Source organism: Arachis hypogaea, chromosome 12, assembly GCF_003086295.3.
Source record: "Arachis hypogaea cultivar Tifrunner chromosome 12, arahy.Tifrunner.gnm2.J5K5, whole genome shotgun sequence".
NCBI lineage: Eukaryota > Viridiplantae > Streptophyta > Magnoliopsida > Fabales > Fabaceae > Arachis > Arachis hypogaea.
Genome location: NC_092047.1, coordinates 101,752,936 through 101,825,024, shown reverse-complemented (window position 1 = coordinate 101,825,024; position 72,089 = coordinate 101,752,936). Strand labels below are relative to the sequence as shown.

The window sequence follows — 72,089 nt, the reverse complement described above, 5'->3', positions numbered from 1 at the left end:
TATAGCTCTTCTGGAGCCTTCTATCACATTGCCTGAGCCAATAATAGTATTAACGTTTTCTTCTTTTGGCACAAGATGGGTAAAATATATATTACTTTTAAGAATAGTGTGCAAACTTGCACTATCCGCAAGGCAAATATCTTTAGAATATGTCCTTGCCATTTTTCTTCAAAATAATAATAATAATAATAATAATAATAATAATAATAATAATAATAATAATAATAATAATAATAATAATAATAATAATAATAATAATAATAAAATGAGTAAAAGTACATGCACAATAAAATTATTCACATGAATACTTAACAAACACATACACATATCAAACTATTCCATCATTGATCAAATAGCCAATATTTCCTTTAGAATCCTTAAAGAAATTAGATACATCATAATGAGTGGTGGAATTTTCATTATTTGAAACAAAAATTGTTTCCTTTCCTTTGTCATCCTTTTTCAAGGATGCTTGATAAAGATCAACTAGGTGCCTTGGGGTATGACAAGTACGTGACCAATGGCCCTTTCCACCACAACGGAAGCATTTATCCTCAATTGATTTACTTTGCCCATTATTTCTTTCTTTATTCCACTTCTGGTGAGATCCTTTGTGAACATAATTCCTTTTCCTTCCATAACTTTTCTCGCTACTAAAACCTTGTCATTTACCTCTTTTGGGGTAATAATTTGCCACATTTACTTCAGAAAATGGGACGGCACTAACTTGGCACGCTTCATGATTCTTTAAGAGTAACTCATTGTTGCGTTCAGCAACAAGAAAGTAAGAAATTAACTCAGAATATTTTTAAATTCTGTTTCTCGATACTGCTGCTGCAGGAGCACATTCAAGACATGGAAGGTCGAAAAAATTTTCTCTAACATATCGGGCTTGAGGAAGTATCACCGTCTTTTGATAATTGTACCTTTCTTCAAGGTCTTTTCACAGATATGCATGATCTTTTAATGTGGGATATTTATTTTTCAATCCTACGTCAAGATGACGACGAAGAAAAATCATGGCTTTGGCTTTTATCCTTCTGGGATATATTATTTTCATCCTCAATGGTATCTCCAAGATCCATTGAATCAAGATGGATTTTAGCATATAATATCCATGGTAAATAATTATTTTCAGATATATCAAAAGTATTATATTCAAGATGAAAGAGATTTGACATAATAAAAATTTGTTACCTGAAGTCTTCCTAATAATTTCGTTAGAGTTTCGTGCTGATAGCGTGTTATAAAATAACTAAATAGATAAATAAAGAAGAGGTAACAAATATAAAATAAAGAAATATAAAGAGAGAGAAAGAAGTATTACAACGTAAAGAGAGAGAGAGAATTATTTATTGCTTTTGTGTGTGTATCCCCTCTTTGCCTCAGTACATGTATTTATAGGCACGCAAAATTTACATTTCAAACTTCATTTATTTCTTTCAACATAGAAAAAATGTGCCCTCATAAATGGACATCCATCATCTTTATCCATCCTCGTCATAATAAAATTTAGTATTTGTCAAATGAATACGTTCCTTAAAAAGACCATTCTAAGGTACGGGGGCTGATTTGTTGGTCCCAACCATCTTTAGGACTAACGTTAGTCCTTTAGTCTAATTTTTAATTTAAACTGTTAGATCATTTTAATATTATATCTAATGGTGTAGATTAAATATAAATTTATATATTTAATTTTATTAAATACTCCCTAATATTTAATGTTTTTACAAATAAACCTTTTCATCTTTCCCTTATTATTTTTTTTGCAGATGGGTCTCTTCTTCTTCTGATTTTCTTCTTCTTCTTCTTCTTTACCATTGCAATGAACCCTTCTTCACCACTGCAATGAACCCCGGCACTAACAGCAACTACCAGGGTCTGAATTTGTCTTCCTCTTATTATTTGTTTTGCAGATGGGGTCTCTTCCGCTTCTGATTTTCTTCTTCTTCTTATTCACCATTGTAATGAACCCTTCTTTACCACTGTAATGAACCCCGGCACTAACAGCAACTACCAGGGTCTGGATTTGTCTTCCTCTTATTATTTGTTTTGCAAATGGGGTCTCTTCCTCTTCTGATTTTCTTCTTCTTCTACTTATTCACCATTGTAATGAACCCTTCTTCACCACTGCAATGAACCCCGGCACTAACAGCAACTACCAGGGTCTGGATCGAGACTACCCATGAACACATGCAAGTGTCAGATCCTGGATCGACATTATTCCGCACCCCTGCTCACCTGATGAATGAGATTTTTGACGGTTTAGAATTCACAAATAAATTCCCGTTGCAAGTATAGTTTCTAAACCAATCACTAATCCTTTCATACAAAAAGTTGTTTGTCACTAAAACAAACCCCTAAATTTATAAACCGAAGTATTGGACCTCGGGTCGTTCTCCCTAGGAATTGTAATGAAGTGTCTTGTTATTGGTTGTGAATTATATTTGGGGTTTTTAAGCTTTTGGACAAGAAATATAAATGGCAAAGAAAATAAACTAACAACTAACAAAGCTCTTGGCAAGATATGAGAACTAGAAGTCCTATCCTAGTTATCCTTCTCAATTGTGATGAGAATTTGTTCATTGCTACCACTTAGTTAACCCTTACTAAAGAAAGGAAAGTCAAGTGGATGAATTGGCTTGAGCCACAAGTCCTAGCCAACTCCCAAGGAAAGACTAGCTTTAGTGCACTCCAAACCAATTAGCAATCTCTCCAATTATCAATCAACAAAGGAATTAGATAACTCAAGTGTCACTAATTACTCTACCTAGGCCAAGAGGAACAAAATCTAACTAATAGCTATAAGAGACATTTCATCAAAAACATAGAGTGCAATACAAGTGAACACATAAATTTGCAAGAATTAAAGAGAGATCTAACTACAAAGGCAAGAGGTCCACAATAGAAAACTAAATCAATCATGAAACAACAAAGAACTTACCAATTGCATTGAAGGAGAAATGTAGATCTACAAAAGAGAATTCACAAACTACAAACAAAGGAATTACATTAGAAGAAGAATCCTACAAGTGCAATAGAGGAGAAGAACGAAAATTAGAAGAGAGAAGAAGAAGAAATAGATCTAGATCTATGAACTAATCTAATCCTAATCCTAGAGAGAAGAGAGAGCTTCTCTCTCTAGAAACTAACTACAAAGCTAAACTAAACTAATTGGTAACTAACACATGTTTTCCTCTTCACTCCTTGGGTTAAATAGCATCAGAAATGAGTTGGATTGGGCCCACAAGGCTTTAGAATTCGTTGGCCACGTTTTGCTTTAAGTGAACTAGGTGGCAGCAACGGCGCGTGCGCGTACTTTGCGCGTGCGCGCCACCATACGTGTAGCAACTATGGAAAATCTTATATCGTTTCGAAGCCCCGGATGTTAGCTTTCCAACCCAACTGGAACCGCATCATTTGGACCTTTGTAGCTCAAGTTATGGTCGATTAAGTGCGAAGAGGTCGGCTTGACAGCTTTCCGGTTCTTCCATTTCTTCATGAGTTCTCCAACTTTTCATGCTTTCTTTCTTCATTCCCTTGATCCAATCTTTGCCTCCTAAACCTTAAATCACTTAACAAACATATCAAGGCATCTAATAGAATCAAGGTGAATTAAATTTAGCTATTTTGAGTCCTAAAAAGCATGTTTTCACATTCAAGCACAATTAAAGGAGAATATACAAAACCATGCTATTTCTTGAATAAATATGGGTAAAAGGTGATAAAATCCCCAAAAATCAATACAAGATAAACCCTACAAATGGGGTTTGTCATCACCCCGCCACTAAAATTTGTGTTGTTCTTCTCGTCTGTATGGTCATCGACGTCGTGTGGTGTTTTTCGAGGAGGAGGTATTTTTCATCGAAGGTGCCTCACATACATATACAGAGACCCAAAAAAAGAAGAAACATGGAAAAAAAAGGGAAAAAAGTGTTTGCTGAAGAGAATAGCCTCAAAGGAGACCCACGACTTCCAACCATTTGTCAAGCATCAGAGTCGTTCCTTACTTCCCCAAATAAGGTTTTAATTTTTTTTTCTTTTTTTCTTACAACGTTTTTATTTTTATATTTTTTAGAATAACATAAAAAAATATTTTATTGTAATTTCTTTAATTTTTTAACCTTCTTCATCAACAGATCTATAGCTGTGGCTGTTTGGGTTCATAAGATGCTTAGAAATCTGAAATTGATGGTGTGCCGCACAAAAGATCAATGAAAAGACATGCATGAGACCAACTATAAGCTAATAGAATAAATCTAGCCATAGAACAAAAAAGGTCAGTAAATAATCTTGCATTTTTCTTAATGTTGTTGAAACTTATGGTTGAGCAGGACATAATTGAACTTTGTTAATTGGAGGGAGTGGATGAAGGATTGTTGATGAATTTTTCTTAATAACTAATTGGTGTTAAAAATACATTCATGAAAAATACTCATATCTCTTTAAAAAGAGTTACTTAATGATAATAATTGAACTTATTTAACAGGGTAAATATGTATGATGTCAATTTTTACTCAATTTAATGTCAAGTATGGCATATATTGTCCTATTTTATGCATCGAATAGCTTGTATTCACTCATAGATATTGTTTGTATGCTTACGGAGAAAATGATTGTGAAACTAATGGAAAAAATCAAGCAAATAGAATCCTAGGAAGACTATTTATAGCTCAAAATATGTTCATACCACAGAAAATAATGTTAGCACTATGGTTAGGACAACAATAAAGAAAAAGTGATTTTACTAAAATTGGTTTTACTAGAATTGAGTGAGAAAATTTGTATTAAAAATTTGAATGCCTCTGGAGATAGTTGTGATAAATATAACATGTGCTTGTATAATAAGAAAACTGTCAGAGTTCTTTCTAAAGAGTTCATTAATGAGAAGAATCAAATCTCCTTATTTATGAGTGAAGGGTGTTTTCTTATATGGTAACTGGGTTGATTTTAATAGTTAATTTATGTCTTCATGAAAAGTCCTAGAAATATCCCTTATTGTTTTAAAATTTAGCTTATAAAAAATATAGAGTTGGTTTAAACATAAGAAATGGCTCAAATATAATGAAGATAACATATATTAGCTCAAATAAGTAATACACATGCATATATACATTAAGTCAAGTTATGAGCCAACCGGTTAAATCAGTATTTATTCAAATTTCACTTACTAATATATGGATCCAATTTCTTAAACTATTAATGAGTTTAGCTCAAAGGAGCTCACGGAGGTAGTTCCATTAAATTAAACTTATGAGTTAGCCAAACTTATTAGAATAAATGTGTTAAAGTAGTTTTATATTTTATAGTAGAGTAAAATATTTTTTACATATGTGAGTTGAATTTATACTTGAGATTAAAGTAGAAAAAAGAAGTTACAATATTCATAAATTTAGTGTGTTGTGTTGAATTTATACTTGAGATTAAAGTAAAAAAATTTTTATATATGTGATGCCTTGGTGTGAAATGGAGCAATTTATGCCGAGGAGGCATGAGTTCTTTGATAATTGGAATGTCAATAAAAGCATGGAACCATGAGTTAAGCTTAGGCATTGACTTTGCATCAATAAGGTTGATGGCCACAACTTCCCCAGCTATTCCAATCCAGTATGGAAGTCAGCCATAGCAATGTCCGCAAAGCCAATGTTATCACCTCCAAAGAAGCATTTTTCCTCAAGTCCAACTTCAAGCCTCTTCAGATTCTCTCGAGCTTCTTCGCTGCCTTCTGTTGCTCTTCTCCTACCTTGGAAAACGCTGCCACAACCGTTGAATTTATACTTGAGATTAAAGTAAATTTTTTTTTATATATGTGAGTTGAATTTATACTGTAACTTCCGTGACCACCCTTTTTTCTTTTCAGTTTTCTAAATTTGAATTTTGAAATTGGACATATTAAAATTTGAAAACTAAAGTATAAAATTTAACAATTAGAGTAACGTCCAGGTATTTTAAAAAATTGAATGCTCATTAATGTGATAGCAAGTTTCTGTATTTGATATTGAATTAAATGTTTTCTGAATTAAATGTAATAAAATCTCGGGATATCTCAATTAATTTCACTCGATTTGTTTCCTGTAATTGTTCCTTTATAAAATCCATACGGCTAGCCAGTTGTAAACCCTATTTGTTGTCAACCAACCTAACCTTGTCGGCAGTACGTTTTATAATTTCAATGGCCACTGCAGAGAATGTCACTGCAGTTGCACCTGATTCGGTCTCAAATTCCAAGTAAATAAATTTACTTTTCATCAATTTCAATATTTACGTGATAGTAAATGTTTCTAATATTTGGTTGCAGGTTTGAAGCTGACCCTTTTATGCGTATAAATGGTGTGGAATTTGTTGCAACAAGTGCAACCCCTACGCAAGACCCGACATCGCCGCAACTGCAGAATGTTTCTATAGATGAGTTATTTCGTGCAATTGAAGTATGTTAGCCATTAGATTATATTAATCCAATAATCCAAAGGAATAAAATCATTTAAATAAGTCTCTACTTCCGACTTGATTAGCCATTAACGTAGACCTTGGTGCTGTTTATTTACAGGACTTGAGGAGAGATATGAAGGAGCTAGGAGAGCTAAAGAAGTCTATGGAAGAACTAACCAAGGCTTCTGGAAACATAGAGAGATCACTCAAGGTGATGGAGTTTAAGCTGTACCATAATGAAGATAAGTGCAAATACCATGATGAGTACAACACAAACCTACCTCCCAAAGATTCAGTCAGCAACGTTGATTTTACTCAGCAAAGTGTAGACAGGAACCCAATGATGACACCAGTCGCTGATCCACCATTGAGAAAGAGGTTGAGATGCAGCCCCGCACAACTCGACAATGATGTCACCATTGATATCTCTGATGCCGAAGATGATGCCACTATATCAAATAAGCATGAATCGGGGTTGTCTCGGGCATCACAATCTTCACGACTTGACAGCATTAAAGGAAAGTGCATTGTCAACCCTCAACTTAGAACCAAGGCTAAGTCTACAGCTTTCCTTGCCAGCAATTACTGCAGGACATTGCCGACTAAGGTAATGGAACCTTGGTTATTGAAACTTTGTCTTCAACTATTTTTTACTTGCCAGCTTAACCTCAAACCTCATTGGATTATTTTTACCTAAAAATTGGATGGATTTCATATTCTAATGGTTATTTCACAGGTTGAATCCTCATTGACTCGAGGAAAATTGCTCACCTCCCCTTCTCCTAATATGCGAGTTGCTAAGATGACAAAGATAGGGGATGCCACATTATTTTCTGTTCCACGTCGACTTCCTGCTCAATCTGCTGGTGTGCCTTGCCTCCAAGGTGAGAGGTCATTGCCACAAGGCTCTAACTCTAACCAAATGGAGAAATAACGTTACTATAATGCAATGATTAAGGTGACAATCATTGATTACTGGTTTTGAATGGTCATAATATGCCACTTTGACTTAATAAACCCTAAAATGGAGAAGTCTCTTTTTTTTAGGCTTTTAGGTGCAAATTCAGACCATGTGCTAAAATGCAGCTAAAGTCTGTTCAACTTGAAGGATTAGCATATGCATTTTGTGCAAGCATTGAAGATCCAAGGTGAGTTCCCCTTTTTCAGCTCACACTTGTAGGATTAGTGTTGTTGAACTATCTTATATGAAACATCTGAATTTCAGTGAGACCATGATTAATGTGGATGACACGATAGTAACTAGGGAAGAACTTACTTGTCTAGCTCCCGGAAGACCAATCTCGGACAAGGTACCTACACGGCTACACAAGTTGTTTTTTGCATGTATTTTTTTTGTTTTTGGCTATGAATATTTGTCTTCAGCCATAAATTGCTTTACTCTCATTTGTAGATAATCAAGCTTGTGGTAATGAAGGCCACATGGGACCAAGCAAATAAGACTTTTTGGATGCTTCCGCCATCTTTTGCGGTAAATATCATGTTAACTTATATCACTTTTCTTTGAATTATGCGTAATTCATTAGAATGAGATCTCTTTAATCCTTTTAGGTGGAACATTTTATGGGACATTCACTGGATAAAATGATTGCTACCTATATATATCGCTTTATGCCTGTCGCACCGGATCTTAAATTTGTGAGTGCATGTGAATTCTTTAATGGATTAATTTATGCAAAACCTCATTAAATCTAAATTTACGAGTTTAATGTGAAATGACCCACACTTAACTATCCGCTGTAGATTTATGTGCCAATTAAGGAAGAAGGTGACCACTGGTATCTTATGGTCATTAGCTTATTGGATGGAAAATTATATCAGTTTGATTCTAATCTAAATGACGATCAAGTTGAGCCAAGACAAGAAATTATGAAATCCTTGGTGAGGTGTCATTAATCCATTTCTTTATACACATGTAAAATAATACATGAACCTTAACAGTCTTGTCATGAATATAATTTTCAGGCTTTAAAATTATCAGATATGGTAACTTCTGGTCATTACCTAAAAGGTGACATTCCTGAAAGAAAAGATTTCATGAACTTTGATGTGAAAGAGGCTAGGGGGGTGCCCAAATGTCCTCAAAGGTACACATAATTGCAATGAATCTTTTATATTCATCTTTAATTAAAGCGATCTTTTATTGACACTAACTATTTAATATTGCCACTGAACTTTTAGTCGCGACTCTGGTCTCTGGGTTCTTCAATGGTTGTCTATGAGAGGGAAGTTTAATCCCACAGTGTTGGGCATTGTAAGTTAGCCAAAGACATATTGATTAATTATATGCATGCTGAGCATATTATTTAACTAATTAATCCATATTTGCAGCTAAATGAGCAATATATCCGTACATCCATTGTGGTAGATCTTTTGTTGGGGGTGTTCAATGACCACAAATACGAGTTTCAGAAGAAGAGCAATGAGTTCAGGGCTACGCTTTAGCGTGAACAGCATGGAGAGCAACATTTTTTCATATTCAGTTATTATTTTCAAAATTTGCTTTAATCCTCAATTGTGAACGAGATTAGTGACATTTATAATTTATTTGTTGAATTATTATTTTAAAGGAGAAAGTTTGTCTGGTCTGAAAACTTTGTTACATTATTATATTCATAATAAATACAAAGATCAATAATATTTTGCTATTTTTATTTTAGGAGTTTGTTGGAACATGTGTGTGAGTTTACATGTGTGTGAGTTTGTTGTAACGTTATGCTCACCTATATTCATCATGTGTTCTTTGCCATTCCAAATTGAAAATGATTAGTTAAAGATTCACACATGATTTTTTTTTATTCCAGGTTCAAACACATGTCTCAGCAAATACATAACCACACTATCATGCCATAGAAAGGATGCCTTTCATGCATCAAGCTTATATTCCCCCGAAATCTTGGTCTAACTGTTACTGCAACCATACATTAAATATAAGCTATATGCTTTCATGCACATATTCCTCAATAAAATTCATACAAAAGCTAAGAAGAACAGAGAGTAATGTCAGTATACAAAAGCGCAACAACCTTTCTGAAGGGTCCTCAAACCGTATTGAACCTTCTTCACAATTAACCCAACTGCAATTCTTTTACAATCTTTCATGCTTTAACTAATCATAATAAGACTCTTCTTGCTGAGTTCTGCATCTTACAATTACAGGATCACAAAACCGTCTCTTGTAAGCCGTAACTCAAAATGTACTCATTATTGTAAATATACCAATCTTGTCTCAAATCTCACTTTTTTCATAGCAATTAAGCAAATAACACCAAGTTCATCATGAAAATTCATACACAAAGTTCAATTACTCAAGTTTTATTCAAATATCACATAATAATAATTTATATAATACTACATCGAGAACTCTTCACTAAGTTCCATGTCGGCACTTGCATCAGAATCTCCTGCCCAAAACTCTTGTTCTTCATAATCTTCTTCAAGATCAGATGCCCAAAATCCCTACAATATCAAATAAAATATTGATCAATTTCCACTCTTATTAATGAAAATTATATAATTAATATGTTGTGGTACGCAAATCATTAAAGCAAGTATTACCATTTCTGCATCTGCATCTAAACCTTCCTCAACATGGTTCCTATTTATACCACAAGAAGTTGCATTGGTCTGCTGCTGAATGTCCTTTGCCAATGGACAAGATTTTTTATTGTGCCCTTCCATGCGACAAATACTACATTGTTGTGGTTTTCGTTTTACCTTCTCACCAAGACGACACTTAGACCTACAATTTTGTGGATTCTTAGGAAAAATACCATCTGAATCATCAGCTTCAGCACCAACTTGCTTTTCTTGTTCATCTTCAATCTTGAAATCTTCGATTAGGCTCATAACAGTATCTCGAACAAGGTGGAATCTCTCCTGCCTTCGACTAGTGACATAGGACAACTGCCGACACCAATCCATCAAGCATCCATATTGACTCAATATTATAGACTCCCAAGTAACGCCACTTGAATCGAAAGTGCTTGTCTTGGCATTCTTCGACCATCTTGTCAACACAAGAGACTTTGGTAGCTCAAGGATGTTAAGAAACACCAGCACACAAACTATATGCTCACACGGAATTCCAAAAGAATCCATCCTTAAGCATGAACAATTAAATTTCGTCCTTTCATTATCTACAGACACCTCCCATGAACTATTTAGACTTCCATATTTAGATATTGTATAAAGTACAAATGAATCAAATGCCACATCTTGCACAACCTTCATTCTTGCAGCCCTAACAAGCATGCCTCGAAATATAAAAAATATCTCTCGTGTATAGAAATTTGATGCAGACCTTTCCAGATGTTCTAATGTTGTTTTAAGTACCGGAAGACCAGATATGGAAACATAGTCAGCTTCAACCTCCTTATATCTTAGGTAGGTAAGACACCGCTTAAAATGCTTTATGAAATCAACCAAATTGTATTGAGATTTAACATATTTTGCAATAATAGAGTGCAAACCTTCGCATCGAGAAGTTGTCCTAAATCCTACAAAAAACTTGCCTCGAATATGTGCAGTGGCCCACATATGCCTTTTCTCGTACATGTCAATAATCCAATTCTTTTCAGCTACACCAAACTCCTCAACCATTCCAAACCACTTCTGCTCAAACACACTAATTTCATAATCTCCTAGCATACCCTTCTTAAACATAGATGTAAATTTTGGGTTTCCAATATTACTTGTGGCATTCCGAATGAGGTGCCAAGCACATAATCTATGATGGGCATTTGGAAATACCATCTCAATTGCAAACCTCATTGATGGAGCACCATCTGTAATCACAGATACAGGTGCTTTTCCCCTCATAGCTGCCAATAATTGATGTAATAACCACACGTAGACCTCCTTACTCTCATCGGTAACTAGAGCACTTCCAAATACCACTGTTTGGTTGTGACGATTCACACCGGAAAACACTACTACCGGACACAAGTACTTGTTCTTCTTGTATGTCGCATCAAAGGCAAGCACATCTCCAAATACTTCATAATCTAATTGGCTTCTTCCATCACACCAAAATAAAGCTCGCAATACCCCTTTAGCATTAACTATGTGCTCATAATAGAGGTTTGTATCTTCAGCTTTCTGGTTTTTGAGGTATCGCAATGCCTCTCTAGCATCACCCAGGACATGACGCCTTCGCCTAGCAATCTCATTATACATATCCCTTAAGCTATAATTAACATTTTCATAACCACCTGCTTGATTAGCTAACATAGCATATATATGGGGTGTGCTAATGCCTGCATCCTTCATGTTGTTCATTTGACTAGCATCAGCTTCTGCCATTTTTCTATGTGTAGGAAGGAAACCAACTAACCTAGGATCAAGGCAATCATGATTGTGCGATTCAACAAAGTCACATGCCATCTTCCAGTGTAAGCCACAAAATGAACTACAAACCTAGCCAGGCAACCACAACGAGTCTCAGATTTTGGTTCCCTTTTTCTGTTTTCCATATTATAATATTTTTCTGGTCTAAATCCCTCACGAGAGCACACAAACAATTGCTTCACATATTCTCCTTTGCTATTTTTCCAAGTCTTACTTTTTCTAGCACCAAAACCAACAGATTTCGCATAATGGTTATAGAAATCAACTGCTATCTGAAGATTAGGAAAATGAAAACATTCCATCTCATGAGCACCTATGTTCAGAAAATCAACCATGGCAATATTTTTAATATCTTCTATTCGATATAATTCATCCACCTCATGTGAAAAATCGTTCCCATCAAACATTGCTTGAAATTCTTGCTCCCCTAAATCCTCAGAATTCACAGCTTCCTGCTCAATTTCATCTTGATACATTCCTTGAAATTCCTCTGTATCATATGACTCTTCTATCATCTCATCAAAAAATACTCTTTCTTCCATTTTATCATCCACTTCAAGATTCTACTTAGAAATTTTATTTGCAACCGGAAAAACATAAAACAAATAGTATTCTAATAAATCAAAGTGCAGAGACCACTAACATGAAAATAATAGCACTGTTCTGGTTCTATATTTTTTTTAACTTATTAAATTCTAAAATAAGTAAAATAGAAGAAAGCGTTGAAAATGTAGAAAACAATCTCCCTTATGCTATCAAATTCAATATTGATTAAACAAACAAAAGGAAGAAAAAACATCAATGGCCAAGCAGGAAATATCGTCAACTATGTACAAGAAACGGATTTAAATTTATGAAAAAATGAACAGGGAACCATTAATGTGGAAGGAAGAAGAAACTATGTGATAAAATACAATATTCATGCAATAGAGAGAATTTACCGGTGATCGCACTTCTCTTGTGCCATTGTCGAAACTACCTTTGCTGCCTCCATTATCAGATGCGTGCTCCATATGAACCCTAAGATGTTTCAGATTTTCTAGTGTTTTGTTAAATTAGTCATTAATATAATTTTAATTGGTCCAATAAAGAAATAAGGATATGATGGTAAATGATTAATATTGGGTTATTCTTGTAATAAATAAAAAATATAGTACTAATGTTATAATAATTGATTAAGGGTGTTTTTGCAAATATATATATATATATATATATAATTGTGTTAGACAAATATTAGGAGGGATTAGGAGGGATCAACGTAAATGCCACCCTAAGGTACAACACGATATTGTCATCTTGACTCTTAACTATGGATAAATTGATTCTTAATTATTCATAAAGTTAATTAAGTAATTAGAATATTAATTTTGAATTACTGCTAATAAACTTTTCGGCGTTTTCGGTAGGTTAGTATATATTAATTGTTCAAAGAAAAATGTTAAAGGACTAATATTTTTTATTAATATTAGTCTAGAAGTTTTTTATTAAGTCTATATAATATACAAATATTTTTCAACCAAGCCTTTTTAGATTAAAAATTTCGAAATCAAATTTGTAACTTATAAAGATATTGAATTTATATTCCTATATTTATTATATCTTACCGTTATAAACAATACAATAAATTTATAACACCAATAATTAATTTATTAATTTCTATAAATTAAATCATTAAAAATTTATATCATTATTATTGCATATTACTTCACTAACGGCTATAGAAATATATATATATTTAAATGTGACAATATCAATTATTAATGTGGTAAAATTGGAAAAGAAATATTAGTATAAATATGTGTATGTATAATTCTCTTATTTTGCTTACATTTTTTCTTTTTTCTTTTTTAAAAAATACATACCTAAATAAAAAATATACGTAATAATGACAATATATCAAATAGTATATACAAGTAATAAAAAAAGTATAAACTATAAGTAATAAATATATTCAGCGCTGTCATTATTTCAGCGAACGTAGGTCTCAACTTTGGATCTCTATAGTGCAAAAAGGTATCATATAATCACACCAAACATTAGGTGTATTTCATTCTTGTAGGTGAAGTATTCTAAAACTTCCTAAAGTTTAAACATTTGCAAATAGTCTAGAAGTTTTTGATTAAGTTCATATAATATACAAATATTTTTCAACCAAGCCTTTTTAGATTAAAAATTTCGAAATCAAATTTGTAAATTATAAAGATATTGAATCCATATCCTTATATTTATTACATTTTACCGTTATAAACAATACAATAAATTTATAACACTAATAATTAATTTATTAATTTCTATAAATTAAATCATTAAATGTAATAAATATTCATATAACAAATATCATAATAATATTATTAATCATAATAAATTTTACGTTATAAATATTCAAATTCTATAATATTTGAACTACTTATATAAGTCTCTAATTACTTTTGTTTCAGATAACATCAAATTTAGCATAAGAAATTTCTTTCCAAACTACACAACATCTCAAAGTTACTCAATGGAGCATCATTCATTGGACAATATCACCAAACAAACAGACAATTGGTTTATCAAAGTTCACGTGGTTCGTCTATGGGAAACATTAACACCCAAAAATGAAGAGGAGCCACTTTGCTTAGAAATGATTATATTAGATGAAAAAGTACAAAACAAACAGATTTATTGTATTTTTAAATTAAATTTACGAAAAAATACTTTAATTATTTTTGTTTTTTATACTTTTTATATTATTTTATAATACTTTATATATAATTGTATTTTAATATCGTTAAAGTTAAACTTCTTTCAATATGCTATTCATTATTCCTTTTCTAATATTTTCAAAAAAATGAACGCAATAATTTCTTTAACTACTTGTTAACAATGATTTACTAACACTACAGGAAACAGCTCTTCATGTAATTGTGAATAGGGGTGGCAACGGGGCGGGTAGGGGCGGGTTTTTGCTCTACCCGACCCCGCCCCGCCTGACATAAAACCCGCATGAAACCCGCCCCGCCCTACCCGCGGGTAGTAAAATGTTAAACCCTAACCCGCCCCTGCGGGTACCCGCCCCGCCCCTACCCGCCCCCTATAATTATTAAATCCAACAAATAAAATAAAATTTTAAAAATTATATAACCACCATTTACATACATAACATAAATTAAAGTAAAAATTTATATATGATATAATATTATTAATCATTTTACTAATTATTTTATATATGTTACATATATTATATATTAAAAATATATATATTTATATATATATATATTATATATACCGGGGCGGGTAGGGGCGGGTTTAACCTAAACCCGACCCCGCCCCGCCCCGCAGAAGAACCCGCCCCGTTAAAACCCGCCCCGGTGCGGGGGCGGGTAATTACCCGCCCCGAGCGGGTAGGGGCGGGGTGGGTACCCGCGGGTTCGGGTAGTGTTGTCACCCCTAATTGTGAAGAAAAATATGATGAACAAATTCAAATATTTGTTACAAGAAGAAAAAGTCTATAATATAAAAAATTTGAAAATAAAAGATGCAAATTATTTGTATAGACCAATTAAAGGTACAATGAAAGCAAATTTTTTAATCACAACTGTTGTGAAAGAAATCAAGATCCAGTTTTGAACATTCCCCACCACTATTTTGAATTTGCATCACTTGAGACATTATCTGACAAAGTGGGTCAAAGACAAATTTTAACAGGTAATTTCACTTTATACTATTTCAATTATTCTTATTAAACATAATTTATTCAAAAAAATTCTATAATTATTTTTTTATTGTAGATGTCATTGGAAAACTGCATGCACTAGGAGAAGAAGAACAAGTAGATGTTAAAGGAAAATCCACAAAAATACGAAGAATGGAATTGATACTTAAAGAGTAAAAAAATATACAACCAATTCATTTTTTATTTAGATATATAGTTATTAACAAAATACTATTAATTTTAGGGACATCGTGTTGAAAGTCACGTTGTGGAGAAATCTCTCAAGTCAGATAAATAAAGAAATTACAACACAAATCAAGGACTAAAAAATTGTTGCACTCACATCAATATTGGTTAGTGAATACAAAAGTACGATCTTTTTCAAAAAAATTAAATTTATTATTTTTTTAGTTCAAAGAATTATATTTTATATAATACATTAATTGAGACAATACAACACAATCTTGTTTTATATAACCTATTATATTATAATATTTTAGGTGATTATTCGGTTAGCACAACTTCAAGTACAAAAATCTACATCAATCCACAAACGGAAGAATTCGCACAGCTGATTTATGGGTATTTCATAATTAATAACTCTCTCAAAAATTAATTCATTTCTTTAATTATTCAATTTAACAAATATAAAAAAAATTCTAAACAGGACTGATCAACATGAAGAAGTAATGGAGATTCCAAGCCAAGACAATGCCAACACAAATATTCATAGCAGAATGATTAAAAATCGAATAACTATTCAAGATCTAATGGCCATGCAATTGGAATCTGATGATCAGGTATGACACAAAAACCTCACAACATGCATCATACATTCATTCTTACTCAAATACCATATACCTAATGATAACATAAATTAAATATTGAAATAGGAAAAGATCTTTCCAATTTTAGCAACTATAAACGGAATTGATGACAAATTTGGATGGAACTGTGTGGAATGTTAAAAGTGTCATAAGAAAACATATAAAAAAAGAGACAACTACATTTTTGGCACATGTAATTAAACACCACAATATTGTAACTCTATATACTTTTCATAATCCCATCTAGCAAATTATTAGTTACTAACCCAATACTTATTTTAGGTTCAGAATTCAATTAAAGGTTTCAGATCAAAGTGCTACAACAACTTTTGTATTATTTGATGGCGAAGCAAAAAAATTGTTGAACACAACTACTTCAAATCTAATCACACTCCAGAAAAGTAATGATATTGAAGCACCACCCCAATTGAAAAACTTGTGCAACTTCACACTTATTTTTGAAGTCAAACTAAATGACTTTAATCTCAAAGAAGGTTCTCAACAATACACTGTTACTAAAACATTTGTTCCAACTAAAAACACTGAACCGCAACACCCATTACAACAAATAAAATAGGTAATACTAAAAAAATCACTTATTTAAAACATCATTTTTATTTCTAACTTAAATTATTCATTGATTATAGGAACCAACTTCGCCAATACTAATATCATCAGATGAAGATCACATACCCATCAAGAGGTTGAGGAGAAAGAAAACGATACAAATTCAACACACATCTTCAGAAGAAGAACATACATGCAAAGATGGAGCAAACAACACAAAAGAAAGTGCATACAACTCAACAATTCATAAGGAATATGCCTTCATAAGAACCTACTACAGAAAGAAGAAAGCAACAACTTTAACAACAACCAATAAAGAAAAAGGAGAACGAGTGCCACATAAAAAGACAGTCCATCAATTCAACCAAATGCAAAAATCAAACCACCAAATATAATTGTCAGCTTGCACAATTCCAACATCCAAATACTTTGTAGTACAATTTTTTTAAATAAAATACCATTTAAATTTATTTTTAGTTTATACCTATTTAATTTAATTCTACAAAACATAACAATTTTTAATATTTATTATATACTATCATTAATTTACCGTCCCACGCATCGCGGGTCTCATTCTAGTGAATATAGATTCACATTTATTGGATTGAATTCTTGCCAAAAACAAAAAATACTGAAATTTTTTAATTTTGACACCAAAATATTATTATAAAAACATATAAATCTCTTTTTTAATGCTGCATTTTTTGCTTCTTATTCTTCTTTCTTTTTCTTTATTTCTGCTCTTGTTTTTTTTAAAAGCATTGCTTCTCAATTAGACTTGAATGCACATTTATTGGATTGAAATCTTACATATGCAAAAATTTGAAAGAGAATGAAGGAGAAAAAAAAACATTGTAATTTGCGTATAAGAAAAAAACGACAATGATGACGATAATGATGATGATGATGGAGGAGGAGGAGAAGGAAAAGGAAGATTGGAGAATAAATTCAAATGAAAAAGAAAATTGGAGAAAAAGGAGGAGGTGGTGGTGGTGGTGACGACGATGAGAATGACGATGACGAAAGAGAAAAATGAAGAAAAAGGAGGAGAATAAGAAGAGGTAGTCAGTAGCGATGATGATAACGACGACGACGATGATGTTGATGGAGGGGGAGAAAAAGGAAGGAAGAGAATAAATTCAAATGAGAAAGGAAGGAGGAAGAAGAGGAGGAGGCAATGACAACGACAATGATAACAAAAGAAAAAGATGGGAAAAAATGAGGAGAATAAGAAGAGGCAGTAGCAGCAGCGATGTAAGAGAAGAAGAAGAAGAAGAAAAAGAAGTACGAAGAAGAAGCAGCAGCGCTTGAACGAGAAACACATTATAACAAACTGGTTGGACTTGGTTAGATAAATGACTTGGATGTAGAGCTTTTCTGAGGGAATAATTACAAAATGAAGAATATTCTAATGTTTATTTTTGCCAAGAGCTCGCTTCAATTCACTTAGCTTCCTCTCATAATTATGTTTTGAAGATTCAGCATTTTTGAAGGAAGACTCTGAAGCCTTAAGAGTGCTCACAACCTCTTCAGTTTCTTTCACCCAAGTGACAGCTTTCCTATTGATGTTCATAGTTTCAACCTCACAAAGTTTCACAGTGGATTTTAATTTGTCTCTCTTGTCATATAAGGCTTTAAGTTTCACCTCCAACTCATTGATCTCTTTTGACATCTCATTGATCCTCACTTTCCCTTTAGAAATTGAAGACGAAAAATGAGCCTGCTTTGCCTTAGCTATTTCCAGCTCCTCCTCAAGTCTATTCTTAGTGTCAATTAACCTTTGATGATTGTCCAAGACTTCTTGAATAGGTGGAAAGTTACCAAGAAAACCTTCATAAAATTCCTTAATCTCCTTGACCAACTTCTGAATATTTGTAGGGACTTGTGACTTCATTTGAACCAGATGAGCTAAGTAGTCAAGAAGCTGTTTTCTAATGTCATTATCTGCTACCAAAGCTTCTAGTTCATTATCCAAAAGTAGTTGTACTTTTTGAATGACTGCAATCAATGGAAGACTTTGAAGTTCAGAAACAGAAGTAGCAGAAGTGACCTTATTCGCGGACAAGACATAGCTCTCTGACAAGATTTGTTCTAGTTCTGCAAGCAAATCATTGTCTTCTTGAGTGGTGATTAGTGATGTAGGATCAGCAATCAATGCAAGTTCATCATCTTTAGGATTTGAAGCAAAAAGAGTCTGCACAAGGTAAATTGTTAGAATATGGTAATCAAAATAGATGTGTCATACATTTATATGGATTTAAATTGCAATTTGAAAGATTTTACAAAAATGGTTTGCCTGAAGCAGTTCATCTTGATTTTGAGTATTGCTATCATACTCTGAATTGTCTGACATCTCTTGAGAGTTAGACAATGAAGCAATTGCAGGTGGATATGTCTACAAGAAGTAAAAGGAAACCCTTTAGATTGATCATGTTCCGGAAAAAAAAAAAAAAGAGATGTATTAAAATATAAATTAAGCCAATTTAATCAATTGAATCCAAAATCCTTTCAAAAGAAACTATAAGAACTCTTTTTTTTTACAGAACTATAAGAACTCTTACTATCTCAATTGAAATATTTGTATGAGATGGACTACAATTTCCAATTGAAGATAGTATTAATACCTTAACTAAAGGCATATCTCCTTTAGACTTTGGCCTGGAGTTCTTGATGGTTGCCGATGCTTCGATGTTTTTACTTTCCGGCGGAGGCTCCACAACTCTTTGACTATATGAGAGTTTACTCTTTCTTTTACTTTCCTCCTCTAACAACTTCACTACTTGCTTATTGGGAATTACCTCTGCTTCCTTAAAAGTGGGTGTGTGCTGACATACTGCAAAGAAAAGAGCGGAAATGTTAGTGGTAATACTAAGGGGTGTGCATGGGTCGAGTGAAACTGGGTTTGATGTGACCTAGATCCGGCCCGAAATATATACTGGGACTATTTGTTAGACCCGAACCCAACCCTAGATCCGATAAAACTTATACATTTTCGGGCCACAATTATACCGGGTGAAAACCGGGCCATTAACATTACATTACTTTGATACCTTATTATAAACTAGCATGTGAAAATATCCAAATTTCCAAGACTCCAACCATTATTTGACATGATAAAATTCATTTAGAAAAATATAACAAGAACCAACTCTTCTCTAAAATTGAAGCATAACCATAATCAATACTAATATTGTTTAATAACACCAAATATTTAAATCAATACAAATAACACAATATTATGCATTAATCTAAAATCTTTTGTATTTTAAACATAAAACATTAACTTATAGTCTTATAATAACTAATAACACAAAATATTAAGGTTTACAATACTTAAATTCCACATAAGAATAACTATCATTCATCACTAATAACACAAAATATTAATTATGTTTGATGACCGGGCCACCGGGCTGAGTTCGGGTGACTCGAGCCATGGCCCGACCCCAACCCGAAATAATGACCAGGTCTATCTTTAAGACCCTTACCCGACCCTAGACCCGGTAAAATCAAACCAAATTAGCCTCTAAAGTGTTCGAGATCGGGCCGGGTCTTCGGGCCAGACCGGGTCATGCACACCCCTAATACTAATGCATTAAATTTTGTTATGTCCTAATTCAATTAAGCTACAATGATTTAAAATGGAGGAAACCGTTTAAACTTTCTTTCTTGCTTTCATACTCTATCACAAATCAATATATTGAAAACTAAAAAGCAAAACTTAGAATTGAAAGTCTCGATGCTTAACTGGGAAAGCTAAATTGGATGTCAAATAGTGAATTATTAAGTGTATAAATGTGTTGACAAAGCAGCAGAGACAACTTCTGACCTTGAAATGAGGTTGAACATTCTTGATTTTCAGAATAACTGCATGTGATCCAAATTAGGATAGCAATAAAACCAAACCAAAATAGTCGTGCCTTTAGAACAACATGAACAAGAGAACGAAGTCTGGAGAATCTGCTAATTCTCTATACCCAAAAAACAGGGTGAAAGAGGAACACAAGGAAAATTATTAAGTTCAAATGTAAAAAATGCCTTACTTTCACTTCAATCTTTATCTTATGAACGATCAAGAGAAATTATATGTAAATTACATAAGACTACTATCACTTACACTTTCACCTCCATTGGAAATGATATCAATGCTTTTATCTGTTAGCATATCAGAAACAACAGCATTTCTGTCAACTGCCATATCTTCAAAATCAGAAACATTTTCATTCATATCAGTCTCCATATCATCAGAATCCAAAACAGTCACATTCTCATCTTCTGTGATATCATCGACGGAAGCATTTTCATCAAGATTAGTTATCTTGCAATTTGTAGCATCTAAGGTTTTCAAGACCACATCTTCAGGTATCTCAAGTTGCAGACCGGATTCCAACAAAAGACTACTACGCTTTGGAAGTTTGCTGATCATAGATGATAGATGATGGAGAGTATTTTGAAACAGAGATGACACGTTATTTGTTGGATAGGTCCATGACCAAATGATAGATGGAAGAACATCCCGAACCGATCCTTCAAAGCCACACAAAGATATATAACCAATATTTTTCATTCTTACTAGTGCATTTGGAACTTGTGTTATAGCAGTGTCTTCTGCCTTCAAGGTTGTCAAAGATTCCATCTGTTCCATGTCCTCTTCCAACTTGTCAATCATTAAGCATCCAGAAAGAATGAGAGTTTTGAGTGACTTTAACTTATAGATGCTTCGCGGAAGGCTACGAAGGCTTTTACAATCTTTCAGATTTATCAGAAGAAGTTGATTGAGATGTCCAATGGTATGGGAAACCGAAGACAAACTCGAACAATCTTCAAGTATTAGCTTTTCAAGGTTAGGTAAGTATGAAAAGTCTGGAGTTTCTCTCAATTGATGAGAATGACTGAGATTCAGAATTTTCAGCTTATTCAACAACTGTGAGGAAAGATAAGCACAAGACATACAATAGAAAATTAAAATATCTGAAACTCTTAAAAACAAGAACATCCGAAACTCAATTAGAAGAAACATTCAGAAATCCAACTAAAAAAAGCTCATCTTTAGTGGGATTTATATTGGACTTGTTTGACAATCTGCTATAATGTTTGCTGAAATTGGTTGTTATAGTGTTGATTCTCTAGCATTACTCAACAGAAAAAGGGAACTCATGAAAGAAAATATCCACCCCATTTTTACCCCTAAATAAAACATACCCTGAATTTAAATTTATTGCATGAAAAAACAATGTGAGTGAAGAGAACTCATGAAAGACAAAAATCAATACAGGCTTTATACCTGAGCCTGCTTCCATGCTATTTTGAGATTGCCATATTCCAACTCAATGGCTACTAAACCTTTCTGACAGCAGTTTTTAGGAATGTGACTCAAAGGAAATCCATGCCAACTCATCCATCTAAGATCTCTAGAAATATATTTGAAATCTCCATCAAGTTGTACTTTTTCGAGCTGAAGCAATCTGAGTTTATTCATCTCTTCAAATGCCTTTGTGCTCAATGAAATTGGATTCGTCCTTGGTGACTTCAAAGCCAGTCCTGTGATAGTTGTAGTTCCCTGAAATATAACGAAGACACAAAACATACAAGAAACTTATACTTCTGATACTAGGTAGCTAAAAGTCCATAATATTACTCTCTTTTATTATGATGCTTGAAATCCAAAATTGATATAAAACCATTGCTATAGCAGACTAACTTTCATATTTATTGGAATAATCTAGAAGACACATGAATGCTAACAACAGATCCATCAAAATATTATCATAAATCAAAGCATAATCCATACCTTGTATTCTGTTAATACATGAAGGACTTCCTCATGAAGCCATAATCTACTACGCTTCTCAGGTTCATCTGGTGATTCCTCGCGAATTATTTCTCTTCCCATGTCCCTTAGCAAATTATGCATTCCAAGCTTGTTTGTGCTGTCAACAGTTACAAGGCTTCGCTCTCTAAGGACACTGATTCCAATTTCAGCGAAAAGTCCGCAATCATTTAATATCTGAATAACATCACTTCGGTCCATCCCAATGAAAAAGCATGCTATATCAAGAAATATCTCTTTCTCAGTATCATCACTAAGACTATCAAAACTTATTCTCAGCTTCTCCTGTATTTTATGATTGGGAATCCTTTTTAGTTTCTCCAAAGCATTCTTCCACACTTCGATTTCCCTATCACACAAATAGGACCCAAGAACTTCAAGAGCAAGTGGCAGTCCAGAAGAATATGCAACTACATCTTTAGTAAGGACAGAAAAATTTGTGTCTGGATATGCTTGCTTGAATGCATGCCAACTAAAAAGCTCAATAGCTTCACTATCATCCATTTCATCCAATCTATAAATTATAGGTTCAACGCCACGCATTTTAACCAGATGCTCATCTCTTGTTGTGATGATTATACAGCTTCCGGAACCAAACCATTCATGACTTCCACACAATGCATTCATTTGCTCCACTTTATCTATATCATCAAGAACAAGAAGTACCCTTTTGTGGCAAAGTCGATTCTTCAATTCAAGTTTTCCTGATTCAGTGCTACGTATCGGTATCTTTGTTGTTTTGTAAATATCAGAAAGGAGACGATCTTGTAAAGAAACTTGACCATTATCTTGCTCCCAAACTTCCCTGATGTTTAGTAGGAAGCACTTACAATCAAATTTGCGACTAAGTTGATTATAAAGTGCTTTGGCAATGGTTGTTTTACCAAGTCCTCCCATGCCACATATCCCAAGAAGTAAAACATCTTTTGATTGTTGTTCCATCAATAGATTGATCACATTTTGCACACGAGATGTTACTCCCACCGGATAGTCTGCAACAAACAATTCTGTCTTGTCAAGCAAATGAGTAACATCTTCAACAACCTTCTTGATATCCTCATTCTCATTCCTATATTACATGAACCAAAGATAACTAAGAAGTGTCATCTTTTAGAACATAATGGATGAGACTGAAGGAAAAAAACTTATGAAACAACATTAAATACGTTTTAAAGATTGGGAATGAAAACATAGCTTTTGCCTTTCAATTATATATAGAAATTTCTGCAGAGCAACTGAAATTGTCCTGAAGGCTTGAATATAAACAAATGAAACTAAGGCTATTCTTTTGAATGAAATACCATGGCACCATTACCACATTAAACAAATAAGAAATGATTCTTCATAGAGATAAAATTTATTAACGAATTCAAACAAAAGGAAAACGTATCACAGATTAAATTACCTGGAATTTACCACAACAATTCCTGAAAGGCTACCAACTTGACGGAGTGATGTCCTCCAACTTTTCTCCTTGTCTTCCTCCACTGGGTGACTTCTTAAAAGATCATTAAATTTTTGTCCAAATACACCACTTTGGTGACGTACTTCCGAGGGATCTACACCGTAGAATATTGGCACGACTGCGTGAGCTGTGGTTCTTTGAAGCTGCATTATATTCTCTAACTCTTCCAGACACCATTTTGAACCAGCATAATTTGTAGACAGCACAATAATAGACATTCTGGAGTCTTTCACTGCTTCCAGTAGTGAGATTGATATCCATTCTCCCCTTGGAAGTTGAACATCATCCTTGAAAACATAAAATCCAGCATTTTCGAGAGCCGCATGGAGATGTGAGGTGAATTTTGCACGAGTATCTTTTCCTCGGAAACTCAAGAATACATCATAAGTACTTAGCTGGGAATAAAAAAAATTCAAAATATATGATCAACTTGTGCTCAAAAGAATTTTACAGGTTAGGATCAAAGAAGCACAATTTACAATCCAACTAGCTATCGAAGTTTAGAAGATACAATAAACATATCCTCACAAAACCATAACCTGCTGCGCACCTTGGGAGTAAGACGTGATTCCTCATCAACAATTTCTCTTCCAATTTCTTCTATCAAGGTATGCATTTGAAGCTGGTTGCCATCAACAGTTACTAAACATTTATCTTCAAGGGCACTTAAGGCCTTTTCTCCATTACGTCCAGTGCCATTCAATATTTTCACAACATGGTTCCGGTTCATACCAACAAAGAAACAAACTATATCAAGAAATATCTTCTTCAGCGAGTCATCTCTTAAACTATCAAAGCTCACTTGTCGAAACCTCTGCAATTTATAAGGAGGATTTTCCTCAAGTTCTTCCAATGCAGGCTCCCACTCCTCTATCATCTTTCCATATAAATGGGATCCAGCTACTTCAAGAAAAAGTGGTACTCCCCCACAGTACTCAACTATAGATTCTGCAAGTTCACGATACTCTTCTGCAGGAATTTCCTTATTCTTGAATGCGTGCCAACAAAATAGCTCAATAGATTCATCATAATCCATTCCTTTCACTGTATATATATCATCAGCGTCCTTGAGCATACTCCTATCCCTAGTGGTGATGATTATTGTGCTTCCAGGACCAAACCACTCGCGACTTCCGCACAATGCCTCTAAATGGTCTCGTTCAGTCACATCGTCTAGAACAAGAAGCGTTTTTTTATTGCTGAGATTTTTCTTTAATAAAAGCTTTCCTGATTCAATGTCATGAATCTTTGCTTTTTCTGCAGTAGTTTCTTCCCTTTCTTCTTCCGTTGCTTCTTCTGTTGCTTCTTCCACTGCTGCTTTTGTTGTTTCCTCTGTTGTTTCTTTTGTTGCTTTTTCCTTTGCTTCTTTCGTTGCTTCTTCTTTTGTTTCTTCTGTTGTTTTGCAGATACAAGAAAAAAGCTCTTCCTGTAAAGAAACTATACTATGCTGCTCACATCTCTCGCTGATATTGTCAACAAACATCCTCCTCTGGAATCTGTAACAGATTTGATTATAAAGAGCCATGGCAATGGTTGTTTTACCAATGCCTGCCATTCCCCATATCCCAAGTATTAAAACTTTATCATAATTCAACAGTTGAACTTGAATTAAATCCTGCACCCGAGGTTGCAATTTCTCTACATTCGGCAGAGTGAACCAGTGATCCTTACCATCTAAAAAGGCAGTGATATGTTCAACAATATTGTCTAAGGCTTCATCTCTCTCCCTGCAATATACATAAACAATGACACAAAACTTGTACATTCTGCTTGAAAGGAAGTATAACGGTGTACCATTACATACCAAACAACAAGGTCAAGCAGGACAAACGATACAAGAAAATGATACAAATGATGTGTTTAGATATTTTCATATTTTAGCTTATGCACAAATACAGCTACATTTATTATGATAGATACGATTAGATGGGAATGCAATTGTAAATTAAGCAAATTAGCATATGACAATTATCTATTGGGCTAACAAGTTACATTGGGTGAGGGAGGAAGCCTTTGTCTAATATTGCTTTTCTTTCTTTGTGTTTACAGATCAGAACTTTTCTTACACTAAAATCAGCCTCTATCTTATAAATCCCACAGCCACCAGCTTCAACATTTCATTCCCAGTTAGTGCAGCTTCACTGGAGTCCTTGTCACGGGCCACCCTGCTGCCTACCCTAGTCATTGATGCAGGATCGATCGTCACATACTATCACTTGCTTGCCTAATACTGCTGCCCTGTCTTCCACAAAGAGGCCAAATTGGATGGCTCATATGTCACGATCTTTGCATAATGATGTTTCTGCTATTCTCCAACTATGTGATCTGGATCATGTCCAATACTAATCACGCAATGTAGCAGCATCTCTACACTCATTTTAGACATACTTTAGTTCCCTTACAATTATCTGGACTATATATGTGACAAAATTTGTTCTTACTATTGTACCTTCTTTTTGGGTTTTCTAAGGTATCTCCCTCCTTGGTTATTAGAGAAGTTGCATGATCTCTATGGGCCTAATCAAGCTTGACTTCTCAACTAACATACCCTCCAAGAATCAATCAAAGTTCTTCTTGAGACTATAAAATGCCTCCTCAACTGGAATGGATCCACTCAATTTTTTTACTATCAATTGTTTTGTCAAGATATCTTTTACCATTTAACATATTATCTCACAGATTTTTTCTTGGTCCCACTTAAAGAGTGTGTGATGAGAGATCACATTTTACAACAATAATTGAGAAAGAAAAGAATTGAGAAATCCATTCCCCTCCTCAACCACTATGCCAAATCCCTTTTTGGTTAACATCTTTATTGTTTCTAAAGGAAAAAAGAAAGATACAGAACAACAGGCTAGAGATTATCTCTACTCGAAATCTTCATCCAATTTATAATTTCTTGAGCTTTCATCGATTTTTCCCACCATACTATGCTTTTGTTTCCACATTATCTTCTATAAGAACTCAACCGGGGATCAAACCGATCAAGCTACTGATTTACTGGTTTATTGGTTCAACTGATGAGTCATTAGTTGAACTGATAGAAGTACTAATTCTACATAAATAAAAAATATAAAATAATCAAAAACCTAAAATTAAAATTTAAAATACCTATCTTCACTAATATTTTGAAAACAATCAAATTTCAACAAATTATAATCAACAAGTTATAATCTAGTTATTATTGAATAAGTATATAAAATTTTACTATTTTTTCATAATAATTCTTTTTAATTTTATTTTTATATTAAGTAACTATTTTTATTTTAATAACTAATGAATAGTTTATATTTATTATATTATTATATACTATATGTATTTATTGAAAAATAATATTAACAAATATTATATTATAATTAGTAAAAATATTTGATATTTTTTATTTATACATGTTTAATAACATTTATATTAATAATTATGAATAATAAAAAATATAATTAATTTAAATATAAGTGAGTATAAAATTAAAATAATATCTAAAAAAATTATTGTACGTTTTTACTTTATAATTAATAATTAGCATATAAAATAATAAGTAACAACATAGCTTAGTAGCAATGGGAGCATGCAGTCACAAGGAAGATCCAAATTCAAACCACGTTTTTATCAATTTTAGAATTTTTTCTTGAGCGGTTTGGTTGGACTAGTTTTCACCAGCTTTAACTAGTTTTTACCGGTTCTTGTCCTTAACTAGTTCTGGAACTGGACCGGACTGGTTAAGAGTCCAATTTACTGATCCGGTTCTTACAACTATGCCTAAGTGTGTTAGTGAGGCACTCTCTCATCCAATATGGAGATCATCTATGATTGATGAAATGAATGCTCTATAATATAGTGGTACATGGGAGTTGGTTCGTCTTCCTCCAGGGAAATTAGTGGTTGGGTCCCGATGAGTGTATGCTGTTAAGGTTGGACGTGATGGTTCAGTTGATCGTTTTAAGACTCATTTGGTTGTCAAAGTTTACAGTCAAAACATATGGGAAGGGTTATCAAGAAAACTATTTTTTCCGGTAGCAAAGATTGTTTCTGTCCACACATTCCTTTGTATTGCAACAATTTGTCATTGGCCATTCTTTCAATTAGATATAAAGAATGTTTTTTTTTTCATGGAGACCTTGACGAGAAAGTATACATGAAGCAACCACTTGAATTTGTTGCTCAGGGAAAGTCACAATTGATTTGCAAGTTAAAATGTCCTCTCTATGGGTTAAAACAATCTCCACGAGTTTGGTTTAATTAGCAAATTCAGCTCTATTGTTCAAGGATTTGGCATGAAAAAAAGCAAATCTGTCTACCCAGTGTTCTATCAATACAACTCACTTGGACAGTGCATCTATCTGGTTGTTTGTGTTGATGATATAGTCATTATTGGCAATAATCATGAAGGGATAACAAAGTTAAAAAAACATCTATTTCATCACTTCTAAACTAAGAATTTAGGTAAACTCAAATACTTTCTTGGTATTGAGGTAGCTCAATTTAAAAATGGTGTTGCTATATCGCAATGAAAATATGCTCTTGATATTTCGGAAGAAACAAGTTCGTTGAATTGTAAACCTGTGACAATCCAATGGAATCTAATATCAAATTGCTACCTAAGCAAGGAAACATTTTTCTGATATTGGAAGATATCACAGACTTGTAGAAAAATTTAATTACCTCACTATTACCAGATCAGATATTTCATATCATGTCAGTATAGTGAGTCTGTTTATGCAATTTCCTTGCACCGATTAATTGGATGATGTAATGCGAATTGTAAAATCTATCAAAAAAATTTCTAGGCCAAAGATTACTATACAGAGATAAAGAAAATACCCAGATTATTAACTATTGTGATGCCGATTGGACATATTCTCCTGTTGATAGACGATCTACTTTTGGTATTGTGTCTTTTTTGGTGGAAACTTTATATCTCAGAAAAATTAGAAACAAAGTGTTGTGTCCGATCAGGTGCAGAAGCTGAGTATCACGCTATGGCATTAGTGGCTTGTGAGTTATAAATAGGTCAAATAGTTTTTTTTAAAGTTGAAGTTCGAGATAGTTAACCAAAGAAGGCGGCTATTATCAATCTGAATTTTCAAAAAGCATATGATAGAGTCAGATGAAATTTTGTGGACCTTGTACTTCAGAAGATGGGCTTTGGCCAAAAATGGAAGAATTGGATGAAGGAGTGTGTCAGTACGACCACTATGTCAGTCCTAGTTAATGGGTCACCATCCAAGCTGTTCAACATGGAGAGGGGTCTAAGACAAGGTGATCCTCTTTCTCCTCTTCTATTTGTGCTTGTGGTCGATGTTTTGCATAGGATGTTGGAGGAAGCCGTAAGGAATGGGCGCATTGCTCGACTACTAGTCGAGAGAGATCATATCAAATTCTCACATCTCAAATTCGCAGATGATACTATCTTGTTTTGTCCTCTGGAGACTGAGACAATTGTGAACTAGAGGTTGTTGCGGTGTTTTGAGTTGATATCTGGTCTGAGCATCAATTATGATAAGTCGAATCTGATCTTGGTGAATTGTGAGCAAGAAATGGGTGGATCATGTGTTTGGCCTACTGGAGTGCAAGCAAGCTGTCTTATCTGTTAGGTACCTCGAAATCTCTTTAGGAGCAAATTCGCGCCTAGTGAAGACTTGGAAACCGATCATAAATAAGGTGGAAGAGAAACTCAACTTATGGAAAGCGAAGGTTCTAAACAAAGCAGGTTAGCTAGTCCTCATCAAATCGGTGTTGAATAGTCTACCGATCTATTACTTTAGTCTGTACAAGATGCTGAAAGCGGTCGCCAACAAGTTAATTTCTTTACAAAGGAGGTTTATGTGGTGTAAGGAGGACGGAAACTATGGTATACCTCTAGTTAAGTGGGAGGTGGTTTAGGCACCAAAAAAGGCTAGGGGTTTGGGGGGTCAGGGACGCAGTACTGAGGAACACAATGCTCTTGTTTAAGTGGTGGTGACGGTTTTCAAAGGAGGATTGCCCGTTGTGGAAGAAAATTGTGTGTTCTTGTAACAATTTGAACCCTAATGCAATGATAGAAAATTAGACTTTACCAGTAAAAGGGGTCCTGGAAAGACATCTGTCAGTTGAGTATAAAAGAACAACAGGTGAAGGAAAAAATGATTAGTGGGCTGGTAATGGAAGTAGAGAATGGAAGAAGAACACTCTTTTGGGAAGATAACTGGGTTCAAGGTGGTCCTCTAAAAGCAAATTTTTCAAGACTCTTCTCTATTTCAAACCAACAAAAAGATCTGTGATAGGGGAATGTGAGTTTTGGGATGGGTTAGAGTAGATATGGAATTTTCAGTGAAGGAGAGAGTTGTTCAATGGAAGTTGGAACTTGTTCATCAACTTCATGAGAGGTTAAGGCCAGTGAAGTTATCAACTAGTAGAGAGGATACTGTTGTTTGGAAGTTTGATAATAAATGTGTTTTTTCTACTAACTCTTTTATGCAGGTGTTATAATCGGAGACTCTTTCTGACGAGATTACGAGCTATAATTTCACAAGTTCAATTTGGAGAGGAGTGGTACCTCAGAGAAATGAGCTTTTTGGATGGTTTGTTCTAGTTGGTAGGGTTAATACTAAAGAGAGGTTGAATAGATTAGGCGTTATTTTTCAGAGTGACAATCTGTGTGTACTTTGTAAAAAGGAGATGAAATCTGTTCGCCATTTATTTCTTTTATGTGGGTTTACATGACAGGTGTGGTGCGCTTAGTTGAGGTGTTTTGGTAGAGTTTGGACTGTTCTTAGAACCATTAAAGATCTGTTTGAGAGTTAGACTGGCATGCCTAGAAGAAAAGAGGAGCAGAAGGTGTGGCTAATTGAGTTCTTTACAGTGATTTGGAACATCTGGTTGGAGCGCAATGACAAAGTGTTCAACAATAAAAAAGCAGGTGTTGAGATCATACAAGGAATGACGTTTTCGAACTACAAAAAATAGTCTGGTATTGATTCTTTTGGTCGTTGATGGCTATGTCGGAGATGACAGAAGATTGTTAATCTTTGTGTTCAGGTTTGTTTTGTTGTGTCTGGATTGCTCTTACTCCACTCCGATCCACTCTAGTATGTTGAGCTTTTTTTATTAAAAAAAAAAGTTTATATTGTGATAATCATGCAATTCACATTGTCTCTAATCCAAATATTTTATGAAAGAACTAAATAAATAGGCTGTATTTATTTATAGAGACGGGACATTGAGACAGGAATATAAAAAGACATAAAATTATGTTTGACAGATGATATGGACAGAGATATTATGTCCAGAAATATTGAATTAGTGTATTTTGTATCTATCCTAATAGAAAAGACACATAGATACTAATAAAGGGTACAACTTATTTTTTATTTTTTTTATTATTTTTGTTAATTTTTTATAATTATATTTTTATTATTCTATTTTTTTCTCAAATTTTTTAATAAAAAAATGAGAATAAATTGAATTTTTATAATTTATTCTAATTTTTTACCAAACAGAATACAAAAATATAAAATTTTGTATTTTTATTTTTTATGTCTTATTTTTAATATTTTATTTTGTCCCGTTTTTAAAAACAAACACAAACATAAAAGTGAATTGTTATTTCACAAGATAGAAAATTATATCTAAAAAAATTATTACTGAGTTTGTTAATTTAGGTGAACAATTGATTGATATTTTCACAGAGTCTCTCAAAAATTATCGTATTAACTACATTTGTAACAAATTTGAAGCATATTATGTGCATGCTCCAGTTTGAGGAAGATGTTAATAACTTAATATTATATTCGGTCAATTAGCTGTGAAGTGTCAATTAAATTAGATTAGAATCAATTATGAATGTTTGTGTTTATTTTTAATAGGTATTATAATGATTAGTTAGTGCATATAAATTTACATATACAAGCTTAGGAGTTTAGTAACCTTAAAATTTTCTCATTAAATTACCGTCAAAACAATAACTTTTTCAGGAAAGAGGAGAAAAAAACATAAATAATTTTTTATCGTTATAAAATATTTATTTTCGTTTTTGATTTTGGTCTTTATAATTTCTTTTATTTTGATCCACTAAAATTTAAAAATAGTATATTTTAATTTTTGTGATTAATTTGTTTTTTTTTTTCTTTTGATACTGATATGTCAAGTTAAATATTAATATAATAAATTCAAATATTGTTGTTGTAGCAAACAATATTAATGTGTCACATCTACAATTAATGGGACAAACTGACAAAGTAACAAGAAAAGAGACACAGAAAAGAAAACTTATAAATTCTACTAAACATACAAAGAAATTTTACGAAGATGAAGCTAAAAAGGAAAATTATAGAGACCAAAACTTATTTTATTTGAGGTAAGTTCTATGGTGTAGAAGAAAGATTTCTTCTATATCTATATATTTGTGTTGTTAAAAGAACTGTGAGATAAGTGTACAGAGAGAATGTGATTAAAGATAATTTCTCTCATGTTAATTAACATATTTTATATGTTACATCAATATTACGTGATGGTGGTATATAAAATAAGTTAGTTAATTGTGTTTGTTATGATTAATTATTAAAAATGATATTCGGCCTAGTTGTAGTTGTGTTTTTTGTTTAAATTATTTTGAGAAAATAATAATAAATTTTGATTATGAACTAACCTATTGATCCCAACATTTTTTTGTCCTATCGAATCTTGAGTATGTTTTGTGAATTGTTAAGCTTGCAAAAAGACTATATATATTTGTTAAAGTAACTCCACTAAACTTACTTGCATAGAATTCAGACTCTCTTTTTTTATGAATTAATTTCTTTTATTCACATATGAAAAATTAAACTTAACTCCCAAATATTTATTAATAACTACTTATTTTAATATGTATATATAATTATATATCCATATATAAATATATATTTAATTATTTATATATAAATAAATTAAATTATGTATACATATTAGCGTATATAAATAAATTAATATCTTTTTCAAATTATATATTACTAATTAAAATTTTTATTATTAGATAATTATATTCTAATCGTATTTTTAATAAGTTTCAACAATTATTTTTTAAAAAAATTATTTAAATTAGTACTTTAAATACTAAACACATATAGCCTAAACGGTAAATATTCATTTATAAATATTTAACGTTAAATCTTACACCGTACATCTTAAATCTTAAATCATACTTTTTAAATCCTAATCCATAAATCTTAATCTTTAAATTTAAATTCTAAATTGTAAACCATACATTTTAAACTCCTAAATTTTTAACCTTAAATTCTAAATCTTGTAGTTAAAGTCAAATTGTGACTCTGCAAATAATACTTTGAACAAATTTAGTTTCATGTATTTTCATATGAAAAAATATTGTTTATACCATTAATTATATCTATATAATAAAGAAAAAATTTAGGGAGTCAGCACTTAACCAATAAAAAAGGTAAATAATTCAATATCATTGAATATAATTTCATACTATTAAAAATATTAATAATAATTAATTAATAATTACAAATTACAAAATTTAATGTCCTTAGCACTCCTTTATAATGAAACTATTTGATATATTGTATTTAAATTACATGTCATAATTGCCAAATTGGTATATCAAAAAATTGATATCATCATATTTTAATGAGGTATATAAATATATTTCATTGACATATTAATCAACTAGGCATCTTTCTTATATATACTCAATCAATAGTTAAAATTCATTCGACTTCTTTTATAGCTTTTTGAAAAGAAAAAATATTAGGGTATTATTATTATTATTATTATTATTATTATTATTATTATTATTATTATTAAATGTCATTGTGTCACGTTAATAACATTGGTACATATAAAAATAATATACTATGAAAACATATCATATGTATCATAGTTAACCACCAAAAAGGTCTCCAAATTATTCAAATCCTGATAAAAATGTACTTGAGTTTTACTATCAACAAAAATGTCTTTAAATAATTTAAAAACGCAATAAAAATGTCCAACAGTAAATATGTATTTTAAAAAAATGTTTAAGAGATTGAATTTAGATGCGATTTTTTGGAATCATGATTAGAAAAATGAGATATTATTATTCTTAAAATTTGGTGACTTTTTTGCTAAGTATATATTTTCTTGTGATTTTTTTAAAAATATTATTGATTGTTAACAAAAAAATTATATACTTAAAAAAATGATCAAATTATAAGGATAATAATATCTCATTTTTATAATTTTACTTACAAAAAATCACATCAAAATTCAATCTTTAAGGCATTTTTTGAAAATATATATTTACTGTTGGGCATTTTTTCGTGTTTTGAAAATATATATTTTTCAAATAGTTTCATTATAGATATTTTTCAAATAGTTTCGTTACGGAGGAGTGCTAAGGGTAGTAGATTTTGTGATTTGTAATTATTAATTAATTATTATTAATATTTTTAATAGTGTGAGATTACATCTAATGGTGTTGAATTACTTACTTTTTTTTTTATTGGTTAAGTACTGATTCCTAAACTTTTTTTTATTATATAAATATAACTAATGGTATAAACAATATTTTTCCATATGAAAATACATGAAAGTAATCAGACTTTTTTGAAGTATTACTTCTAGGGTCACAATTTGGTTTTAACTACAAGTTTTAGAATTTAAGGTTAAAAACTTAAGAGTTTAAAATTTATGGTTTACAATTTAGAATTTAGGTCTAAGATTTAAGATTTATAAAATTTATGGATTAGAATTTAAAAGGTATGATTTAACACTTAGGGTGTACGATGTTAGATTTAACTAAATATTTATAAATGAATGTTTATCGTTTAGACTATATGTGTTTAGTATTTAAATTACTAATTTAAATATTTTTTTGAAATAATTGTTGAAACTTACTAAAAATACAGTTAGAATATAATTACTTAATAATAAAAATTTTAATTAGTAATATATACTTTGAAAAAGATATTAATTTATATATGTTAATGTATATACATAATTTAATTTATTTATATATAAATAATTAAATATATATTTATATATGAATATATAATTATATACACATATTAAAATATGTAGTTATTAATAAATGTTTGGGAGTTAAGTTTAATTTTTCATAAAAAAAAAGAGTCTGAATTTTATGTGAGTTTAATGGAGTTACTTTGATGAGTACATATAGCCATTTTGTAAGTTTAACAATTCACAAAAATACATGCTCAAATATAGGACAAAAAAAATATTGAGAACAATAGGTTAGTTCATAATCAAAATTTATTTTTACTTTCTCATAATAGTTTAAACAAAAAATACAACTACAACCAGGTCCAATATCATTTTTAATAATTAATCATAATAAATACAATTAACCAACTTATTCTATATACCACCTTAACGTGACATTGATGTCAACATGAAGTATGTCAGTTACCATAGACAGAATTTATTTTTAATCACACTCTCTCTTTATACACTTGTCTTACTATCTTTTTAACAACACAAATATATAGATATAAAAGAAATCTTCCTTTTACACGAACTCACCTTTATTTGAACTAATAAAAACCGATCTAAAAAACATAAACTTATTTAAGGAAGAAATTAAAGATAAATCGAGTAATATACTTTTGTCATCACTCATCAATGTTTTAAACACAAAAAACTAAGAAAAAAAAAAAATATATATATATATATATATATATATTTTTTTTTTTTGGGCCTTTCATTTATCTCATTGTTACTACATTTTTCCACACATATTTATATCTTCGTAAAACACATTTAATTATAACACAAATTTAATACTAACTCCAAAAATAATAACACACGCTTTTCTCTCAAAACCATGAAACATCAATGTTGACAAAGACATATAAGTTATAACCACACTAATTTAAGAAGATTATAAATTTTTTATCTTATATTCTACTATTATAAATTTTAAATTCTAAATTTTTCAAGAATAAAAAATTTTAGATTTAACAAAGAACTTAACTAATGTTAACCAAGTAACAAATTTCCAATACTTTCTCATAATGTATTTATAATTTATCAGATGAAGACGGTAACTCAACGAAATTTGAATGTTGAATAGGCTCAAAAGCATGTAAGATTTTCAGTTCAGCATTATTTTCTCTTCAAATCAAACAGCTTTAAAACTTAAAAGTACCTGCTGATATATGTAACAAAACCCGGAAGGCAAGCAGCTTCCCTGAGCGGTTCCCCGTATGCGAACGCCGCCCCAGCTTCCGACGGATCAACACCGTAGAACACAGGCACAACCTTCTGACCCTTGCTGCTCCGACACTCCATTATCTTCTCCAATTCCTTCAACCACCACTTCGAATCCCCATAGCTTCTGGAGAAAACCACGATCGAGATTCTAGAATCTTCGATTGCATTGAACAGGATCTGGTCTCCGCTTCGGGGCTCCATTTCGTCCTTGAAGACGCGAACCCCTGCAGCGCTGAGCCTTGCATAGAGATCCGAGACGAATTTGTTGGTGGTACGGTCGAAGCTCACGTACACGTCATAGGTCCAGTTTCGATAGGAGGAAGTAGTGAATTTCATGAGTCCGGGTTCTTTCTTTTGTGAAGAAGATGACGCCGTTGACGACATGCTTGGTGGTTAGGTGAGAGTGAGAATGAGGGGATTTGGCATTTGTTGAGCGTGGACTTTTGCAGAGCAGGTAGAATGCTATGGAGAGAAGAACAGTGAGTTTTGGTCATCACTTATATATTATTGAATCTCCCAATCATCCATCACCTTTCATAATAAGAAATTGCCACGTTTTACAACACGACAATAGAAACCAGCAAATGTATCATGATTATAACATAAGGTGGCCGGGTGGGAACTCACTTATGAGTAAAATTATTAATTGAGAATCATTAAAAAAATAATTTAGTTAAATTAAAATGAGATTTGTGTATCATGTGATGAGGTAAATTAAAGCAAATCACTTAAATAAATGAATTCAATCATAAAATTATATGAATTTTTTAAAATGAATAACATTATGTGTATGTCTTGAGACATTTTTATATAAATTGAAATAAACAAGGTCGATTTAAACGTTTTAGTAGTAAATCAAATTAATCAAATTTAAACTACCATAAGTTGATATAAATCGAATGGAGCAAGTTTGATTTATTATTATTTTGGCTCCATCCATTGTAAATCGAAGTCAATGGTTTAAAATTGTAACCATGGATTTTGTCCCTAATAATTTGAATTCAATGGATTTCAATTTAACACTAGTAAATGGAATGAACTAGGTTCGATTTACCTTAAAAGAAAATTAGTAGTAAATCGAATTCATTAGCTTCGATTTAGTCCTTCTACGCCTATATAAGAAGTTTGAATCCATTTACTTCAAATTACATTCCAATCACCAAAAAACCAAATCTAGAGAATATTTGTGCCAAAAAAACGCTGGAATTAAAACTGTGAAAATGAAAAACGATCCCAACCATATCTATAGGTTAGACGGTGTCACCCACATTACTGGTTCAATCACGAAGAGATTAATTTCTAAAATTGAATATCAATAATAGTTTGTGATGTTAAGTGACTTAGAAATTTGTTATATATGCTATTGTGATTAAACTACAAATGATAGTTACATTAGTTATATATTGATTAGCAATGCTTAATTAGAGTAATAATTAAGTAGATTAGTAGTTTTTGAGGAGTTTAGGTAGGTTTCTAATATTAGGTTAAATAGGCAGTAGAAATAAGGTAAGGATGTAAATTAGTTTATTTTTTTAGATTTAATGTAATTTCTAAGCTTTAGATTAAAGGCCTAGTAATTTAGTTACAAATCTAAGTCGTTAAAAATTTATTTAGTTTAGGTTGGTTGAATTTTTTAATTGTTTAATTCAGTTTATTTTACTTGAATTAACATAGTTTACTTTATCAAATTATTTAATGTTGTTTAATTTTATTAAATTAATAATTTAATTAATGCAACTTGTGATGGCTCTAAAAGAATTTTTTTTCATCGTAATGCAGCCATATCGATGTATTACTAGCATGAGGAGGCAGCATGGTATGCCCATGGATGACAAGATCATACCATACCTACACATGACCGGCTTAGCCCACCTCGCGAGACTCAACGACTATTAGTGTGGGTTGGATGAGCTGCTGGTCAGTGCATTTGTGGAGTGGTGGTGGCTCGAGACTCACACTTTTCATATGTCATTTGGAGAGTGCACGATTACGTTTCAGGATGTTGCGTACAATTTAGGGCTTCCCATTGATGGACATTACATCAGCAGATGCCTAATGGATTTCCAACGGTTCATTGAGGGCGGACGACTTGCATGGGATTGGTTCCAGGAGTTGTTGGGTATGTTGCCTCCGACGAATTGCATCGACAAGTTCACGGTGAAGTGCACTTGGATGCAGGAGACATTCAGTCACCTTCCTCACGATGCAGACAAGGAGACAGTTAGGACGTACGCGAGGGTGTACATCATGATCCTATTATCCATGTAGCTCTTCGATGACAAGTCCGGTATACGCATGCATATCCAGTGGCTTCCATACGTAGCGAGATTAGAGGACATGGATGGATACAGCTGGGGATCCGCCGCTCTATCGTAGTGATACTGATGCTTGTGTTGTGTCATCAACAGGAACGTAGTTAAGTTGGCCGGTCCATTATAGCTCTTCCAGTCATGGATCTTTTGGCGATTCCTGGATTTCAGGCCGGATGGGTTTGATGCCTTTCATTGGCCGTTAGTGACGAGGTACTCACTATTTATTCATTATGTTATTCAATAACGTATATTATAGAAAATTGTCGTTGTCCATAACATGTATTGGGTGTCGGGTGGTCCGATTATCAGCCAACATTGAGCGAGAAGGGGTTTAGAGTCGCGTAGTAGAGGCTCATAATAGATTTACTCTAGCCACGAGATGTAAGCGTCTTCCCTTTCATGCATGCATTGTCGGTGTTTCTTTAAAGTACTAACTAGTCGTAAATTGACTTGCAATACTCTTCACTGTTTACCAGTTCACGTCGATGCCATATAGCGCACCGGATGTTGTTTGACGAATCCACATTTCATGGTATTTATTTGCTTTAATTGGGTGAATTTTATTGACTTCTCTTACATTTATTCATTGAAATAGTATGATTTTGTGAATTCCTCCTAAATTATGCTTAAGAGTAAAAGCATGCTTTTTAGGCCCTTAATTTGCTAAATTTAATTTACTTTGATTCCACTCGATGCCTTGATGTGTTTGTTTAGTGATTTCAGGCTTAGGAGGCAAGGATTGGATCAAAGAAGTGAAGAAAAAGCACGCAAAGTGGAGAATTCATGAAGAAATAAGGATTTGGTAATCTGCCCAGTTCCGCATACGCATGACCCACGCGTACGCATGACCAGAGGCAGTGTTTGGTTAGTGTCTTTTAGACATAAAGACAGAGACATAAAAACACAGAGATACATAGACACAAAATACACAAATTTTTTTATTATGTTTGGTCATAGTGTACAAGACACACTTATCTAAATCAAATATCATTTTTGTCCTTATACTGTATCCACCGCTACATCACTTCCACCACTGTCATCATTGCTTTCCACCACCACCATTGATTTTTCTACAATCCAAATTACTATCATCAATGTCTCTAATTCATAATCAATTCAATAATTAAAAAAAATTGGACAGAAAATCAAAAATGAAAAGAAGATGAGAAGGAGGCAGAGAAGAGAAGAGTTCTAATGTCCAATTGGACTTTCTTGTATTCCATTACCATTATTATGAAATATAAATTTTTAAGAAAAAGTGGTGGCACATCCCAAATACTCAAGTCATGCTTCCCTTCAAAAAACAAACTCAGATTTTTTTTTAAACAAGTTTTTTTCTTAAATAAAAAAATTAAAATTTTTGAGAGAAAATGTTTAATTCGAACAATGCTTCATCCATCATCATTCAAAATTCTCATTTTGTGACTTCTTTCCATCATTCAAATTCATTGTCATCACGGCTGGAGAAGAGGCAGATCTAAAGGCGGCGCAATCTGAAAAACACGAAGGTGGAAGCACAGGGAAGAAGCAGATAGGAGAGTGCATACAGATCTGGAGATGAAGCAACGGAGGCATCGACACAAAGATCATATCTACCCTCTAGGGCGTGAAGAAGAAGATAATGGGTAGAAGAAGAAGGAAGAACAGAAGAAAGAAGAGAAAAAGATGATGATGACGATTCAATCTGCCATCTGGAGCATGAAGAAGAAGATGAAGGGGTAGAAGAAGATGAAGGAAGAATAGAAAGAGGGAAGAGAAAAAAAGAGATAAGAAAAGAAGAGAGAGGGTGTTAATAGTATAGGATAATTATGGAATTTTCAAAAATTAATAAGGATAGAATTGTCTAAAACTATAATTCAATCTGTGTCTCAAGCCAAAAATCTGTGTCTCAACATTTTAGAAAGACATAAAATACATGTCTTTTGTGGGTAACTGTGTGTAACCGTGTCTTAAAAAAATTGTGTCTCAACAAATAAAAGGTGAACATGTACCATCGTGTCCATGTCTCTTATGAACATGGACAATAACCAAACGGTGCCAGAGATTTCGTCAAGCGACATGTACGTGTGACCCACGCATACACGTGACAAGTATCACATGACCAACTTAAAGAACACACTGGGGGCGATTTCTGAGCTCACTCAAGCCTAAATCCAACTCATTTCTGAAGTATTTGAAGCCAAATTCAAGAAAGAACAAGGGGAGAGCAATTAGGAGTAGTGTAGAATATACCTTAGGTTATATTCTAGAGAGAGAAGCTCTCTCTTCTCTCTAGAATTAGGTTAGGTTTAGTTCATTACATCTTAGGATTATGGTTTAATTGTTGCTTTGATTTAATTTCTTTGCAATCTCTTGTTACTACATTTTTTCTTCTTAGTTTTATTGTTCTTTCCTTTACTTGATCTATTTTATGTTTATGAAATTTTGTTGATTTTAATTTCCTTCAATGCAATTTTATATTTTCATGTTTATTAATGTTTAATTGAGTTGTTATTATTGTTTTCTTACATTGGGTAGTTGTAGATTTTATATTTCTTACTAATTTACTATGCTTTTCTTTTATGTCTTCCAAGTGTTTGATAAAATGCTTGGTTGTGTTTTAGAATAGATTTTTATACTCTTGGCTTGTGATTGAGGACTTAGGTTCTTTGATATCATTGATGTCCAGTTTGATTGGTAATTTAGGAATGTTAGTTGGTTTTAGGATCAATTATGTCCACTTGACTTCACCCTCCATGTTAGAGGAAAACTAAGTGGAATTAACCTTTTGCAATTACCATGTTGTGGTCAATGATCTAGATAGGAAGTCTTGACTTTTAATCCTTGCCATGAGTGCCTTTTAGCATTTGATTTACTTAATTGTTAGTTTTACTTTCTCGTTCATCATTCCAAAAACCCAAAAAAAATCTCATAACCAATAATATGCACACTTTCCTGCAATTTCTTGAGAGACGACTCGAGGTTTAAATACTCTCTATTTTTTGCACTTCTGACAAACAAATTAAACTTTGATTGATGGTTGATTATTGGTTTGGATCTACACTTCAACGAAATTATTTTGGAAAAATTTCTAACCGACGATCTCCCTCTATCATTGTTCAGGTAGTCCATCTCGAGATCTTGGAGCCCCGACATATGGCGCTATGGATATCTATGACAACATTGATCTACTTTGCCGTCATAGAGTGACATCAGGTGGATAGGGTGCTACCACAGCTTGGTGGAGTACAGTGTAAAATCCGCAAATTTATAAATAATTAGCCAATAAATTAATTATTATTTAAAAAATTAAAAAATTAAATTTTATAGTTTAAAATAGAAGAAATAATTAAAATATGAATTTTGACACTAATTTTAAAGGATTTGGCCCAAGATTGGGCCAAACGGACCAAACCGATTGAACTGGGCCCACATAAACCCAAATATTAACATTTCAGCCACCAACACTCCTCCATTATGAGAATCACGCTGCAAATGAAGAGAGGGAGGTGAAACCCTTAAATACTATTCATCTCCTCCTTCTTTGGACCGTAACTTTTGATCCGGAGTTCCGATTGACGAGCTGTTTGTGGCCACGCGTCGGGCTCATCGAGCTCTTCAATTCTATCTAAACAAAACTATAAGTAACTCATGTTTGCTTATTCCCATTTCTGCTGGTGTGAAAAATTCGGGTTTAGAATTTGAAGAACTCAATTCCTTGATGATTTTCATATTTTAGGGGCTCACTAGCCTTGATTCCTTGTGGGTATTGCTCAAGGATCAGTGGGTGAAGGTAAAAACCTTGAACCTTATGTTGATTAGTGAATTGGTAAGTTTGAATGTTGATTATAGTGATATGTTGTGGGATTAGATTGAGTATTATTGATTTGGAGTACATTGATGATGTTGGGAGCTTGATTATTGGACCTTTGGTGGCTGGAATCATTGGATGTGGATTGGAGTCCTTGAAGCATGAATTTTGGTGGTTTTGAGCTTAAGGAGGAATCATCCAAAGTATAGTTTTGGTTTCTCATAAATAATATGTAATGTCTCGTGAAAACATAGGCTACATGACCATAAGATAGGTTGAAGCATGTATGTATGATAACAAGTTAGTAATCCTAATAAAAGATTGATAATCAATGATTTTAAAGTGGATAATAAATGCGAATTGTTGAATGAGTGAAGGAAGCAAATTTGGATTGTGTTGCATGATTATGATTGTTAGGATTGGAAGATGTGAATGTTGAGAACTAACCTTGAGTATGTGTTGAACAATGATAATGATGATGTTATGATAATGATATTGATGGTGTATATTGGACTTGGATATGGTAATTGTGATGTATTTTGTAGTATATTGTGTTGAGTTGAGTGTGGATTGGCTAAGTGATTGTCATTTGGTATGTGTTGTCTTATATGTATATGTAAGTTGTTGGTATGGATTACATTGTTGTTAAGAATGACTTATTGTGTGGAAGTGGCCATACTTGAAAAATTGGTGTATTGAGTAATTTTGGGGCTTGGGTTGATGTGGTTTGGTAAGTTTAAAAAGGGATGGAATTGAAGTGTTGTGAAAATTGAGGTTTTGAAATCTTGTAAAAATTTTGTGAAAAGTTGATTTTTGGCCGATCTTCGGCGAGCCATAACTCGGCTTCCGGACTCCCAAATTATTTTAAACTTATTTCATATGAAAATTGGGTCCGTGAAGTTTACGCTGTTTGAAACGGATGAAAAATGTTTTAAAACGAGGAAGTTATGTGCATCGGAAGTTTGGTATGTAAGACTGAAATTCTGTAGACTTAGCCATTTTTTTCCTGATCTGCACTGTATGCGTACACGAATCCCTCCATACGCGAAGAGTCGTCTCTGCCTGGCATTTATGCGCACGCGGGCATATGTATGCGTACGCATGATGGGCCAAACGCACTCCCACGCGTACGCATGGCCCACACGTACGTGTGACGCACGCGTACGTGTGGCCCCTGTAGCAGCAAACATGGATTTTTGTGTTTCAAAGCTTAATTTCAAACTTCTAAATCACTGTTTTTACTCTTTTAGCCCCTAAACCTTAGTTGGATGCTTAGTGATGAGATGAAATTAGGAAGGGATAGGAACTTGGAAATGAAGCAAGTTGGGGGGTAATGATCTATGATTGTGAAGTGGTGATTGCATTTGAATGAATTGAATTGAATGAGATAGAGGTGCCCGGGTAAGAGGCGGTGGCAATGACCACTCGCTCCGGGTATATGTTAAATAAGTGTAGAGATGTTGAGAATGTATGAAAAATGAATTAATGACCATGAATGAATTGGTATAATAATGAAAGTGAACTCGAAATTGATTGTTATATGCCTCCGGGTAAGACGCAGTGATATTAATCACTTGCTCCGGGTAAGAGGCAAGATTGCCGGGTAAGATGCAGTGGTGTTATCCACTTGCTTCGATTAAGAGTTCAAAACTTCGGGTAAGATGCAAGGGTTGGATTGTGAAACCGCTTGCTCCGGATTGAGAACTGTAACACCACCTGGGTAAGAGACAGGGTGAAGTTGTCCCCTGCTCTAGGTACGGGGGTAAGATACAAGGGCTTGCGATGTTGTCCCACTTGCTTCATGTTCAGTGTTCTGTCCAGGGTTAGCTACCAAACATGTCGAGTTTGGCTTTATAACCGACAGATGAGACTCATCAGCCGTAGGACAGGCATGCATCATGTGCATATGTTTGATTTGCTTGTTTGTGCATTAATTGAGTGCCTATGTGAATTAGTATGCCTAATTATTATACTTGCTACTTGCATTACTTGTACTCTAATTGTGTTTGCCTTTGTTTGTATTGTTTGTCTGTGCACTGGTGAATTTGGAGGGCTGGAGGTGGTAGAAGGTGAATTGTAGAGCTAGAGTTTTATGAGACAGTGAGTGGATTGTAATTTGAGGGATTAAGTTAGGATTGAGTTAGAACCTTAAGAACCTTAGATAACTACCCATATTTATGGTTGTCGTCTTAATCTTTAAGTTTTATAATTTGAGTGTCGGAGTTCTAGGATTGCCTTTGGCATTCCCGGGACCTTATATCTTATTTATGTGGGCACTGTTACCATGCTGAGAACCTCCGGTTCTCATACCATATATATATTGTTGTTTTCAGATACAGGTCGAGAGACACCTCGGTAAGTGTCTAGAGTTCATTCTGCAAGTGAAGTGTTATATTTGGGACTCTGTATTTTGAGCTTATGCTTTATATTCTGTAGATAGATTATCTTCTGTATGTATAACTTTATTTTGTTCCTCTTAGAGGTCGAAGTGGAGAAACAGGTTGTTGTTTATCTTGTTTTGGGATATTTTGGGCTATGTATATCTATGTATTTATATTCCGGCCAGCCTTACCTTTACAGGTTGAGTCAGAGATTTGGTATTTTGTAACTCTTGACATTCTACTCTTTATACTTTTGTTTTATCCTTTTCCATTTCACTCGGTTTACGTTCACGCGAGCGATGCGCTTTTATTTTTGCGACTTATTGTTTAAGCTTTCCTTCAAGGCTCCTCGAATATATATTCATTTCACCTATATTATATATATGATTTTATAGTTAGAGGTCGTAATACCTCGCCACCTCAGTCTTCTGACTATAGTATAAGACTCTGTGTGGTAGAGCGCTACATACAGCATCACCCACGGCTCGCACTCGACATTGATTTTCTGATGTTGAAGGATGGCAGAGGCATGGACTGATGGTTTTTGGACACTCTACAGAGTTGGCACGTACATTGGAGCAGGCGGGCCGACTATGTGCTACGATTTGATATGGTGGTAGACCCAAGCCCATCACAGGCTTACTTGGAGTGGTGGCATGAGTATAGGAGGAGGTTCCTATTGCCAGAGCTCTTCCTCGGAGACCCTAGGGAAGATCCTATCCCAACTGAGGCGACCCAGAGAGGTCCAGGCCAGGTTCCTGAGATGGATCAGGTGCCAGATGCTCCTGACCGACGTCGAGTCAAGCGGAGACGGTGTGTTGGTACATGAGCCTCGTATCGTGAGTGAAGGTGGCTCGATGATGCGATTGATTCCATGGAGGGGAGGGGTCGAGGTTGTCGATGAGGTATCGGGCACGGTCCAGAGAGAGGAAGGGTGGACGTTGAGGTAGAAGTCGACGTATTAGGAGGGGAGATGGAGGCAGTGGTGGTGGAGGATGGTGGGTGGGAAGATGGAGAGGGAGGTCGATGTGGTGGTAGCGGTTTCAGGGGTGGATCCGATGTTGACAGAGGTGATAGGGGTTGCGAAATGGTGGAGGTGGCAGGAGAGGTCGAGGTCGAAATAGTGGTGGAGGTGGTGGTCGAGATAGAGGTGGTGGTGGAGGTGCTAGGGATGAGGGTGGTGTCTAGTGTGGTACTTTATGGGCTTTAGGCGACTTTTTTGTTGGTGTTCCGAGCAGTGGTGACGGCTTTCATAAGAGTCATACATTCATGAGCCCAGGTGAGCTCCTATCGGACTTGCTAGGTAGCTCAGGCCTGGATAGCGATTTTGGTGGATCTCGCTTCCTAAAGGAGATTAGCGTCATTATCCAAGAGGATGAGATAGCCCGACGTGGAGTCCATGTCCCCAGACACCATACACCCCTTGCAATAGACCTAGACGAGCCTCTACTAGGTCCTATGGATGTGACATTTGCATTGGGTGGCACTCCTCCGTCGGCAGTTGCAGCTCCCCCCTCCCCCTGCGCAATCGTCCAGCTCCCTCCAGACTAAGGCTGGCAATGGGTAGGGTAGGGTTTGGACCCTACCCTAACTCTACCCGCAGGTTGAAAATCTCAATAAAACTCTACCCTACTCTACCCGCGGGTTGAGAATCTCTCAACCCATACCCTACCCACATTCTAAAGTTCTAAACCCTACCCTATCCTACTCTACCTGCAGAAATATCAATTTTTTTAAAATAAATATAAAACTCAATCATTCCAAATTTCATACATATTAATAAAATAAAAAAATAAACAACTAAATTCAAATTAAAATAAAAAATAATAAAATCTTAAAGAAATTCAACATAAAATTACAAAAATACGTATTGTTATATTAATAAAATAAAAAACTAAGTTTAAATTAAAATTAAAAATAATAAAGTCCTTGATGAGCGGATAATTTATACGCTATTTGGCATTGTTTTTAGTATGTTTTTAGTAGAATCTAGTTACTTTTAGGGATGTTTTCATTAGTTTTCATGTTAAATTCATATTTCTTGACTTTACTATGAGTTTGTGTGTTTTTCTGTGATTTCAGGTATTTTCTGGCTGAAATTGAGGGACTTGAGCAAAAATCAGATTCAGAGGTTGAAGAAAGACTGCTGATGCTGTTGGATTCTGACCTCCCTGCACTCAAAATGGATTTTCTGGAGCTACAGAACTCAATATGGCGCACTTCTAATTGCGTTGGCAAGTAGACATCTAGGGCTTTCCAGCAATATATAATAGTCCATACTTTGCTCAAGTTTAGACGATGCAAACTGGCGTTCAACGCCAGCTCTCTACCCAATTCTGGCGTCCAGCGCCAGAAACAAGTTGCAAAGTGGAGTTCAACGCCCAAAATGGCACAAAAGCTGGCGTTCAACTCCAAGAATGACCTCTCCACGTGTAGACTTCAAGCTCAGCCCAAGCACACACCAAGTGGGCTCCGGAAGTGGATTTATGCATCAATTACTTACTTCTGTAAACCCTAGTAGCTAGTTTATTATAAATAGGACCTTTTTACTATTGTATTAGATATCTTTGATCAGTTATATGCTATCTTAGATCACGTTTGAGGGCTGGCCTCTCGGCCATGCCTGAACCTTCTTCACTTATGTATTTTCAACAGTAGAGTTTCTGCACTCCATAGATTAAGGTGTGGAGCTCTGCTGTTCCTCAAAGATCAATGCAAAGTACTACTGTTTTTCTATTCAATTCAACTTGTTCCGCTTCTAAGATATTCATTCGTACTTCAACCTGAATGTGATGAACGTGACAATCATCATCATTCCCTATGAACGCGTGCCTGACAACCACTTCCATTCTACCTTAGATTGAATGAGTATCTCTTAGATCTCTTAATCAGAATCTTCGTGGTATAAGCTAGATTGATGGCAGCATTCATGAGAATCCAGAAAGTCTAAACCTTGTCTGTGGTATTCCGACTAGGACTCTGGGATTGAATGACTGTGACGAGCTTCAAACTCGCAATTGCTGGGCGTAGTGACAGACGCAAAAGGAGGGTGAATCCTATTCCAGCATGATCGGGAACCTCAGATGACTAGCCGTGCCGTGACAGGGCATCTTGGACCATTTTCACAAGAGGAGGGGATGTAGCCACTGACAACAGTGATGCCCTTGCAAAATGCCAGCCATGAAAAGGAGTAGGATTGATTGGATGAAGGCAGCGGGAAAGCAGAGATTCAGAGGAACGAAAGCATCTCTACATGCTTATCTGAAATTCTCACCAATGAATTACATAAGTGTTTCTATCCCTATTTTCTGTTTAATTAGTATTATTTTCGAAAACTCCATAATCAATTATTATCTTCCTGACTGAGATTTACAAGGTGACCATAGCTTGCTTCATACCAACAATCTCCGTGGGATTCGACCCTTACTCACGTAAGGTATTACTTGGACGACCTAGTGCACTTGCTGATTAGTTGTATCGAAGTTGTGACAAATTATGAATTGAGATTAGAGCATCAAGTTTTTGGAGCCATTACCAGAGATCACAATTTCGTGCACCAAGTTTTTGGCGCCGTTGCCGGGGATTGTTCGAGTTTGGACAACTGACGGTTCATCTTGTTGCTCAGATTGGGTAACTTTCTTTTCATTTTCTTTTCAAAAAGTTTTCAAAAGAAAAAAAAATTTTCAAAAAAATCTTTCAAAAATTTCTCCTTTGTTTTCGAAAAAAAAATAAATAAAAATAAAAATATTTTCAAAAATATATTTTTCTTCAGAATTTTTAAGAATGAATTCTAGTGTTTCATAAAGCATGTTGAAGCCTGGTTGGCTGTAAAGCCACGACTGTAGGGCATGTTAGGCGTGTCATATCTGATTTACATGCTAGAGCTTACCTGGCTATTAAGCCATGCCTGACCCTTTGATTGGAGCTTTGGACTAAAGAGCATAAGATTCCTGGAATTCATATTAAAAATTTTGGAATCCTTATTTTTTTTTTCAAAATAATTTTCGAAAAAAATTAAAAGAAAAAAAAAATTAGAAAATCATAAAAATCAAAAAAATATTTTTTGTGTTTCTTGTTTGAGTCTTGAGTCATGTTATAAGTTTGGTGTCAATTGTATGTTCATCTTGTATTTTTCGAAAAAAATTCATGCATTCATAGTGTTCTTCATGATCTTCAAGTTGTTCTTGGTAAGTCTTCTTGTTTGATCTTTGCATTTGCATATTTTGTGTCTTTTCTTGTTTTTCATATGCATTCTTGAATTTTTAGTGTCTAAGCATTAAAGAATTCTAAGTTTGGTGTCTTGTATGTTTTTCTTGCATTAAAAATTTTTCAAAAATGTGTTCTTGATGTTCATCATGATCTTCATAGTGTTCTTGGTGTTCATCTTGACATTCATAGCATTTTTGCATACATTCATTATTTTGATCCATAACTTTCATGCATTGCATCATTTTTCTTGTTTTTCTCTCTCATCATAAAAATTCAAAAATCAAAAAAATATCTTTCCATTTTTCTCTCTTAAAATTTCGAAAATTAGATTTGACTTTTTCAAAAATTTTTAAAATATAGTTGTTTTTATGAGTCAAATCAAATTTTCAATTTAAAAAAAAAAATCTTATCTTTTTTCAAAATCTTTTTCAAAAATCAAATCTTTTTTTTCAATTTTTTTAGTTATTTTCGAAAATTTCAAAAAAAAATATTTTTCAAAAATATTTTTCTTAATTTTACATCATATTTTCGAAAATAACATCATCAATTAATGTTTTGATTCAAAAATTTCAAGATTGTTACTTACTTGTTAAGAAAGATTCAAACTTTAAGTTCTAGAATCATATCTTGTGATTTCTTGTGAATCAAGTCATTAATTGAGATTTTAAAAATCAAATCTTTTTCAAAAACTAATTTCTATCATATCTTTTCAAAAATATCTTCTTATCTTACCTTTTTCAAAAAAGTGATTGCAAAATATCTTTTCTAACTTCCTAACTTCTTATCTTTTCAAAATTTGTTTCAACTAACTAACTAACTTTTTGTTTGTTTCTTACCTTTTTCAAAACTACCTAACTAACTCTCTCTCTCTAATTTTCGAAAAAATCTTCCCTCTTTTTCAAAATTTCTTTTTAATTAGACTAATTATTTTATTTTTTATTTGAATTTTCGAAAAACTACTAACCTTTTTCAAAAATTATTTTCGAAAATTCTCTCCTCCTCTCATCCCCTTCTATTTATTTATTCATCTACTAACACTTCTCTTCATCTCACATCTCTGCTCCTATCATCACCTTTGTGTTTGGATTCTTCATTCTTCTTCACCCCTATTCCTTTTCTTCTTCTACTAACAATAAGGAACCTCTTTACTGTGACATAGAGGATTCCTCTTCTTTTCTTTTTCTCTTCTCTTTCTTATGAGCAGGGACAAAGAAAAAGGCATTCTTATTGAAGCTGATCCAGAACCTGAAAGGACTCTGAAGAGAAAACTAAGAGAAGCTAAATTACAACAATCCAGAGCCAACCTTATTGAAAATTTCGAACAAGTAAAGGAGATGGCAGCCGAACCCAACAACAATAATGCAAGGAGAATGCTTGGTGACTTTACTGTACCTAATTCCAATTTACATGGAAGAAGCATCTCCATTCCTACCATTGGAGCAAACAATTTTGAGCTAAAACCTCAGCTAGTTTCTCTGATGCAGCAGAACTGCAAGTTTCATGGACTTCCATCTGAAGATCCTTTTCAGTTCTTAACTGAATTCTTGCAGATCTGTGATACTGTTAAGACTAATGGAGTAGATCCTGAAGTCTACAGGCTCATGCTTTTCCCTTTTGCTGTAAGAGACAGAGCTAGAATATGGTTGGACTCTCAACCCAAAGACAGCCTGAACTCTTGGGATAAGCTGGACGGCTTTCTTAGCCAAGTTCTTTCCTCCTCAAAAGCTGAGCAAGCTTAGAGCTGATGTTCAAACCTTCAGACAGAAAGAAGGTGAATCCCTCTATGAAGCTTGGGAAAGATACAAGCAGCTGACTAAAAAGTGTCCTTCTGACATGCTTTCAAAATGGACCATCCTGGATATATTCTATGATGGTTTATCTGAGCTATCAAAGATGTCATTGGATACTTCTGCAGGTAGATCCATTCACCTAAAGAAAACGCCTGCAGAGGCTCAAGAACTCATTGACATGGTTGCTAATAAACAGTTCATGTACACTTCTGAGAGGAATCCTGTGAGTAATGGGACGCCTATGAAGAAGGGAGTTCTTGAAATTGAGACTCTGAATGCCATATTGGCTCAGAACAAAATATTGACTCAGCAAGTCAATATGATTTCTCAGAGTCTGAATGGAATGCAAGCTGCATCCAACAGTACTCAAGAGGCATCTTCTGAAGAAGAAGCTTATGATCCTGAGAACCCTGCAATAGCAGAGTTAAAATACATGGGTGAACCATATGGAAACACCTACAATCCATCATGGAGAAATCACCCAAATCTCTCATGGAAGGATCAAAAGCCTCAACAAGGCTTTAATAATGGTGGAAGAAACAGGTTTAGCAATAGCAAGCCTTTTCCATCATCCACTCAGCAACAGACAGAGAATTCTGAGCAGAATCCATCTAGCTTAGCAAATTTAGTCTCTGATCTATCTAAGGCCACTGTGAGTTTCATGAATGAAACAAGGTCTTCCATTAGAAATTTGAAAGCACAAGTGGGCCAACTGAGTAAAAGGATCACTGAAATCCCTCCTAGTACTCTCCCAAGCAATACAGAAGAGAATCCAAAAGGAGAGTGCAAGGCCATTGAATTAATTACCATGGCCGAACCCACAAGAGAGAAGAAGGACGTGAATCCCAAGGAGGTAGACCTCCTGGGACGTCCAGTGATCAATAAGGAGCTTCCCTCTGAGGAACCTAAAGAATCTGAGACTCATCTAGAGACCATAGAGATTTCATTGAACCTCCTTATGCCATTCATGAGCTCTGATGAGTATTCCTCTTCTGAAGAGAATGAGGATGTTACTGAAGAGCAAGCTGCCAAGTTCCTTGGTGCAATCATGAAGCTAAATGCCAAATTATTTGGTATTGAAACTTGGGAAGATGAACCTCCCTTGTTCACCAATGAACTAAGTGATCTGGATCAACTGACATTGCCTCAGAAGAGACAGGATCCTGGAAGGTTCATAATACCTTGTACCATAGGCACCATGATCTTTAAGGCTCTGTGTGACCTTGGTTCAGGAATAAACCTCATGCCCCTCTCTGTAATAGAGAAACTGGGAATCTATGGGGTGCAAGCTGCTAAAATCTCATTAGAGATGGCAGACAATTCAAGAAAACAGGCTTATGGACAAGTAGAGGACGTGTTAGTAAAGGTTGAAGGCCTTTACATCCCTGCTGATTTCATAGTCCTGGATACTGGAAAGGAAGAGGATGAATCCATCATCCTAGGAAGACCTTTCCTAGCCACAGCAAGAGCTGTGATTGATGTGGACAGAGGAGAATTGATCCTTCAATTAAATAAGGACAAACTTGTGTTTACAACTCAAGGATCTCTCTCTGCATCCATGGAGAGGAAGCAGAAAAAGCTTCTCTCAAAGCAGAGTCAACCAAAGCCCCCACAGTCAAACTCTAAGTTTGGTGTTGGGAGGCCACAACCAAACTCTAAGTTTGGTGTCAAACCCCCCATATCCAAACTCTAAGTTTGGTGTTGGGAGGTCTCAACAAAGCTCTGCACATCTGTGAGGCTCCATGAGAGCCCACTGTCAAGCTATTGACATTAAAGAAGTGCTTGTTGGGAGGCAACCCAATGTTTATTTATCTAATTATATTTCTATTTTTCATGTTTTCTTAGGTTCATGATCATGTGGAGTCACAAAATAAACAAAAAATTTAGAAACAGAATCAAAAACAGCAGAAGAAAAATCACACCCTGGAGGAAGCATCTGTCTAGCGTTCAACGCCAGAACAGAGCATGGTTCTGGCGCTGAACGCCCAAAATGGGCAGTATCTGGGCGCTGAACGCCCAGAACAAGCATGGTTCTGGCGTTCAACGCCAAAAATAGGCAACAAATGGGCGTTGAACGCCCAAAATGGGCACCAACCTGGCGCTGAACGCCCAGAGTTGTGTGCAAGGGCATTTTGCATGCCTAAATTGGTGCAGGGATGTAAATGCCTTGACACCTCAGGATCTGTGGACCCCACAGGATCCCCACCTTCTTTCCTCATAATCCTAGTTTTTTTCCACATCTTCTTCTTTATTTATTCCTTCTTCTTTTGCTCGAGGGCAAGCAACATTCTAAGTTTGGTGTGGTAAAACAATTATGTAAAGGATCTATAGCTCAGTGGTAGAACATGTGGCTGCAAATCAAGAGATCCCTGAGATACCTCAGGGGATGCACTTCCCTCCACATAGTTATTGGAAGCAACTGAGGATAGAAATACCAAAAATCACTAGGAATCAAGCCACAAAGGCAAGGAAGAGACATAGAAGAGCTCAAGAACATCATTGGTTCCTCAAGGAGGAAACGCCACCATCACTAAGGTGGACTCATTCCTTGTTCTTACATTCTCTGTTTTTCGTTTTCTCTATGTTAAAGTGCTTATCTATGTTTGTGTCTTCATTACATGATCATTAGTAGTTAGTAACTATGTCTTAAAGTTATGAATGTCCTATGAATCCATCACCTCTCTTAAATGAAAAATGTTTTAATTCAAAAGAACAAGAAGTACATGAGTTTCAAATTTATCCTTGAACTTAGCTTAATTATATTAATGTGGTGACAATGCTTCTTGTTTTCTGAATGAATGCTTGAACAGTGCATATGTCTTTTGAAGTTGTTGTTTAAGAATGTTAAATATGTTGGATCTTGAAAGAATGATGACAAGGAGACATGTTATTTGATGATCTGAAAAATCATAAAAATGATTCTTGAAGCAAGAAAAAGCAGCAAAGAACAAAGCTTGCAGAAAAAAAAATAGGCGAAAAAAAATAGAAAGAAAAAGCAAGCAGAAAAAGCCAAAAGCTCTTAAAACCAAGAGGCAAGAGCAAAAAGCCAATAACCCTTAAAACCAAAAGGCAAGGGCAAATAAAAAGGATCCCAAGGCTTTGAGCATCAGTGGATAGGAGGGCCTAAAGGAATAAAATCCTGGCCTAAGCGGCTAAACCAAGCTGTCCCTAACCATGTGCTTGTGGCGTGTAGGTGTCAAGTGAAAACTTGAGACTGAGCGGTTAAAGTCAAGGTCCAAAGCAAAAGAAGAGTGTGCTTAAGAACCCTGGACACCTCTAATTGGGGACTTTAGCAAAGCTGAGTCACAATCTGAAAAGGTTCACCCAATTATGTGTCTGTGGCATTTATGTATCCGGTGGTAATACTGGAAAACAAAGTGCTTAGGGCCACGTCCAAGACTCATAAAGAAGCTGTGTTCAAGAATCATCATACTGAACTAGGAGAGTCAATAACACTATCTGAACTCTGAGTTCCTATAGATGCCAATCATTCTTAACCTCAATGGATAAAGTGAGATGCCAAAACTATTCAAGAGGCAAAAAGCTACAAGTCCCGCTCATCTGATTGGAGCTATGTTTCATTGGTAGTTTGGAATTCATAGTATATTCTCTTCTTTTTACCCTATTTGATTTTCAATTGCTTGGGGACAAGCAACAATTTAAGTTTGGTGTTGTGATGAGCGGATAATTTATACGCTTTTTGGCATTGTTTTTAGTATGTTTTTAGTAGAATCTAGTTACTTTTAGGGATGTTTTCATTAGTTTTCATGTTAAATTCACATTTCTAGACTTTACTATGAGTTTGTGTGTTTTTCTGTAATTTCAGGTATTTTCTGGCTGAAATTGAGGGACTTGAGCAAAAATCAGATTCAGAGGTTGAAGAAGGACTGCTGATGCTGTTGGATTCTGACCTCCCTGCACTCAAAATCGATTTTCTGGAGCTACAAAACTCAAAATGGCGCGCTTCCAATTGAGTTGGAAATTAGACATCCAGGGCTTTCTAGAAATATATAATAGTCCATACTTTGCCCAAGTTTAGACAATGCAAACTGGTGTTCAACGCCAGCTCTCTGCCCAATTCTGGCGTCCAGCGCCAGAAACAAGTTGCAAAGTGGAGTTCAACGCCCAAAATGGCACAAAAGCTGGCGTTCAACTCCAAGAATGACCTCTCCACGTGCAGACTTCAAGCTCAGCCCAAGCACACACCAAGTGGGCCCCGGAAGTGGATTTATGCATCAATTACTTACTTCTGTAAACCCTAGTAGCTAGTTTATTATAAATAGGACCTTTTTACTATTGTATTAGATATCTTTGATCAGTTATATGCTATCTTAGATCACGTTTGAAGGCTGGCCTCTCGGCCATGCCTGAACCTTCTTCACTTATGTATTTTCAACGGTAGAGTTTCTGCACTCCATAGATTAAGGTGTGGAGCTCTGCTGTTCCTTAAAGATCAATGCAAAGTACTACTGTTTTTCTATTCAATTCAACTTGTTCCGCTTCTAAGATATTCATTCGCACTTCAACCTGAATGTGATGAACGTGACAATCATCATCATTCCCTATGAACGCGTGCCTGACAACCACTTCCGTTCTACCTTAGATTGAATGAGTATCTCTTAGATCTCTTAATCAGAATCTTCGTGGTATAAGCTAGATTGATGGCGGTATTCATGAGAGTCCGGAAAGTCTAAACCTTGTCTGTGGTATTCCGAGTAAGACTCTGGGATTGAATGACTGTGACGAGCTTCAAACTCGCGATTGCTGGGCGTAGTGACAGACGCAAAAGGAGGGTGAATCCTATTCCAGCATGATCAGGAACCTCAGATGACTAGCCGTGCCGTGACAGGGCATCTTGGACCATTTTCACAAGAGGAGGGGATGTAGCCACTGACAATGGTGATGCCCTTGCAAAAAGCCAGCCATGGAAAGGAGTAGGATTGATTGGATGAAGGCAGCGGGAAAGCAGAGATTCAGAGAAACGAAAGCATCTCTACATGCTTATCTGAAATTCTCACCAATGAATTACATAAGTGTTTCTATCCCTATTTTCTGTTTAATTAGTATTATTTTCGAAAACTCCATAATCAATTATTATCTGCCTGACTGAGATTTACAAGGTGACCATAGCTTGCTTCATACCAACAATCTCCGTGGGATTCGACCCTTACTCACGTAAGGTATTACTTGGACGACCCAGTGCACTTGCTGGTTAGTTGTATCGAAGTTGTGACAAATTATGAATTGAGATTAGAGCACCAAGTTTTTGGAGCCATTACCAGAGATCACAATTTCGTGCACCAGTCCTAAACAAATCCAACATAAAATTATAAATAACATAATTATCAAGTTATTAATAAAATTAAAATAACATAAACAAAGATAAATGTCTTCAAATATTTCTTTTAATTCCAAGTTCTTGCAACATTATTCTTCCATTAGTTCAGAAAATGTATCATCATCTTCATTTGCAGTTTGATAATTAGGTTTTCCAAGTTTCTTGTGTGAGATGCGTCAAATATAAAAGCATCTGAACTATTCTTTCCATGTCTTTGAAGAGATTCGGCAATTATTGATTGTCTTGAATTCGCTAATTTTATTCTCTTACAATAATGGAGCACATGTTTCTTCACAGTCCCATTCCTTGGATTGGCACCAAGAATAGACTTACAATGGTTGCACTTTGCCTTCCACTCTTCTCCCTCTTTATATCTACTAAAGTATTGCCAATAAATATTTTTCAATAAAGATTTGTTGCTATTTTCACCCGAGGCAGACTCATCTGGAACAAAATTAGCAGTTTCTTCAACAGGAGTTTCTTCTTGTTGTTCTTGAGCCACTACTTTCATGTTGGTACTATCCATTATTGCCTACACAACAGTAAAATAAATAATTAACATTAAAAATTCAAGCATGCTGAAAAATCATTAACATTCAGAAAAGTCACCATAGAAGTCACCGTATATGTATAGTGTAAAACTGTAAATGTGTATGTGATCCACTGTTAGAACAAAATCACTTCATCTAAATCACATGGTTTTTTCATTCAATTTCTTTTTCAATTCTATGAGAGTACACACAAATTCATCTCTCTAAAGCTCATTTCATCAAGTTGTGTAAAGGACCTAACATGGTTTTAAATTAAACCTAACTCAAATTAAACACACCGTGCTTCCCCATTTTAACTAGGCAATGCATATCCTACCTATAAAACATTGATCACATCAATAAGTATCTAGGCTTTCCGCTTCTGCCAAGTGTATATGTACAATATTTCTCCCCAATATATTAAAAAAGGATTAAAAAACTAAAAACAACAGTTAGATATTGCCTACGGTTCTTCAAATAGCAAATAATTCAGCAGTATCCAAAATGTCTCAATAGCAAAATCAGAGAAGAATCAGAATTATTGTTATTTTTACACTAATATGCACAGATGCTATATATCTATTAATATTATACACGTTTGTTTTCGGATCTTTTCAAAATTATGTGAACAGAAAGCAATTGCAAAAGGCCTTTGTTGCTTATGAGTGATGACTAAACTAAGTTAGTAGGAGACCATAATAATGCAAGAGTTTAAATTAAAACCAGATTTTTATTTCCCGTACAGAGTTGAAGGAGCAAACTAGCCAAAAAAAAATATCAACAGAAACAGAAAAAACATGAACCCTAGAACTAGAACTTTAATATTTTGAATACAGAGAAGGAGCAAAATACCTAATAAATAAATAAATTATAAAAAGAATCCAAAATATTACAAGTCAAAGATCACTTTGAGAAGATTTTCAGTCAAGACCAAAAATGTGCTAAAAAGGATAAATCAGTAGGAAAACAAAATCACAGATTCAAATGCAAAGTAAAGCCCCAATTTTCATGTCCAACCAACTAAACGAATCAACATGATGAACACGAAATTTACAAGAACTAAATATTACATGAAGAATGAATAAGCATGCTGAAAAATACCAAGAAGAGCACAGAGCAGCAGCGTAGAGAGGAGAGAAGGTCACGAATCAGCGGCGTTGCGAGGAGAGCACAGAGGAGGAAAAAGAGTTGCGGCAATGGAGGAACGAGGAAGTACCCAAGGAGAGTTGGGGCTTGCGGTGAGACACTGAGGCTTATGGCTTTGGGAAGAAACGGCGCTCCCAACCTCCCACTTAGTCTTAGGATTTCTGATTTCTAAATCATGAATTATATATGTTTTTTATTTTTGTTTAATTTTTATTTTATGGTAACTTCATAAATATACAAATGCAATATATTAGCAAAGCAATTAGCTAGCTTAGTGGTTGCTTACTTGCTACACATGAAGGAGGTTGAGGGTTCAACTCTCACCTCCTTCACTATGCACATAATTTTTATTAAACATGTTATATATGGGGGGTACGGGTAGGGTAGGGTACACCCTACCCGTAGGCCTACCCGGACCGCACTTTACCCTACCTGTAGCAGGTCGGGTAGCCTACCCTACCCCAACAGGTTGGGTACCCGCGGTAGGGTATGTATTGCTAGCCCTACTCCAAACCACCCGCAACAAGGATGAGGTCCCTCTCGCTCAAAGAGAACAGAGGATTAGGCGACCACACCGCTGGTTCACAGGGTTACATCTTCTACTTTGTGTTGTTGTATTAAGCATTATGTTATCCCGTTTCTTTATCATGTTATTAGGTTACCATGCTATGTTATTAGGTTATTATGTTATCTACCCCTCTATTTTGTGTTGTTGTGTTAAGCATTATGTTATCTGGTTTTTTTTAATCATGTTATTAGGTTACCATGGTATGTTATTAGATTATTATGAATTTTTTATGAATGTTAAAATTTCAAGGGAAAAAGTGACCTTAACAACATTATGAAAAAGACAATAAGATAATGTTAATAACAACAATCCATTCAACAATACAACAACTACGACAATACAAAAGAAACACTAAGCTCCATAAACATAATTCAATAAAGAAACACAAATAAAGAAAACACAGTAAACTACATCCAAACAAGCAACACAACAACGAAAACACTAAACTCCACTGGCTCTGCCAGATACCCCAGCACCTCCTCTCTGAGGACAACTCCACCTAGTGTGACCAGGATGTTTACATAGCCCACACCACTTTGGTCGATTTGGATTGACCTCGTCCATACTAGTTCGAATTCTAGTTCTCTTCGGATGATCTTCAGATGTACGTCTCTTACTGGGATCCGGGATGACTGTTGGACCGTCATATGGTGGCCAGAAGCCTTCTGGAATTGGAGGATTGAATCTCATCCTTTAGACATTAAATACCGTGCTGAGGCGATATACATCGTGGACATACGTTGCCCAATTCAGGCGGGAATATGCACAGCAAGTCCGATCTGTCAACGACACTCTGTAAGTACCGAATGAGAAATTTTCTGTTGGGGTAGTCTGGGCTACATTAAACTCTGAATTATTCCTGTCATATAGTGTCACTATGAAACATCTCGATGCCTTTAGGTTAGCCTCCATTGCTTTCACAAGTGACTGACTAAATTGCTGTCCTGTCTACAACTGTGCCTCAGCCTCTCTTTCCTTGTGAACAAACAGCTCTGCCAACATCCCATAAGTGGACTTCACCAACACTGGAAGATTTCTGACGCCCTTGAGCACCGAATTAATGCACTCAAAAATGTTTGTAGTCATATGGCAGAATCTACGACTCTTATCCCGGTGTTAGGTCAATATGTTGTACTCCATCCTGTTGGCCCAATCACACATAGACAGGTCTTCCATCCGGAGGATGTCAAACCAATAACCAAACTCGACCTCAGTCTTCGCATAAGTAGCGCTCACTAGAATCCTCCTGGCATCCTTTCCCTTGAAACTCAATATGATATTTGCTGCAACATGCCTAATACAGAATGCCTGATAAGCAGCAGGTGGAACCCACCCACCATCAGGTTCTTCCAAAGCAGCCTTGATCCCATTGTGCCTATCGGATATCACAAGAATGTCTGGCTGAGGAGTCATGTGCTGCCATAAGTGAGATAAGAAAAAAGACCATGACTCCGTATTTTCACCCTCCACTAGGGCAAAAGCAATGGGAACAATATTATAATTCTCATCCTGAGCTATCGCGACCAGCAATGTTCTCCCATATTTACCATATAAATGGGTCCCGTCAATATTGACTAACGGCTTACAATATTGGATCCCTCGATGCACGGTGGAAATGCCCAAAAAAGTCGGTGAAAAAATGCTGATTCCCCGTCAACCTGGCTTCCAACATGCACAGGACTCGTCCTCAGAACTGCGATAGTACCTGGCATCATTATTTGTACACCGAGCACCCATCTTGGCAGCTCATTGTAGGCCTCCTCCCAATCCCCATATATCTACGAGACAACCTTCTGCTTATCCAACCACACCCTCTTATATGTAGGTTTGAACCCAAAATGTGCCTCTGTCGCATTCTACAGAACCTTGATAAACACGGACACATCAGCTCTGATCATAGGAAGGATGTAAGCAGATATCACATGATAGTCAAGTTTCTTGTGATCACCGGAGACAGAGGTGCCCAAACATGCATGAGTTCTGTTATATCGTCTGACCTCCCAGATACCCTTCCGTTGTCGTAGCGTGATCTGAATCAACCATCTGCAACTATTTCCGAACTCCTTGCACTTGTTGTAATACTTGTCATGGTCTGATTTCATCATTTTGTACTCAACCTCACGATGAATGATATAAGTCATCACACATAAGATGACTTCTTTATTCTGAAACTGCTGACCGACTTGAAACTCAGCTAGACCTGCGGTGTCCTGTGAATCTCTCACGCTAAAACCGGATTGCACATCCGGTAACTCCTCTGGTCTCATCGCATCAAAGTCTAGAGTCGAAAAGTGTGGGGGATACTTCTGAGTTCCCGAGCTCAATACACCACCAGGACCGACAGAAATACTCCTCCCTATATCATCATCGCTGTCATCAACAATCGTGGCGGGATCTACATCATCGTCCTCCCTTAGGACATCTTGCACTGCATCCGGTTCTCCAACCGCCCTAGAAATCGGAATCATAACAGGAGTATTCACGTTTGCACCTTGTTTTGCAATCTCGTCGCGATGTAGATCAGCTGCAAAAGTTAGAGATGCCACTAAATCTCCCGCAGACAAGATTACAAGTACAAATGAAGACGCAACAACAAGGGTTAAACTGGAGGCTGTTGCCATAGGTACTGATTGATGATTCCGGTTCGATCCTCCTGAGCTAGAGACTACATCCACAAGCTTTGCCAACAGTTCAGGGATTCTCACCTCCGGAAACTGGCAATGACAGTAAAATAAAATATGCAAATCCTCGTCACTGTCTATCACAAACGAGTCGTACTTCCTGAATAACAGAAATCAGAATTCGATAATATAACTTCTCGATCCGTTTCATTCCATGCAGAACCAATTTCCGTAGTACAATATCATGAAAATCAACTAGGCTCATAGAAGGTCTGATAAATACGCTCAACGGATCTTTATTAGTAAACTTAATTTTCGATCGCATTTTTTTTAATCATTGCCTTTGTAGTGCACAAGAACTAGAAAGTTATTCTCTATAGCCATTTTGAGTGTCACTCATATGTGGATTCAACATCTTGTTCGTATTTATAAAGGTTGGAGATCTACCTTAAATCGAATTAATTCGATTTAATAATGTTGTTGGTTAATGGTAAATCGAATTAAGTGAAGTCGAATTATCCTATAGTATTTTCAAACTTAAATCGAATTCACTCCATTTGATTTACTTTAGTGCATCATTATACCAGGTAAATCGAATCTAGTAAGGTCGATTTACTAGCATCATGCCTAAATCAAATTTTATTAATTTGATTTACTATCAAAGCCCCTAAATCGAACGTATTCAATTCGATTTACATATACATGGCTAAATCGACGTAAACGAATTCGATTTACATTAGAATAGGCTACCTACGTAGCTCTCCTCACTTTAGGGGATTCATGTAAATTTGGTTTCTAATTCATTTGTTTATGTGATTTGTCCGATAAATTAATTATATTATATAATATATAAACTAATGTCAAATTTAAATTATTTATATTAAAACTATTTTGTAGAATATTTATTTAATAATTTGTATATAATTTTATATAATTATTCAACTAAAAGTAATATAAATTAACATATAGTTTATTAGTATAAAAATTTGAATTCGTTTCTTTTTAAAAAAGACATAGATCTTTTATATTAGAGTTATATAAAATAATATCTTCATTTATTGTTTCTATTTAATATAAATTAAAATATATTTTATTAGTTTAAAATTTGAATTTATTTATTTTTAAAAAAGATATAAGCCTTTTATATTAGAGTTATATAAAATTACATCTTCATTTGTTACTTCTATTTGCTTTAGTTGTCATACTTTATCTTTTTATATGGTGTTCTTTGCTTTGCAAATAATTAAAGAAAAAATTGAAAATAATTGATAAGAATGAGAAACACCAAAAATATAATATATTAATTTTATAATCATGATATATTTGAATATACTTAGTAAGGAGATGTGTCGAATTTGAACTTATTTTGGTTTAGAAAAATAAATGAGAATAAAAAATACCAAAAATATAATATAAAATTATGAATTAATTTTATATCATGATATATTTGAATGTATTTAGTAAAAAAATGTGTCAAATTTAAACTTACTTAGAAGAGTAAGATAGATATACTATTAATATATATAAGTTGTAGAATTTCAATATTTGTAACTGAAATTTTTATCATTATTATTATTATGACACTTTTAATGTATATTTATTGTATTTAATTAGCATTTTATGTTTTAATGAATAATACTAAATAAGAGTTTTTTCTTTTTAATTTTTTTCAAAAAAATTACTAAAAGATGATCGGTTAATTTTAAAGTTTTGTCAAATCATCAAAGTTGCTGATATGACATCATTAGAAGAAAAACACATGACTTAGACTTATTGTATAAGAAGTTAGTATCAACTTTTATATAATAAAAATAGATAGATAGATAAATATATTAAATTATTTAACGGTTCTTAATTAACAACTTCACATAAAAATAATTACATATGAGTTTTCACCATAACATAAAGAAAAAGGTGTAAATATTTCTGTTCAGTTGCTTGCTAGAATGGTGGATCGGATGGTTGGCAGGTCGGGAGCAATGAGTTGATCGAGGGTGTTTCTAGACCTAAGCGCGAGCTTTATGGAGGGGTGTCTGTTCCTAGCGTCGGTGGGTCGGCGAGTGGGGCCACCTGCAAGGACACTCTGATACTAAAGTGAGCGTCTGTACAATGAAACGACTAATTAGGGTAAGAGTGATGTACCTCTAGGGAGGGGTATGTCCCTCCCTTTTTATACTTTGTACTCGAGTGGGCCCTCTAACTTGGATCTGTCTACCTGAAAGCTTCTACCAACTATCCAGGTCTTCGTTGAGGGGATGAAATGCAGGTCACCTCGCATATACGGGTCATGGTACCGTCAGGTCGGTAATCCGCAACATGGGCCTCCGACCCTTATTGGGTTGGACCGGAATAGTGCCCCAAACGTGGCGACTCGTGAGGTTCACGGTTGGCACATTCAAAGTTCTCGTGTCTTCTTGTGCGGCTACTTACTTCTGTTCGTGACTTCATCAATGTAGTATACGCTTTTAGTGCACGTAATCTGTCTCCAACCGTTACTTGGGGCATCGTTTCGATATCCGTGCCGAGAGCATTAAATGCTCTTTATGACTGATTTAAAAGCAAAAGGGAAAAGTCCATTTTGCCTTGCCTTTTTGCGCTCCCCATAGACGGCGTCAGTGTTCGGTTTCTCGCTAGAATGGTGGATCGAATGGTTGGTGGGTCGAGAGCAACGAGTTGATCGAGGGTGTTTCTGGACTTGAGCACGAGCTTTATAGAGGAGTGTTGTCCCTAGCGTCGGTGAGTCGGTGAAAACACCAAACTTTAACGTTCCATTAACATGATTCTTAGTTTCATTTCAAAATTAAAAAGTGTCAGCTAATATAGATCTTTGGTCACATATTTTTAAAAAGAAATATTTTATTAATTTAAATATTTTTTACATAAAAATTATCTAATTATAAAATTAAAAATACTATAAAAATTCAATTAAAAAATATAAAAATTAATTAAAAATTTGATAAAATTATAAAAAATAACAGAATAATTAAACTTTTTATATATTATAAACACGTTGATGGACACTAAAACATAAATTTTTTTTGTTATATTTGCAAATAATATATATTATATGAAATCTTAGATTATATTATAATTTATATATAATTTAATCAAGTTAAATTTAAGTGATCTGAAATATTAATTTTATTATTTAAATTTTAATTTTATTATAATTTTATATATTTATTTACTTATATCAGATTAAACAATTTAATCAATAACCCACTTATATATTAAAGAGTAATTACCCAAATCAGTCCCCAAGAATTTTAGAACCGGACATTCTAGTCCCCAAGAAAAATTAATACACAGATCAATTCCTAAAGTTTTACTCCAACAGACAAATCAGTCTCCAGTTCATTTTCTGGCAGATTAATTACCCAGATCAGTCCCAAAGATTTAAAAAACGGACATTTTAGTACCCAAGAAAAATTAATGTACAAATCAATCCCTAACGTTTATCTCTGTTAGACATAATAGTACAGTATTATTGTACAATTAATAATAATAATTATTATTATTATTATTTTATTTTATTTTATTTTGAACGAAGGACTGTTATGTCTAACAGAGAGAAACGTTGGGGATTGATTTGTACATTAATTTTTCTTGGGGACTAAAATGTCTATTTTTAAAATATTTGGGGACTGATCTGGGTAATTACTTTGGCGGAAAATGAACTGGGGACTGATTTGTCTGTTGGAGTAAAACCTTGGGGATTGATCTGTGTATTAATTTTTCTTGGGGACTAAAATGTCCGATTTTAAAATTCTTGGGGACTGATTTGAGTAATTACTCTATATTAAACTATTGACTTAATAACTCAATAGTTAAATCTAGAGTATTTATCAATTTTGGTCTTTAAAGAATTTCGAATAAGATATTTTAATTCCTAACTAAAATTAATTATTTGATTAGTTCTTAACAATTAATTCCGTCAATCACTTAGGTCCTTGACTCCGTCAACTCTAACGGAAGACAAAATGGTCCTTAACAACTCTAACAAGAGACAAAATGATCCCTGACAACTCTAACAGGAAAAAAAATGATCCATGGTCCCTTTGTTCGAAAATGACACCGGTCTTCCCTAATTTTCAATCATATCTCGCATAATCCTAATATTCGTACTCTCCTTCTTCACCTTCACAGTCTTCTTTTTCATCTTTATCTTCCTCCTCTTCAACTCCAAGATCAAGCCATGGTGTAACTACCACGCGTGTCGCACCTACATCAACATGTTATGAACCACACATTTCTTAAATCTCTGTGACTGGTACTTCCACCTCCTTCGCACTTCACCCACTAGAAGCATCCACCTCAACGTCCTCGACAACAGCATCACCTCCAACCCCGACAATGTCCACCACATCCTCAAGACCAAGTTCCACAACTATTCCAAGGGTACGCCTTTCTCCACTCTCCAGCAAGCAATATAGATTGTTGGACATTAGGACATCATGAGAAGATTCTCTTTCGACATCATATACAAATTCTCATTTGGAATGGATCCCGAGTATTTCATTCCTTCTTTCTCAGAGTCCAAGTTGGCAAATAGTTTCGACCTCGCATCCAAGCTATCATCAGTACAACGAGCAATGTCACCGTTGCCGCTCATATAAAAACTGAAGCAATTATTGAATTGGTTCAGAGAAGAAGTTGAAGGAAGCAATCGGAGTGGTGGACAATGTGGTCATGGAGATGATAGGATAGAGGAGGAGGGAGATGGCGACGACGACGATGGGTCTTAACAAATTAGACTTGCTGTCTAGATTTATGGGATCCATCAAAGACGATAAGTACTTGAGAGACATAGTCATTAGTTTCCTGAACATGAATTGGTTGAGAAAAAGTTGAGGATTTTTCTTCTTGTGAACATTGAAGTTGTAGAGTGTGTATTGTGTAGTTCGAAGTTACAATGTTAGACTGTTAGTGTTATGTGAGATATGATAGAAATTAGGGGAGAATAGTGTCGTTTCGGAACAGAGGATGTCAGAGACCATTTTATCCCCTGTTATTGTTTTCAGGGATTATTTTGTAATTCATTAGAGTTGACAGAGCAAAGAACCTAAGTGATTGATGGAATTAATTGTTAAGGACCAATTGAATAACTAATTTTAGTTGAAAACTAAAGTGTTTGGTCTAAAATTCTTTGAGGACCAAAATAAATAAATACTCAATTACGAGACATTATTTTTAAGATTTCTAAATTTATAGAATTTAACCACATTTCTTAAGAGAATGGATTCTCTCAATTTTTTTTAGCAATTGAAGGAGTACAGTGTAATCGCTCACTGTTAGTTTTATAAGTGAAACTAATGAAAAGTTAAAGATCACATTTTACACTCTCAATTTTTTTTAACAATTGAGATGATTTATTCTCCATTTCTTATTACATATGAGGATGACACCAATTCTAGCAAGGTGTACGGTGCGCTTTACTAAGCAAGGATGCTCCTTAGAATCACTAAATATCCTTATCCAATAATTTTTCTTTCTCTTTTACAACGGATAATGCAAAAAAAGAAAAACATGAGGATGAGCTTCAAACTTCAAACACTATATTATTACTATTGATACACACACAGCACTTGAGAGTTTGTTTCTGCTGCTTCCCCCTCTCACTTCCAATTCCTTTCCCCCATTTCAAACACACAATATTTTACCTCTTATGAAAAAAACATGATTACCCTAAAAACAATTCATCTATGCTTCACTCCAACGAATTCAAACCACACAAGATTCCACAACAACACAAGAACTTCTTCTGCTCTATGCCTTTGCACCAAATCCAATAATGATGAATCTGATTCTTCTCAGCCTCCACAACAACCTGAAGGAAATGCTCAGAGCCAAGAGCTTCTAGCACAAATAGCCATGCTTCAAGCTCAGAAGGTTCGTCTAACGGGTTATCTTGATGAGAAGTCAGAATATTTGACCCAATTCGGTGAAGAAGCCAAAGCTGAGTTTGACAAGATTGGTGCTGATGCTCTCAAAGGATTAGATGAAGCTAGTGACAGAGTAGGTTAATTGCCTCAAACTTTTCTCTTAACCATGTATGTATACCCTCTAGATGAATTTAATTTATATATATATATATATTGTGAATTTAAAATAATCTTAGTATGAAAATTAAAGTTTGAGTAATGGTTAGTACTTAGTAGTCCTAATTTATATTTCTAATATTATTTTAATATTTAAATGAATAAAATTTGATATATATGTTACTTTTGTCAAAACATAAAAAAGTTAAATTTTTATTTAAAAATAGAGAATAATTAGAGGATGAATTAGAATTTCTAATTATTTTTTTTAAAAATTTTATACTACAATCTCAAAAAAAGTAAGTAATTTTTTTGCCTGTTGGTTAAATAGTTGTTGTTTTTCTAACTAGAAAATACTAATAGTGATGAATTGAGTTATTTAAAAATATTTCTTTAGTATCAATATATTAAAATTAAATTGTTATAATAGTTGTTCAAATAAAAATTACTTAATCATTGGGCAGTGACCTCTGAATAATGGGTATTCCTCAATGTGTGTAGTAAGTAGTAACTACTGATTACTTGTTGAATATTAGTACTATTGAATATTGATCAAATATCATAATAAAAGATCTAACAAATTAATTTTTATAAAATATTAAATCTTGCAATTGAATTATTTAATTTATTTTAAAATATGGTAAAGTATTACTATATTCTTTTAAATCATATGTCATTAGAAATTTCTACAAAAGAAAACTTCTACTAATAGACTCTTGTGTATTTTTTTAGACACCAAAGAAAAAAAAAGACTCTTGTGTATGTTCTAATGACCATTGTGCAATATATATATTTTTTTATTAATAGATAACAGCAAGCATAGAGAGCCAGATGCTAGAATTTGAGGAACTCAATGAACTTAACAGGCTAGAGATTGAGGAGAATGAGAACAAGCTAGTTGAGTTTGAAGATCAAATGGAGAGGGACCAAAATGAAGGACTATTCTTCAAAAGCCTTGGAGGGAAAAAGGAATCTGTTGCTGATAAAGCAAAAGTCAAAGATGATGAGGTCAAAAGGATAGAATTGCAAGACTTATCAAGAGAAAAAGATGGTGGTAGCAACAAAACATTGAAAAATGTTTACCTCTTCTTCATTGGCTTGCTCACATTTGGAATAGTTAATTCAATTGGTAATGATTGGAGAAAAGTTGCAGTTCTTGGAGCTATTCTTGTGGTTTTGTTTTCTCTGTTCATCAATGAACAAAACAAGGACAACAACAAAGACTAACAAATCAATAAATGAAGTAGTTCATTTATTATCATTTCTTCTCTATATGTTATCACTCCTTTATGAGAAAAGTGGTATTGTAAAAGGGCAATTCATGATACAATATCAAATACCTCTGCTTTGATATCACTGCAAAATTATTTGGGTGACTAAGTTAGCATGTGATGCTGCAGAATTTCTCAGAAACTTATGTTGGTACAAAGGACAGCCCGGTGCACAAGCATTCCGTGTTAACGCAGATTCCGAAAAAGGATCGCACCCAAAAAATATAATGTAGAAAGCCTAACTTGATAGGCGCTTTTACGACTTGAACCCATAACCTTAAGGTTACATGGAGATAAATCAATCGTTGCTTATCAAACACGGCTTTGGACTTGGAGAACTAGGACAATGAAGACGAAGGCGTCGACGACTAGAGCCATGGGGTGACAACAGCCACATTCTCAAGACAAAGTAAATTGCAGAAAACACAAATAACTAAGAGTCTCTTTGGCTATCACCAAAAGCTTCAGACAAATTCCAGATGCTGATGCATGCACTCAATAAGAGGAACATAAAAAAAATTAGAGATTAAAGACTGTCCTATATAGATCCAGAATGCACCAATTAGAACCCCCATATATAAGTAATGACACTAATGATACCAAATCATCTCATCCAAATTGCATCAACTAATCTATCACAAAAAAATGAAGAAAGGCCCCTTCATGCCATACAAGATATTATTTGCTTTGACACAAAAGTTCTACCTAAATTACTTCTCAGCAAGAAATTTTACCAGAAATTCATTGCTAGAATGATGTGGAAAACATGACTTGACAGGAATTTTGGAATAAAGGCTTTGCATGTGTTTATCCTCTGTATCCAAGTTCTCTACCAGAAATTCTAAGCCTTTTTTTCTCCCTCTTCCCTATACAGCTTTGGCTATTACTTCTATTCTCATATTACATTAGAATTTAGAGGGAAGAGAGTCCATTGACTCCAAAGATTACAATAACCAAAAGTACTGTTCTCCTATTTATATCTACATTATGATTTTTTACTACTTCTTCTTTCAATTCATGAATCAGAGAAAGCATTCTTTCCCTCTTCTTTTCTCATCTCTTAAAACTCTACTTCAACTTACCACATTTGCACTGTCCATTGACAGCAGCATCTTAAGTTGCAGCATTCTGAAAAGCCGAATTCGAAACCCGTTCATAAGGTGCAGATTTGGAGCAAGACTGAAAAGAATATAGTTCAAGTAAACCATTTCAAGTGCAATTGCAAAATGTTTGAGAGACTCACTTTGCAAAGTGAGTATCCCTGACATTGCTCTTTGCAATTTTGCATGGGATAACTATCAATAGTGAAGGTTGCTCTTTGCAATTTATGACATTTACTATAAATGTATGAAATTCAAAGCAGTTGCTGCTTAAAGGAGTGTATAATGATAGTAGCTATTTATTTTGTTGTATTGAAACTTAGATTTTTCTGTGGAAAGAGGCAAATGTAACTGCTGCTTTCCTTTTCTAAACATGGCAAAATAAGGCATGCAACAATCCAAGATTCTAGAAACATCAGTACCTCATTTAGAAGTAGTTCTCATGAATCTTTGATTATACTGAAGATTAAAGAAAAGCTTTCCATTATTAGAGGACTTGATGTCTTGATTGTGCTAATATCATGTTGGTTAAGCTAGTGAGATGCTCCCCCAATATAGATATATATATGAAAAAGTTGGTTAGCAATCTCCCCATACTATGAAAATATTTTTTATGTTATTATAACATATTTAATGAATATTCTAAGAATAATTACAACATATTTTTTAACTACAATGTTAAAAAAAATAATGGGAAAAAAATGTGGTTATAAATGTTCTTGAGGTATGCATTTAAAGAAAATATAAAAAACTAACTTTTACTTAGTCAACATTCAATTTCAGCCAATTTCAGTATTTAGGTTTATAATTTAGAATTTAGGATTAAAAGTTTATGATTTAAGATTTAGAATTTGAGACAAATATAATAATTTACAAAAAAAAATTGGTTGATATTAACTGAAAAAAATTAGTTAAATAGCATTATTCATGGATTTAAAAGCATGTCTAAATTATTCATATAACATTCTCTTTTTGAATGTTGTTATGTTGTTATTTTTAAATTTTGGCATTAACTGTCACTATAATCTACACAACCTTTCTCTTCTCATTTATCCCTGAATGTTGTTAGCATCAAATAGTTACCATTAAGCATTAAGCTTTTTTTTTTTAAAGGAAAAACGAATAGATAAAGCCACCTTGCTAGTTGCTACAATTGGATTACATCAAGGGACTGCTTAGCGTTAGTGGTCTCTTTTGTCAGGACCCTATTAAAAGGCCCAATCAAAGAGATTAACAAAGGAATCAAGAATTATAAACTTTATATTAATATCATCAAGAGAGCCTTTCAATCTTATAATAGCAAGCCCTCTTACCAAGAACTTTTGGGCTAATGTAATCAAAACATTTCTCATTTCATTTTATTTTTCTTCTAAAGAAAAAATTGGTGTATTACATCAATTATATTTACCAGAAAAGTTTCCATTATGATTTTGCCCATAACAGTTTTCATAATATCAGTTACTCTCAAATGCATATTAACTAAATATTTTAAGAATACTAATAAAGCAATAACTAAGGATATTTTTCATGAAATTTTAGCCTTAAGTTATTGTAGCTATATTTACTAGCACTTAATTATACTTTTATATTCTCCCAACTTCTTGTACACATTATAGAAGTGTGTATCAACAAGTTGGTATTAATTGAAAGAAATTAAACTACAACAATAATAACCATAATAATTAAAACAGATTATGCTGGTGGAGAGATTAGTGTAAAACCGCTGACCTCCATTGAGTCATGACTCATGAGCCTCTTTATTTTCCTTAATTTTTGCTTTCTTTATCACCGAATTTTCTCCATTGGAGAACACATGTGGGCATGTTTACCTAAACACTTTTTGACTTTGTGGTTAATTCGGTGGTAATGGAGCATTAACAAATTGTATTTATATATATATATATATATAAAAAGAAAAGAAAAGCAAGACTCGGTAATTGATAATAATGGGGACCAATATATTCCTTCAATATCCTTAGTGGGACATATAATGATCTTAATATGTTAAGAGCATTAATCATTAACTTATACTTTCTGTCTTGCTGATGGGATTTGAGCTTCATTGATTTTAAAGTGTTCTTTTTTATGGACTTGTGGGTCTCTGCTTTAATTTTCCCTACTTGTTAGGTTCACTTCACTAAATTAATTAATAAATTTGTTGTTTCCTGCTTGATTGGTGCATACATTAATTAATAGTATAACCTCCAAAAATGATTTATGTATATACATCCAATCACCGAATAAAATCTGAGTGTTGGTACAGATTTTCTTAATTACATTTAGCATGTGTTACCTAGATCCCTTGAAATGTACTAATAATTAAGCTATGGTTTTGGTGGGGTTTGTGAGTTTGTCTCGTTTACTAATATTTAATCAACTATAGCTTTTATTCAACTTGTTTTTTTTTTTTCCCAGTTATTTGACACTAAACTCGTACTATAATAAACTTGAAAGTTTCAATATTAAACGTTTTGATATACAATTATTAATTTATATTGTGAAGAAGTTTACAAAAGTGCATTGAAGATTCTTGTAGTTAAATCTGTGTAGGAACTATAAACAACTTATAAAGAAATAGACAAACACTTGATTAGGGGGGGAAAAAAATATATAAACGTGCACCTATC

General features: G+C 34.0%; 3 protein-coding genes, 1 long non-coding RNA gene and 1 other non-coding gene across 10 annotated transcripts; 2 read left to right on the top strand and 3 right to left on the bottom strand.

Moving 5' to 3' along the window:
• Positions 1-7,838: 7,838 nt before the first annotated feature.
• On the top strand, positions 7,839-8,328 carry LOC112730376 (uncharacterized). Its single transcript, XR_011869188.1, has 3 exons — positions 7,839-7,918; positions 7,999-8,085; positions 8,191-8,328. It is a non-coding gene; the product is annotated as an uncharacterized lncRNA (long non-coding RNA).
• Positions 8,329-9,371: 1,043 nt separating this feature from the next.
• Positions 9,372-12,871, bottom strand: LOC112727943 (protein FAR1-RELATED SEQUENCE 5-like). 2 transcript variants are annotated; one of them, XM_025777897.3, is made up of 3 exons: positions 12,738-12,853; positions 10,006-12,359; positions 9,372-9,906 (listed from the first exon to the last, which is right to left on the bottom strand). In XM_025777897.3, exons 2-3 carry the CDS (start codon positions 11,830-11,832, stop codon positions 9,799-9,801), a joined length of 1,935 nt encoding a protein of 644 aa, XP_025633682.1. In that variant the 5' UTR covers positions 11,833-12,359; positions 12,738-12,853; the 3' UTR covers positions 9,372-9,798. The 2 variants fall into 2 exon arrangements, 1 of the variants encoding a protein (XP_025633682.1); XR_003166051.2 differs by lacking the exon at positions 10,006-12,359 and having other exon boundaries at positions 12,738-12,871.
• Positions 12,872-18,207: 5,336 nt separating this feature from the next.
• On the bottom strand, positions 18,208-36,937 carry LOC112727937 (disease resistance protein RPP2A). 5 transcript variants are annotated; one of them, XM_025777887.3, is made up of 11 exons: positions 36,304-36,848; positions 24,730-25,906; positions 24,120-24,574; positions 22,676-23,783; positions 22,169-22,444; positions 21,002-21,808; positions 20,714-20,855; positions 19,509-19,717; positions 19,181-19,279; positions 18,935-19,078; positions 18,645-18,828 (listed from the first exon to the last, which is right to left on the bottom strand). In XM_025777887.3, exons 1-11 carry the CDS (start codon positions 36,750-36,752, stop codon positions 18,793-18,795), a joined length of 4,902 nt encoding a protein of 1,633 aa, XP_025633672.1. In that variant the 5' UTR covers positions 36,753-36,848; the 3' UTR covers positions 18,645-18,792. The 5 variants fall into 5 exon arrangements, 3 of the variants coding, with proteins under 3 accessions (XP_025633670.1, XP_025633672.1, XP_025633673.1); XM_025777885.3 differs by having other exon boundaries at positions 18,208-19,078; positions 36,304-36,937; XM_025777888.3 differs by lacking the exon at positions 18,645-18,828 and having other exon boundaries at positions 18,905-19,078; positions 19,168-19,279.
• Positions 36,938-50,791: 13,854 nt separating this feature from the next.
• On the bottom strand, positions 50,792-50,899 carry LOC112731332 (small nucleolar RNA R71). The gene has a single exon (XR_003167115.1). It is a non-coding gene; the product is annotated as a small nucleolar RNA R71 (small nucleolar RNA).
• A 15,657-nt stretch (positions 50,900-66,556) lies between these two features.
• On the top strand, positions 66,557-68,352 carry LOC112727936 (uncharacterized). The gene is made up of 2 exons (XM_025777884.3): positions 66,557-67,068; positions 67,899-68,352. The coding sequence occupies exons 1-2, from the start codon at positions 66,730-66,732 to the stop codon at positions 68,316-68,318; spliced, it is 759 nt and encodes a 252-aa protein (XP_025633669.1). The 5' UTR covers positions 66,557-66,729; the 3' UTR covers positions 68,319-68,352.
• The last annotated feature ends 3,737 nt before the right edge of the window (positions 68,353-72,089 follow it).

Excerpts from the sequence above, each read along its gene's own strand:
- LOC112727937 (XM_025777885.3), bottom strand. The coding sequence starts at position 36,752 with ATGTCGTCAACGGCGTCATCTTCTTCACAAAAGAAAGAACCCGGACTC. Across the intron at positions 19,718-20,713 it reads ATGTTCAACCTCATTTCAAG|TATGTCAGCACACACCCACT; the intron begins GTCAGAAGTTGT and ends TTTTCTTTGCAG. Across the intron at positions 19,079-19,180 it reads ATCAAGATGAACTGCTTCAG|ACTCTTTTTGCTTCAAATCC; the intron begins GCAAACCATTTT and ends TACCTTGTGCAG.
- LOC112727943 (XM_025777897.3), bottom strand. The coding sequence starts at position 11,832 with ATGGCATGTGACTTTGTTGAATCGCACAATCATGATTGCCTTGATCCT. Across the intron at positions 9,907-10,005 it reads TAGATGCAGATGCAGAAATG|GGATTTTGGGCATCTGATCT; the intron begins GTAATACTTGCT and ends TTGATATTGTAG.
- LOC112727936 (XM_025777884.3), top strand. The coding sequence starts at position 66,730 with ATGATTACCCTAAAAACAATTCATCTATGCTTCACTCCAACGAATTCA. Across the intron at positions 67,069-67,898 it reads TAGATGAAGCTAGTGACAGA|ATAACAGCAAGCATAGAGAG; the intron begins GTAGGTTAATTG and ends TTTTATTAATAG.